This window comes from Cygnus atratus, chromosome Z, assembly GCF_013377495.2.
Source record: "Cygnus atratus isolate AKBS03 ecotype Queensland, Australia chromosome Z, CAtr_DNAZoo_HiC_assembly, whole genome shotgun sequence".
Taxonomy (NCBI): Eukaryota; Metazoa; Chordata; class Aves; order Anseriformes; family Anatidae; genus Cygnus; species Cygnus atratus.
This window is the reverse complement of record NC_066396.1, coordinates 38,619,385-38,691,473: the sequence shown is the minus strand read 5'-3', so window position 1 is coordinate 38,691,473 and position 72,089 is coordinate 38,619,385. Positions and strand designations below refer to the sequence as shown.

Below are 72,089 nucleotides of genomic sequence, written 5' to 3'. Positions count from 1 at the left end.
AAGGGATCTCAAGAGATCATCGGGTCCAACCCCCCTGCCAAAGCAGGTTCCTTAGAGCAGGCTGCCCAGGTAGGCATCCAGACGGGCCTTGAATATTTCCAGAGAAGGAGACTCCACAACCTCCCTGGGCAGCCTGTTCCAGTGCTCCATCACCCTCACTGTGAAGAAGTTCTTTCGCATGTTGGTGCTGAACTTTCTGTGCTCCATTTTGTGGCTATTGTCCCTTGTCCTGTCCCCACAAACCACTGAAAAGAGGTTGGCCAAATCCCTCTGTCTCCCACACTTAAGATATTTGCAAACATTGATAAGATCCCCTCTCAGTCTTCTCTTCTCAAGGTTGAACAGACCCAGGTCTCTCAGCCTTTCCTCATAGGGAAGATGCTCCAGGCCCCGTATCATCTTTGCGGCCCTCTGCTGGACTCTTTCCAGGAGATCCCTGTCTTTTTTGTACCGGGGAGTCCAGAACTGGAAACAGTACTCCAGGTGAGGCCTGACCAGGGCAGAGTAGAGGGGGAGGATCACCTCCCTTGGCCTCCTGGCCACACTTCTTTTAATGCACACCAGGATCCCATTGGCCTTCTTGGCCAACCAAGGCACACTGGTGGCTCATGGTCAACCTGTCATCCACCAGGACCCCCAGGTCCTTCTCTGCAGAGCTCCTCTCCAGCAGGTTTGTTTACAAAGCCATGGCACAGTCTTATAAATTCATAGAGCAGTTTATTATAATGCACATGTGAATGCACAGGTGTTTCATGGGATTCTTTATGGTATCATTATCTTTATCAGGAAGTGTAATATTAGGACAAGGTGTAATGGTTTTAAACTGTAAGAGGATAAATGTAGATTATACATTAGGAAGAAATTTGTTACTATTTTTTACTATGAGGGTGGTGAGGCACTGGAACAGGCTGCCCAGAGAATATCCCTGGAAGTATTCAAGGCCAGGTTGGATGGGGCTTTGAGCAAGCTGGTCTAGTAGGAGGTGTCCCTGCCCATGGCAGAGAGGTTGGAATTCAATGATCTTTAAGGGCCCTTCCAATCCAAACCATTCTATAATTCTGGTTGCAGCATGCTCTAGGTGTCTTTAATTGCTGTACTCTGTTTTCTTATATTCCAAAGTTAGTTGTCTGAGCAAATTAGCTTTCTTTGACTTGACGAAAGGATTTCTCACCTGCCAAGGCTACATAAAGACAATCCCTTTTAATCCAGTTGGGGATTTCCCCTGTCCGGATACAATCAAAAACCATCTTCTCCGTTTCAATGTATTCAAACTCAGATTTTGCTTTCCCAAGATTTCTGAAAAGCTTCGTTGACAGCTCTGTACTGTCATTGTTCAAAATAAAATGAAGAGTTTGTTAAGAACTAGTTACTTAACTAAAAGAGTAGTGCAATTACACAGAGTATAAGAAAGAAACATCCTGTAATAATGTACGGAAAAAACAAATGTTGATGCTATAGCACAAGCCATCACGCACTGGTTAAAACTTGTATAAGATGGTTAAGCTGAAATGTTTTCCTGCTCTTTATAACAGATGCTTCTAAGCTTGATTTAATTCTTAATGCAAGTGTAGACTTTTTTTTTTTTTTTAAAATTCAATTTCAAAACTATGCATGAATACTATAATAACATTCTCTAAAATGTATTTTCTTTATGTGGAAACAGCTCATTACTTTTCAATATTATTTCTTTCTTTACTTTATTAACTATCCAATATACCTTTTGTCATCCATGGGTTCATTTCCATAAAATACTTCATAGGACAGAATGTCAGCCTGAGCACTATTAAAGGCTTCTTTCCGATCAGCCCTTTCATCCTTGTTCTTTCTGATAAGCTGGCTGATATACTGTTGTGCCTCAGGGACATCACAATATATGGTGTGAACCTACCATGGATCAAAAATTAGTTTACATTTTCTTCAAAGCTTGCACATCTGTTTGCAATTCATGATATTTAGACAACAAGGACAGAAAACCATGTTTTTTTCATTATTCCATTTTCATGCTTCACTAATTTATCTCTTAAAATAATGCCAAACAAAAAGAATGCAAGTTGGTCTAATCAGTTTTCCATAGGCTGACTTTCAGTGAGGAGTTAGCTTTCTTTAATTCCATGTGTAATTCTGAAAATTTCAACTTAACCTTTAAATAAATGTATATGTACTGGCTCTGGCAGGGATGGAGTTAAATTTTCCCCATAGCAGTCCATATAGAGCTGTGCTCTGTACTTATAGCTAGAACAGCACTGATATCTCACCAATGCCTTGTCTATTGTTTATCAGTGCTCTGGAGCATCAAGACTCTCTCCAATTTCCCCTCCCCAACCAAAGCCAGGAGACTGGGCATTGGCAAGAGGTAGGGAGGGGACATCGTCAGGGCAGCTGTCCTAAATCAACGAAAGAGATATGACTGATATCATAGGATGTTACACTCAGCAATAAAAGCTAGGAAAGGGGAAAGAGGAGGGGAGGGGCGTTCATTATGAAAATGTATGTCCTCCTGAACAACCACACTGTGTATGGAGGCTCTGTTTCCCGAAACACAGCTGATCTTCACTCATCAATGGGAAATAGAGAACAATTGTTTTTTCTTTCTTTGCTTCCATACAACCTTTGCGTGTATTTTCTCTTACTTTTTCCTTACTTTTTCCTTTAATCAATCTGTGAGCCCTTTTTTTTTTCCTTTTTTTTTTCTTTTTTTTTTTTTCCCCCACATTGTGTTTTCTCTCTCCCTCTTCTTTCAAGGAGGATGAGTGAGACTCATTGTGCTGGAGTTTATCTGTCCATTAGGGTGAAAGCACCACAGTATGTAAGATAATTTTTTCCAATTTTAGAAAACTCGGCAAATTGGTTTTCATTTTTGTTATCACTGAGTTCTTACCTTCTTGGCAAGAGTTTTCAAGAACATTAGCACCTTGATTTGAGGTTTCGTTGTTTTGTAATATCTTCTTTCACTTTCAAGGGTCTCACTGATTTCTCTCTCTTGTTTCTGTAAAGATTGCTGTATCTTTTGCAACATGACGTGTGCTTGCCAAAGAGGTTCTGTTTCCATTAAGCATTCAGGCTTCTCTTCATTAGCTGCCTGGGAGGCAACAAAAGATATTTCTTAAACACTAAGCCAGGATCTAGATATTTACTCCTTTCAATGAAATTTCCAAGATTTTAATGAACAAGGGAGAGCAAAAATGGAGAAAACTAAAAAAGGAAAAGTTGCTTGGTTCCAATTCTTAGCATATAGATTTTGTAATTCAAGGCAGTAGGTCTTTAAAAGATTTTATAGCAAAATTTATAGGATTATAACGAAGACAACGGCACACTATCTGGTTCCAGAAGAATCAGACTTCATTACTGTGCTGCTTTAAACATTAATCACCAATTTATCATTCTCAAGGCACATATATATTTGCCCATATGTTTTACTATCAGTTAGACCCTTGGTTTCCTTCAGCCTTTGTTAGGGAGAGTCAACCTGATAGCCTTTGAAACAATTGGAATAATATTAAACCAAAGCAGTTTAATTTCCATTTTTGTTCTCACTTGTTCTGCCTTTAATTTTAAAATCACTGGCACATCGGCTTTTTCTTCTTCTGTCCTTTCAGACTTTTGTTGAAGAATTTTTATCTGGAAATTCACGAGGTCACATACTCTCTCCACATATAGACTGATGGTGTGAAGTTCCTGCAAAGCTGTATTGAAAATAATAGGGAAAGCAGGTAAGAAAAACTTGAACATTTCTACAACTACACATTTGCTAGAATATTGTTTCGCTGGGATAAATTAACTCCTATTGGAAATTAAGAATTTACAATGCACAAATAAATTATAATAATCAAGTATTATATTAAAGAATTCTATTCAAATGTTGAAATAAACCTACTCAAAACTGCTGCTGACTGTTATAAGCCACTTATGCTAAGGAGTTTGGAGTCATGACAGACGTTAATTCTAGCTCCAGCATTCTTCCATAATTTGATCTGAAACACAGTGTTGCAATGAAAAGCTTACATTAACTTCAGGTGGTATACACCACAAAGTAAGAAAAGCAGGAAAGAAACAAGGCAGATCAAGAAATTTTGTGTCCAAAATATGAAACTCACTCAATGTGTGCTGGGTATAAAGATGTTTTATTTTTTTTGTCAGATTTTCTAGAATGGAGACCTGCAAGACAAGAAAGGATGAGAGAAGAAAATCAATGTTACCAAATTTGTTGTGTTTCCTTGGTGACAACACCTCTAATAGTTAATAATAATGAATTAATGTTGCCACTGATAGTCACAATCTACCTAAATGGGTTGTTGTGTAGTTATTGCTAGGAAAAACAAAAACAAAACAAAACAACAACAAAACACCACAGAAGTAAAACAGAGACGCTCACTCTCAAACACTGTCATTTTTGCAACAGCCTGTATCAAAATGTCCTATGCTTATATTTTCTATAGCACCTTCCCACATTACCAGAATGAAAAATGTGATAAAATTGACACTGAAAGACTCTTGAAACTATAGAAGAGAAAAAGCCTCTGGACACACAGTGTTTGTTTGTTTGTTTGTTTGTTTGTTTGTTTCACTGTTAGTCAATCAGAATAAGGCAATATTGTGGTAGATATTGTTAGAAATGTAAGAAAAACAAGCAGACAACTTTAAATACTGGTGTTATGCAGAATTTAATCAGAAGATGGTGCTGCATTATTAAACAAATACTCCTGTTTGAGACCTTCACTCTGAAATGCTACAGGAACCTGCATTCAATTTCATAAATGAGAGACAATCTGGCTTTGAGAATCTTTTTTTTTTTTTCTTCAGTGGTTAGTTAAGATGATCCTGAATATATACTCTAGACCAGTACAATGAAAATTGGCTGCCATAAAGAAAAGCTGACAGTTTGCAAAGTTACAGAAAGACTTGTACATATTATATGTAAAATAGAACTCTATTCAGAAAATAACAGACAATAATTAGACCATGTTCGCAGACTCTATCTATAATAAAAATAAAATAAAATATATAATAATATATATATATATATATATTTTTTTCAGTCACAAGAAATTCAGAATTTATGGTGAACCTGAAATACGTTTAACATCACAAGGGGGATTCTATAGGTAAATCTGAGGAGAACAATTCTGACAAGCCATCACTAAAAAACTAGCAGGTCAAACTAGACAAAACTTTTCCAATACAACCACTAAAAGGAAAACCATTAGAGATTATTTCCACAGACAAACATCTACAAGTAGATTTAGAGAAGGACTACACACTGGAATATTTAGAAGGCTGTGCTTTTTCACTGTGTGTGCAGCCAAACTGGAACTGTTGGTATTTCAGAGCCCGTGTTGGCAATTTCATGTTAGAAAACAAACAACTGGAATAAAGTACATAATTTGAACATGCATTTGGGGTTCAGTCCTGAGAGCAGACTGGAACAGAATTACTGATATTAGCCTTAGCAATCTATTTTATTCTTTAAACATATAGCCTTTTACTGAACAGTATATAACAGTGACCACTCCATGACTGTTAAAGAAAAGATAACTTTGTTTGCCTTTCAGAACTAAAACCAAAGGCATTCTCTGTTGAAGATTCATGGCAGTGTGTGGTGTTACAACCTCAAGATCTTCCCAGATTAAATAGGTCTTTCAGTCCTCCTCCTTCTCTTCCTTCTCCTCCTCTTTCTCCTTCTCCTCTAAGAGGAATCTTCCCTCTTATTCCTCCCCTCTCTGTCTCTGCCTTCTTCCCTCCCTCTCTCTGGTAAAAGAATCATTACAATGAAAAAACAAGAGTAACAGAATTGTTATGATCTTGCAATATATATATATGTATAAATTCTTTTTCTTCTGTCATGAAGATGAACATCTGATAATAGTTCAATACAGAACGAAGTTTAAGCATTACTAAACTGTCTGAAAATGTGGCTGGAAAACAGTTTGGCCAAGATGAAAAGGATGGAAACAATCATTTTAACTCAGTATTATGCCTACTCACTCAACATTTGCTTCTATCTATGGGCTTTTTCTGTGCCTGCAGCCATCTCGGATATTTAGCAAACTGCATTTGCATTATTAGAAAGGAATATTGCAAAACTTGAGGAATTTTAATGATGTCTATTTTTCCTTGGTAATACCACTCAAGTTATCTTTGCAGCATAGGTCAACCAGCTGCATTGGAATATTGTAATAGGTTTTGTTTGTTTGTTAAATTAAAAAAAAAAAAAAGCTTTACTATGGTTTTACAATTTTTCAAAAGACATGAGATGTGATATAAGACAGAGAAATGACAATCAGAACTTTTAGTGGAAAAAACAACAGTATGATTAAACAAACAAACAAAACAAACAAAACAAACAAACAAAAACAAACAAACAAACAAACAAAAACCACTGTCTTCTTCATTGGTGTCTAATGTCCCCCAAATTACTTGGATTCTCTAAAACAAGGCAGGTGCCTAGCAGTTTAATCTTAGCTGATTTAGATGGATGTATCTAAGGCAGACAATGTGATTTTCAGGTCAGTTAGGTTCTCGGGAACAGCACAAACTGGAAATGGAATGAGAACAAATTGAAACAGAACCAAAATAACTCCTTATTTATTTATTTATTTATTTGATTTATTTATTTTACCTTTTGTTCTTCCCATTTTTCTGTTTGTTGCTTCATTTGGTGAATAAGATCTTCTTTGTCCTGGCTCAGCTGTCTGTTTATTTCCTTCAGGCTCTGAAGGTAGTAGAAAAAGATGAAATAGATTGCAATTATAAAGTTTTCATTATTCAAAAATACCTTTAGTCTTGTTGTTGTTGTTTTTAATTTATTTTTTAGTTTGTTTGCTTTTATTTTTCCATGTATGTTGAAAAGTTATTTGGACTATCCTGTTAAGTCCTGGGGATTTTGCACAAAAATAAAAATAAAGATTGACCAATTTACAAAACAAATGCAAGCAGGGTTAGTTTATTCTAAAGACACTTCTTAAAGGCTGGGATAGGCAGAAATTTTTCCTTGGTAGCAGAATATAAGGAGGAATGAAATAAACCTTAATGTGTGTTTATCAACAGAAAAGCATTAGAAATCCTAAAAATTCAGTGAATATCTTTACACCTCAGTTTCATAAAAACATAGCTATTTACAAGTGTCTAAGCACAAACAATATGAGAGAACCTCACACTGAATTTTAATCAGGGAAGTCAAGATATGAAAACTGTTCCGAAAACACTGTGTAAGGCTTAACTCCTCTCCAGAAGGAGACAGCAATGGTTTTGTAGTAATTTCACAAAATGTGTGTCTTCAGTTGACTGTCCCTAAGAAGAAAACATGACTTATATAACCTCTTTCTGCAATGCTTGGAACTTCCTGTTGCTCTTATCGCCATGTCAAAACTGTACTTCTTATTTACCTTAACAGTATTTTGCCAATGTGTTCTGTTCTTGTTCATCAGTTCATGGTAAGCTTCCAACTGGGATTTCAAACTCCTAATTTTGTCACCATAAAGTTTATTTATAGTAGCTATAGTCTGCTCCTATGTCACAAAATATAATTGAGAAAATGAATTTAAACAGAAAAGCCAAGCATGATAAAGGAACATTTTCCACAACAGCTAAATATTGGTTCTCTTTCTCAAATGTGTTGTGTTGCCTGCAAATATTTCTTGTTGATCACAGGAGGTTTGTGTCTTCACAGAAGGTACACTTTGGGCAAAAATTCACGCTAAAGTAATTCTCTCTCGCTCTCTCCCTGCCCTGCTCCCTCCCTTCCTCCCTTCCTTCCTCCCTCCCTTCCTCCCTCACTTTCTCCCTTCCTTCCTCCCTCCTTCTTAATGCCCCCACCCTCCCCATTCTTCCAGAAGAAATGAGCCTTTCTCAGAGCAGTCCACAATCAATTCATTCCACAAATAAATAAATAAACAAATAAAATAACTAAAAAAAAATCTCTTCCCTTTGTGTGCCCTCTAGGTAGAATAAAGTTCATTTGTATGAAAAGCATACATCTAACTAGGAACTAAGTGGCTGATTTGCATGCACTGTGTTGGAGAAGAATGATGGGATGAATCAAAGATGAGGCAATGGATGAAGAAAAAGGTTTCAGCACAATGTAGACAGAGATGTGTGCAATTCTGACTTGGGGGAGAATTAGTGACTAATGGAATGTACAAATGCTTCCACTAGGGAAAACCTATCACTGTGGGGCTGTGGTCATAGGCCTGGAATCTATGGATCCTCACTGTAACCTTGAGGGGGATTACAGGTGGAGGGACTCTGCCGTTCTCTGAGCTACTCTGACAAAATACTGAAAGAAAAAACTGGAAGATCTGTACAGATCTGTGTAGATGTGCTGACAGAAGCAATCCTGTGAGCATTGCTTTATGCATCAGCCAGGATGAAGATTCAAAGAGAAGGCAACAATCCTATCCATATTTTGGAATTGACTGTATTCTATTTGTATAATGCTATGCTGTATATTGTTTTGTTTGTGGATTGTTTGGATTTTTTTTTTTCCATTCAATTTATCTTTACTGGAATCATTAGCTTCATTAACTTCAGAAAAATTGTCAAACACCAAGCTAACCAAAGAGTGGATTTATTCATTCCAAATGGAAAAAGTAAGGAAGACAAGTGCAAAATAAAAGAGAATGTATCCACAGAGAAGAAGGATGAAAAACTTTCCACTTTAGCAATGAAAACAGGCACTACAGGTTGGCATAGCTCTTACAATAATATCATTCTTGACAGACACAACCTACACAATAGTGTCAGTCAGCAGATGAAGGTGGCATTTGACTGGAAAGTTCAGTAACAATAAAGTTTGGAAAATCTCTGCAAATAAGCCAGTCTAAATATTCAGAATGGGAAAGGGTCCAATAAATAAATAAATAGAAGAAAGTAGCCATAGGTGAAAATAAGACCATATTTCACAAAGTTGTAAAAGTAAATACATTGAGAGATAGATTGATATTATTTCTGGAGAAATGATTCAATGGGTAGCTGAATGAAGATTCAAATGTGAATGAAGTAGATTTAATCCTCCTGTGTCATTTTGACTAATGATATGACACAACAATGGTAATGCTCCAGAATAATTACCTTGCTTTGGTTTTCTTTCTTTGTATTTTCTAGCTGTCTGATTATCTTTAAGTGTTTGCTTTTCATTTCCTGCATGTCTTTTACAATCTGCAGAGGATGAAAGAAATAATCAACTCAGAGCACTAGAAATGAACTCCAATCATCAAACAATTACGATGTACATTTCTCAAAGTGACAGATGCTGTACAAGTCTGATTTCAAAACAGATAAATAGCTTGGACTGCAGACCAAAATTCTGAGGCTTCAAAAATTAGAAATTATGTTACGTTATTGAATAAATATTTGTACATTTATTTACTTGACATTGATTTTCTGGTTCTAGTACTACACCTTCACCTCTACATTTCTATTGTAGTGATCTGAATTGAGTACAGAAGACAGTCGTTACAATTATTCTAAAGTTCTTGAAAAGGAAACACAACATTGTGAAGCTTATTAATGGAAAAATAATAAAAAAATACATTTTTATGTTTATGAATTAGATAACACACTGCACACATACTTGATTGCATATTGCAGACAGCTGGTTTTTTGTTTGTTTGTTTGTTTGTTGTTTTCCATAAAGTTTATCTGAAAAACTGCAAAATTGATATAGTTTCAAGATTCACTAAAGGCATTTCTCAGTAATAAAAACAGATACCTACACCAAAGACTAACAAAGTGACCTTTTTCCTTGTTTGAAAATTAGTCATTTAAGCTTAACATTGCATCAAGACTCTTAGTGACTCAGTTTTATTCATTCTGTTTCTAATCCAATTCATAATAGTCACAAAAGGAAAATTCCACTATTTCCCACAACAATGCAGACACTCTGGCTGTCTACTTTTCTTTTTGCATCCTTGCCTTGTAGGTGCAATGTCAAATTACACAACACTGATACTAGTTGCATTTTAAACAAGTCTTGACAGATACTACAGGATGAATCACAGCAATAATGATCATTATTTTGTGTAAATTATAAAAATTTAGAGCTTTTCCAGAGATATCCTTGGTTTAAGTTTAATATGATGCAGCTTCTACTGACAGCAGCTCAGACCAAACAAAACCGAACAGAAAAATCTCTAAAAAGAAATATTTTTAGAGAAGGCTGAAGCATTATTTTAAATGGTTGTGTTGGGTAACATCATTCTACAATGACAGATCAAATCTTTATGAGTATTTACAAGCAATTAGCTTTAGAGTGAAAAAATCTCTACAGTATGACACTGTCACAACTCGAACAATATAAAGAAGCAGAAGAAATGTGGTATTACAAAATACTGTCTTAAATCTCACCAAAAAGAGTATTGCAGAAGTAGAAGAATTTTTAAAAGACACAATTAAAATGTTCAGAGACAAGAAAAGCCTATTCTAGAAAAGATTCAGACAACTTTATTGCTCTTATCATACAAAGAGCTCTGAGTCATGTTAACTGCATCGCTTCAGGTATTTTAACTCATTTGTAACAGCTAGCTCCAAAGGTCTGTAGCCTGTACCACAGTAATCACCATAGATATTTTTTGATACAAAATAAAAGAATAAAAGTACAAGAAAATATAGCAGCAAAACTAATGAAACAGGAATATATATATATACATACACACATACATATACATACACATATTGGATATTATAAAATAAACTGTCTAAGCAGAAAATATAAAGTAATGCTAGCTATTAGAAACATAGAACCATTGAATATCCCAAGTTGGAAAGATCACAGAATCACAGAATTGTAGGGGTTGGAAGGGATCTCAAGAGATCATCGGGTCCAACCCCCCTGCCAAAGCAGGTTCCTTAGAGCAGGCTGCCCAGGTAGGCGTCCAGACAGGCCTTGAATATTTCCAGAGAAGGAGACTCCACAACCTCCCTGGGCAGCCTGTTCCAGTGCTCCATCACCCTCACTGTGAAGAAGTTCTTTCGCATGTTGGTGCTGAACTTTCTGTGCTCCATTTTGTGGCTATTGTCCCTTGTCCTGTCCCCACAAACCACTGAAAAGAGGTTGGCCAAATCCCTCTGTCTCCCACACTTAAGATATTTGCAAACATTGATAAGATCCCCTCTCAGTCTTCTCTTCTCAAGGTTGAACAGACCCAGGTCTCTCAGCCTTTCCTCATAGGGAAGATGCTCCAGGCCCCGTATCATCTTTGCGGCCCTCTGCTGGACTCTTTCCAGGAGATCCCTGTCTTTTTTGTACCGGGGAGTCCAGAACTGGAAACAGTACTCCAGGTGAGGCCTGACCAGGGCAGAGTAGAGGGGGAGGATCACCACCCTTGGCCTCCTGGCCACATTTCTTTTAATGCACGCCAGGATCCCATTGGCCTTCTTGGCCAACCAAGGCACACTGGTGGCTCATGGTCAACCTGTCATCCACCAGGACCCCCAGGTCTTTCTCCTCAGAGCTCCCCTCGAGCAAGTCATCCCCCAGCCTGTACTGATACATGTGGTTGTTCCTTACCACATGCAGAACTCTACACTTGCTCTTGTTAAACTTTGTTTGGTTTCTTCCTGCCCAGCTCTCCAGCCAGTCCAGGTCTCACTGAATGGCAGCACAGCCGTCTGGCATGTTGGCTGCTCCTCCCAGCTTTGTATCATTGGCATACTTGCTGAGGGTGGACACTATTCCCTCATCAAGGTCGTTGATGAAGATGTTGAACAAGACCAGCACCAACCCCTGGGGAACACTGCCAGTACAGGTCTCCAGACGGTCTCTGTGCTGCCAATCACCACCGTCTGATCTCAGCCAGTCAGCCAGTTCTCAACCCACCTTACTGTCCACTCGTCTATCCCACACTTTCTCAGCTTTGCTAGCAGGATGTCATGGGAGACAGTGTCAAAAGCCTTGCTAAACTCAAGGTAGATGACATCCACTGCTCTCCCCACACCTACCCAGCTGGTGATGTCATCATAGAGGGCAACGAGGTTGGTTGAGCATGATTTCCCCATGGTGAATCTATGCTGACTACTCCTCAAAACCTTCTTCTCTTCCAATTGCTTGGAGATGGCATCCAGAACAAGCTTTTCCAACACCTTTCCAGGGACAGAGGTAAGACTGACTGGCCTGTAGTTTCATGGATCCTCCTTCTTGCCCTTCTTGAAGATTGGAGTGACATTAGCTATCCTCCAGTCTTCAGGCAGCTCTCCTGTTCTCCAGGACCTTTCAAAGATGATGGAGTGGTTCGGCGATCACCTCTGCCAACTCCCTCAGCACACATGGATGCATCCTCAGGGCGCATGGACTTGTGTGTGAAGATCCCACTTAGACGATCCTGAACCATGCCCTCCTCAACCAGAGGGGAGCTCTCCATTTCCCAGACTCTCTCTCCTCCCTCCAGGGTCCAGGAGTTCCAGGGGGTAGTCTTTGAAGCAAAGACTGAAGCAAAGAAGGCATTCAGTATCTCCACCTTCTCAGTTTTCCCTGTTACCAGGACACCGCTCTCATTCAGCAGGGGACCCACATTATCCCTACACTTCCTTTTACTGTCTACATACTTAAAAAAAAAAAAAAAAACAACACTTCTTCTTATCCTTTATCTCCTTTGCCAGCTTCATCTCCAGGTGGGCTTTAGCCTTCCTTGTCACATCCCGGCAGGTCCTGACAACACTCCTATACTCCTCCAAGAGGACATGCCCTTTTTCCACATTTCACAACACTTCTTCCTTTTGATCTTGTCGATGAGCTCTTTGCTCATCTGCACAGGTCTCCTGTCCCCCTTCCCCAATTTCCTGCTCTTAGGGATGCACCAATCCTGAGCTTGGAAGAAGTGCTGTTTAAATGTTGCCCAGCTCTCACAAGCACCCTTAACTTCTAGAAATCTAGCCATGAGATACCCCGAAGTAGGTCCCAGAACAGACTGAAGTTGGCTCTCCGAACGTCCAGGGTAGCAATCCTACTTTTTGCCTTACTTCTTCCACTAAGTTCCATCTTGAACTCCACCAACTCATGATCGCTGCAGCCCAAGCTGCACCCAAGCTTCACTAACCCAACAAGCCCATCCCTGTTGCTAAGAAAAAGGTCCAGAAGCACCCCCTGCCTCATTGGTTCCTCCACCACCTGCGCCAGAAAATTATCTTCAACGCATTGCAGGAACCTTTTGGACTACGCGTGCCTGGCCGAGTTGCTTACCCAACGGATGTTTGGGTAATTAAAGTCCCCCATGAGAACTAGCACTCAGGATTGCAAGGCTACTTCCAGCTGCTTGTAGAAGGCCTCATTGATCTCCTCCTCCTGATCTGGTGACCTGTAGTACACCCCCACAACAGTGTCACCCGTACCAGCCCTCCCCCTAATTCTCACCCACAAACTCTCCACGTGTTCTTCAACCTCCCCCTGGGGGACCTGGGTACATTCTAATTGCTCCCTCACACAAAAGGGTACTCCTTTCCCTCGCTTCCCCAGCCTATCTTTCCTAAAGAGGACATAGCCCTCCATGACAGCGTTCCAGTTATACGAGCTGTCCCACCACATCTCCATGATCGCAATGAGATTGTGGCCCCTTGACCGTACACAGATCTCCATCTCATCCTGTTTATTTCCCATGCTTTGCGCATTGGTACACAGACACTTTAGGGAAGCAGCAGGCACAGTTAACCTAAGATCATTGAGTACAACTCCTGGCTCCACACAGGGTCACTGAAAAATGAAACCATATGTCTAGATTGTTGTCCAAATGCTTCTTAACTCCAACTTGCTTAACTCCATAACCACTTACCCAAGGAGCTTGTTCCAGTCCCTGACCACCTTCTCAGAGAAGAACCGTTTCCTAACATCCAACCCTAACTTCCCCCGTCATGGCTCTATGCTGTTTCCACAGGTCCTGTCACTGTCCCCAGAGAACAGAGCTCAGCGCCTGCCCCTCCACTCCCCTTGTGAGGAAGCTGCAGGCCTCTGAGAGGCCTCTCCTCAGTTCCACAGAATCACAGAATCACAGAATATCCAGAGTCGGAAGAGGACCCACAAGGATCATTGAGTCCAACTCCTGGCTCCACACAGGTCTACCCCAAAATTCAGACCATATGACTGAGAGAATAGACCAAATGCTTCATAAACTCTGACAGGCTTGGTGCCATGACTACAACCCTGGGAAGCCTGTTCCAGTGAGCCTGTCTCCTCTTCTGTGGGCTGAACAAACCAAACTCTTCATATATATTCCCCTCTAAACTCTTCACCATCTTCACAGCCTTCCTTTGGACCCTCTAATAGTTTCATGTCTTACATTGTGGCACCCAAAACTGTACACTGTACTTAAGATGAGGCTGTACCAGTGCAGAGTAGACAATCCCTTCACTTGACCAGCTAGAAATGCTGTGTCTGATGCACTGTAGGGTATGGCTGACCCTTTTGGCTGTCAGGGCACATTAATGGCTTTGTTCAACTTGCTGCCAACCATAACCCCCAGATCCCTTTTTGTGTGTCTGCTCTCCAGCCTTGCATACCCCAGTCTATACAGGGGTTTCCCCTTCCAAGGTGCAGAATCTAGCACTTGCTCTTAAACTTCATGCAGTTGGTGATTGTCCATCCCTCTAATTTGCCAAGATCTCTCTGCAAGGACTCTCTACTCCTGAAGGATTCAACAGCTCCTCCAAATTTAGTATAGACTACAAACTTAGTATACCTTTGAGTCCTGCAGAGTAGAAGTAGTTCTTCCTATAGAAGTCATTTATGAAAACACAGAAGAGAACTGACCCCAAAATGGAATCCTGCAAAACCCTACTACTGACTGGCTGCCAGTCTGATGTAATCCCATTTAATATAATCCTTCTATTTATAACTAAGCCTCACCCATCAGCCAATTCTTCACCCATCATATTATGTATTTGCCTCGCTGCATGCTAGATGTTTCATCTAGAAGGATACTGTGATAAACAGTATAAAAAGCTTTGCTGAAATTCAAAACAATTAGATCAACTGGTTTTGCCTTGATCAGTTAGGTGGGTAACCTTGTCATACAGGGAAATTAAGTTCATTAAACAGGACTTTTCCCTTGTGAACATCTATTGGCTGAGACCAATGACTCCATCGTCTTTTGGGTGTTTTTCAGTAACCCTCAGAATAATTTTCTCCACAATTTTTCCAGGCACTGAAGTAGACTGACAGGCCTGCAGTTACCAGGGTCCTCCTTCTCACCTGTCTTGAAAACTGAGACAACTTTTGCCAGCTTCTAGTGGACTGGGACCTCTCTGGATTCCCAAGACCACTGAAAAATAATTGAGAGAGCTCTCACAATGACGTCAGCCAGCCCTCTGAGTACCCTGGGATGAATCCATCAGGCTCCATAGATTTATGCATCCAACTGGAGCTGCAAATCCCACATGTTTGGAGTTGGCTGAGAGTTTATCATTACTGTAGTCACAGTTCTCTAAGTCAGGGCTCTGGGGCTCCCAGGGACCATCTTCAGTGTTGAAAACAAAGGCAGAGAAGTCATTAAACATCTCTGCTTTGTGTATATCTCCATTTGTGAGCTGACCATCCTCATCAAGTATTGAACCAACATTATCTCTGGCTCCCCTTTTGATGTTAACATCATTTAAAAGGTCCTTTTTATTTTCCCCCACAGTACTGGTCATCTTCAACTCTAATTGAGTTTTGGCCACGTGGATTTTCTCCCTACAATGTGAATAGCTAACAGCATTTCACAAGTCCTTACATCTTGCCCAACCTCACTTCCAGTGGCCATACACTTTCTTTTTCTGACTAAACTCTAGAAGATCCCTGGTAAACAAAGCCAATCTTCAGCCCCACCTGCTTGATTTCCAACATTTTGGAGTTGCCTGTTCCTGTACTCTTACAAGGTGGTTCTTAAAGAGTCATCAGCACTAACAATTTCAAAAAGAGTTTCACAGGGGACCTTACTAACTAGTTCATTGAGCAGCATGAAGTCTGCTCTCCCCATATCAAGTACTGAAATTTTGGTGGCAGTTTTCCTCCTGTCACCAAAGATTTTAAATTCAACTACTTCATGGTCACTATGGCCAAGACAGCTACCAATCACCACTTCAGCCACAAGATCTGCTCTGTTTACAAGAAACAAATCTAGGAGAGCACCTTTCCTAGTCGGCTCCCTTAGTACCTGTACCAAGAAGTTATCATCAAGGTGTTTTAGGAATCTCATGGACCCATTTGTATTAGCTGTGTGGTATTCCCAGTTAACATATAGCAAGTTGAATTCATCCATAAGGACAAGGGTGGCTGATCTAGAGTTCTTTAAAGAATAATTCCTTGGTGTTTTTGTCCTCAGTGGTTGCCTTATAGCAGGGTCCCACAACATCTGCATTATTTGCTTGTCTCTTAATTATTACCCAAAAGTTCTCAATTGTGTCATCAGCTGCAAGCTGTGTACAGATACAGACCCTCCATTACATGCAGTGACACCCCTCTTCTCCACCTTGCCTGCCCTTCCTAACCCTTCTGAAGAGCTTATAACCATCCATTGTAACATGCCAGTCACAGGACTGTTCCCATCACATTTTGCTCATGCCAATGATGTTGTATATCTGGTACTGAGCTAAGGCTTCTAGCTCCTCTTGCTTGTTCCTCATGCTGTGTGCATTGGTGTAGAAACATTAAACTGTTCTTTATTGTACCTAACACCTAGCGGAGCAGACTGAAGGATCTTACTAGTATGCAGTCCATCAAATTTTGGCATGCCTTCCATAGCTTATCACTGGCAAGCCCAAGTTTTTACCTCTTTCTCTCTTCAAATCTAGTTTAAATCTCTATTGATCAGCCCTGTTAACTTCTTTACAAATACCCTTTTTCCCTTCTGAGAAAGATGCTCCCCAGCAGGCACCAATAGGCCTGGCATTGTGTAGACCATCCCATGATTGAGAAACCTAAAATTCTGCCAGTGGCTTCCACCTTAGATTTATGTATTCATCAGGCTCTGGATCTACCTGTTCAATATTTTTCACAGTTACTGGAAGAAAAGAAGAAAACACAACCTTTGCCTCTGATCCTTTAACCACTCAGCCCAAGGCCCTGAAGTCCTCTTTGATTGCCCTTGGACTTCTCTGCTACTTAATTGTAGCCAACATGAAAAACCAATTAGGGATAACAATCAGCGGGCCTTACCAGGCTAGTGAGTGTTCTACTAACGGTACCAGTAATGCTGAAATTGCAACAAAACTTCACACAGCAAGTCAAAAGCCACTTTTAGCAATCAAGGATCAATGAGAAACATATGAGAAGACATGGGTTTTCTCAAACCTCCAGTTACAAGTGTGTTGTTTTGTTTTGAACTTTTAGACACCTACCAGAAACACGGAAATTTAAGCAACTCAGTATCTGATTATATAAGTCCTGGTTTCAGCTAGGATAGAGTTAATTTTCCTTCTAGTAGCTGGTAGGGTGCTATGTTTTGGATTAGGATGAGAAGAGTGTTGATAACACACTGATGTTTTAATTGTTGCAGAGCAGTGCTTACACTAAGCCAAGGACTTTTCAGCTTCTCGCTCTGTCCTGCCAGTGGGCAGGCTGGGTGTGCAGCAGGAGCTGGGAGGGGACAGACCCAGGACAGGTGACCCAAACTGGCCAAAGGCGTATTCCATACCATCTGACATCATGCTAAACAATAGATAGGGGTGGCTAGCCAGGGTGGGGGGCCGGCTGCTCATGGATAGGCTGGGCATCGGTCAGCGGGTAGTGAGCAATTGCATTGTACATCACTGGTTTCGTACACATTATTATTAGTAGTAGTTCCCAGTCGGGGGCAGTTTTACCTGGTAAAGTGAGTGTTGCTCTGCAACAATTAAGACATCAATGTGTTATCAACACTCTTCTCATCCTAATCCAAAACATAGCACCCTACCAGCTACTAGAAGGAAAATTAACTCTATCCTAGCTGAAACCAGGACATTACCTAAGATGGTAAATTATTCATTCACACTGTTTTTTATTTATTTGTATATATATAAGTGTATACATATATGTATATACATATATGCATTGTTTTGCTTTTTACCTTGATGATATAGAATGTAGCTAATTTGTACGGAATATATGGCACTTCTTTGGTTCTGCATTCTTCAAGCTGTGTCAGTTTGTGGTCGGCATCAGAACAAGTTCCAGATGTATTTTGATGATCTGTTTTATAGCAAAAATGACTTTATTGACTGGAAGTAAGGAACTGGACATTTTATCTAACAGCTAAAACTAAAATGCACAGCAAATACAGATCTACATATTATATACTAACATTTTTGTATAGAACAGCAAGTATCATCTTAAAACTTACCTTTTTGTCTGATAGCAAAGGAAACAGATCCTTGGGAAAGGAGTTTTAGCAACTCTGACTTGTCAGCTTTGACTTGTGGACACCATTACACATAGTTATATTGTCTGACAATTACTTGCCCATGAGTAGTCTGATGCTAACTACTTATACCAAAGCCAGAAATGAAAACTTAGATAAAAAATTTATGCAGAAAAGTGCTACCTCTTAATAAAACTAACTTTTATCACAGCTAAGAATAGGACACTTTAAAGCCTCATTCACAACTACCTTTTACAAGTTATTTTGAAAGACCCATTTTATGCTTAAAAAAGCTTAAAAAAGCTTTTTTTTTTTTTTTTTTTATTTTCCAGATCTCAGACATCTCTGACTGGCTTAACACAATAATTAACTTTTTATTAGGAAATTATTTTGAGCACCATAATCCTTATTTAAATATAATAATTAACTGAAAGATGTGTAAGGTGAAAAGAGATTGGGTTCTGATTACTTAAAATGGTGACTTGCATAAATCCAAGCTATTTTGTTGGATTCAGAAATCTAAGCTCACATAAAAGAAAGAAAAAAACAAGAACAAAAAATCCCCCCCAAAACACACACACACATCAAAAAAAAGTACCCTCTACATTTATGTAATGTAGTATGTGATCAAGAAAATAAGAATAATATTTACTATACAAATTTACCTTTTTCTAGAGCTCTGTTTTCACCCCATCCAATCAGGGAATTCAGCAGTGACCACTTGTTTATACTCATTCCAATTTTGTGCAGCCAAAATTTTCTCTCGCCATCTGTAAAAAAATAAATTTAAAATCAATAAAAATCATTGAATCATTGCAATTCTCTAATTCTCTTGATTAAATAATTGGATTCAAATATGGTATGTGCTTATTCTGTTGGGACCAACAGAATTTTGAATGAATAAAATTGATAACAAACATTTGGAGATCAGGAAATCATTAAGAGAACTACAAAAAGAACAAGAATGTAATATATGTTTGAGATCTGAATATTTGTATCTGATCCAGAAAATAGAAATAGACTGAAATTAAGTGTGCCCTCCAGACTTGGTTCTGAGCTTCTGTCAAAAAATAAAATATTGGATTTTTCCCAATATCATTGAAATTAAGTATTAATGTATACAAATATCTGAGGGGAGGGTGCCAAGAGGATGATGTGGTCTTTTCAGTTGTGCCCAGAGGCAGGACAAGAGGTAATGGAAACAAACTGAAGCACAGAAAATTCCAGCTGAATATGAGGGGACACTTCTTTACTGTGAGTGTGACAGAGCACTGGCACAGGTTGCCCAGAGAGGTTGTGGAGTCTCCTTCTCTGGAGATATTCAAAACCTGCCTGGATGCCACCCTGCACAATGTGCTCTGGGTGATCCTGCTCGGCAGGGGGGGTGGGGGGTGGAGGGGTGAGGGGGTGGGGGGGTGGACTAGGTGATCTTCAGAGGTCCCTTCCAACCTCGACCATTCTGCGATTCTATGTGTGTGTGAAAGCACATTATTGGAGGATATATACATAACCCAGACTTGTTAGTAAGTACTATAGTGAGTACATGCATGCAAAGCTCCTTCTGAGAGAAAACCAAACCAAAAAAAAAACCCAAAAAACATCAGAAAACACAGCATGAGCATCATCTCCAAGTGTTCTGGTGTAAAAATGAGAATAGCATCTGAAAGGAGTCTTCTGACTATTTAAATAGGGTGAAAGAGTTATCAGAAAGTAAGGATTTTTGGCCAATGGTGAAATTTAGATGTAGAGCTACATTTTCTGAGTTCCTAAAGCAATATTCATTCACCTCTCATACAGTTATTTTTTATTTTTATTTTTTACAATCAAATAAATCTCTTCACTTTATTTTTATTGGGCATATTGTTACAGAATGTACTGTTTTAAAATATAGTTTATTCAGCTTCGAGGTGGAATCACCAGGTGCTATTCCCATACAAGCATTAAAGTCTTGTTTTCCAAAGCCCGGTTTTGATGATTGTAAAATATGTAGCTGTATGAATGTGTGGAGAAGAAGAGTACCCTTAGCTCAAGTTATTCTTAAACTCATTAATCACATCACTATATTTTATATAGATCATTAAATATATATATATATATAAGCTTCTATTCTGTGAATTCTGTTAATATAGAATGTGCATATCAAATTATAAAAATTATAAAAGTGCTGCTCACCCTGCTCAGGTGTCTCTTCAAGCATTACACTTTTAATCACACATGAAGGATGTTCTTGTATCTCCCCTGAAAAATCCATAACACTGCCCGGTAGAGGAACAGATGAGTGAATGGTGGTCTGTGGTTTAGGTTCAGGATCACTTCTTACTGAATCTTCAGGAGCAAAAGAGCATGAAGGGGTAACTGTTCGTACCCATGCATCTGGAAAAACAAGTGAAGTGATTGTTGGCAATAAAACACTAGGAGGAGGTATTCAGCTAAGAGGCTGAAGAGCTGATATCACAAAACAGTAACAGTTTTGTAAGATCACACTCCAAATTGAGTTTAGGATAAAAATATTATAAAGTGTCAGTTGGTTTAGCAGTGAACCTGTGTGAGTTTTTGGAAGTGGATCAGAGCAAACATATAGTTTTAGGTTTTGTCTTTCTGTCTCATTCGAAATCTAGCTCAATTTGGTGACTTAATTTTGGTTTGATTGTCAGATTTAGCTGTTAAAGGCTAAAGTGACAAATATATCAAGCTCCGTGAAATGAAGGTTCCAGAATTCACCATCTTCTATACTGAATAAAACCTACCCTAGTCTCATGCAACTTCCACCCAGGCAGAACATCACAAAGACTTTCTTCCATGCATAACTATTGGCTGACTTTTGTTTCTGGATCTCTATAAGATGTCTGCTTTCTTGTTATGATCTGTTTGCAATGTGTCTCCATAAATGTGTTTCAATTTGTGTTTCAATGTATTTCGTTTTGCCAGGCTTTTTTTTTTTTTTTTTTTTTTTTTTTTTTTCTCCATCTCTTCATGGTGTACGGAACGTCTACACATAAACACTTATGTTAGGAAGAAAATAAGTAACTGATTCTGAATCTGAAGTATGAAAGATAAACTTTTCAGGAAACACTCAGAACACATATGCAGAAATGAAAATATAGGTGGATATAAGTTCAACTGAACTCATTTCATTACAGAGTATCCTGCTATATAGCTACGGATCTCAACATTGTCATTTTCTTGCTGCTTGTGAACATGGCATTAAAAAGCTTAAAGTCTTTAAAAACTTGGTTTATGCACACTGAGGAAGCCTTCAGGTTACTCTTCCAGAAGTAACAGAGGTCATTACTTATTATGATGTTGGCAAAGCAAATACTGAAAATAACATTGACTGGTTGAAGTTGTATATATCTTATGAAGCGTACAAAATGTTTTCATATTGCAGACTGAGAAATGCAGCTTGAGCAGGGATTGTGCCTTCTCCAGATGAAGGGTCCTCACCTGATCTTCTCAGCTAGAATGGGTAATAACACTCACAACAAAGCTCAATATTCTGTTCTCTCATAAAGAACTCTTCAAAGTGTTGATAAATTACTTTCCCATAGGCAAATTCAAAAGGAACTGAATTACCTTCTTGACTGGGTGCTTTTCTATTCAGAATGGAATCTATCTATTGTGGATGACTATACAGCACTGAAACACAGCACACAAGAGCAATTGTTAAAAATATCAGTCACTACTACACCTTTCAAAGAGGCTCCCAGATTGTGATTTTAACCTCATGACTCAGTGTATTCTGTAATGACTGCAACTCAATACAGCACACAGACTGTGTAGCTTAAACTCAGATTCACTTCTGGTCAGCAAGGCAAGCTCAAATACTAATGGACTCAAATATTAATTTTTGGTTTTAATGCTTTAACAGAGTAAATAGGTAGTTGTTGTCTTTGTACCCTTTTTCTGTAACTTATCCTTTTTTATTCTTTGTGTGTGGTAAAAGTGAAGACTTTTTTTTTTTTTTTTTTTTAGACAGGAACACAGTTTATAACTGCTGACCAGATTTCTTAGTGACACTTTTGTCTCAGGATCATATTGCAAGACTTCATGATCTTTCCTAGACAGACTACATTCAGCAGTAAATCTCTTGCCTCACTGCTACTTTCTCTCCTTAATTAGCTTCACACTTCTAGAGAACCATATAGGATGATTTTCCTCAATAATAAACAATAAAAAAAGGTTCTGTTGTATTCTGGTAGTGATTACTTTTTCTGACGATTTTGGGCCACCAACAACTCAAGATAACTGTATAATGTTACAGTTAATACGTAATGAGAATAATCATAGTATAACAAATATCTGACTTATTTCACTCATCCTTCCTCTCACAATCACCAGTCAGCAACATTTTTTTATGTTTGTTCAGTCATTTTGCTCAGGAGCACTAGGCAAAGAAACAGCACATGAATATGTTCCTATACAGTTACTCTTTCGTGATGTAGATTAAGCACAGTAGGCAGCTGAGCACCATAAAGATACATTCTCCCTCTCCCTGCCCCCCCACCTTGCGCCCCCCCCCCCCTTCCCCAATGAATGGAGAGAGATTCAAAAGGGCAAAAGTTAGAAAACTTGTGGATGGAGATAAAGACAATGTAATAGGCAAAGCGAAGTTGTGCATGCAGGCAAAGCAAAAAGAGCAAAATAATTCTTAACTTCCCTTAGGCAGGCAGATATTTTACTATTTCCAGAAAAGAAGGGCTCCATCACACATGATGGTTATTTGAGAAGACAGATGCCATAACTCCAAACATCCCCTTGCTGCTTCATTCAGCTTTTACTGCTAAGCAAAACATCATATGATATGGAATATTCTTTTAGTCTGTTTGGGTCAGCTGTCCTGGCTGTGTCCACCCCCCAGCTTCTTGTGGAATCTCAGCCCCCTTACTGGGGTGGCAGTGTGAGAAATAGAGAAGAATTTGACTCCATGTAATCACTGCTCAGTAACAACTAAAACATCTGTGCATTATCAACACTGTGTTGGTCACAAATCCAAAAACCATACCAGATACTATGAAGAAAATTGTCTATTCCAGCCAAAACCAGGACAGCTTTCAAGAAATCTGAAATGTAGGTGACAGTAGGTTGGGAGATGAATAATGATTAAAAATAACAAATTATTGACACTGGAATGATAGCATTGGTTTTTATGCAAGATAAAGGTAATAAGCAATTAACCTTACGTACTGGGTATGAGAAAGAGAAAGAAGCACTCTCTCCCACACAAACAGAACCACTGTAGAAAACACTAATGGAAACACCAGAGAAATACTTATAAATAAGTTTAAAGATCAGATTAAAGGTGAGAACAGTTTTTGAATACAGCATTTAGTGTTAAGAGAGTTGTTTCTGTAAAGTGAGAAATGTCACCTGCTTGATTCTTACTGTGGTAAGGATACTAAAACAATTTTTTCACTCTCCTTGTTAATAATAATAATAATAATTACACTATAAATAGTTTTATTTATATTCATCTTCAGTATCATCTCTGTACCTCAAATAACAGTGATTTAGAAGGAAAGGACTGCATTTAAAGAGTTTTGATTCTCTTTGTTTCATTCTTGCAGTAAGGATGCTGCCTATTTTGACGGGATAAAAATCCTTACTTTATGACCAGGCTAACTAGTCTGCAATTCAATGAAACTAGTACACAGGACAGTTAATCTCATGATCAGAACTCAGTCTAAATGCACGTGCTTCCATAATTCAAGGAGTTGTCTAGTACAAATATTAATTAATTAATTATTTTTTAAGACTGTAAAATCCTCATTAGAATTTTTTTTTTTTTTTTTTTTACTTGAAAAGAACCTCACCATCCAAACTACATACAAAACCAGATAGTTTTTCTGATAACGGACTTTATTCCAATCTTCCCTTTGTAAGCAGAGAATTCTGCCAAAGACTTTTGCAAAGAAATGTCCAAGCTTGCTTTCACAGAGCAGGAAATTTGAAAATTGTGAGAAAATATCTGCTTCATCTGTATAGTAAGGGTGCACATAGTAACTGATAATACAATGTTGGAAATAGTCTGGAGTTTTATGTAACTTCCATTCATTTCTTTGTAGTATTTTAGACATAGCTTTGGAACTTGGGTTGGGGGATTGAATCATCCTACAAAACTACATCTTACCATTTCTTCCTTCCCTGATAGGTTATCTATTTCTGCCTATCATTGCTTAAGATGTGATTTCAGAAATGTGGGCAAACAGGTTCTTTAGGGTATGTACAACCTGAATAAATTTGTTTCCTGTTAAAAAAGTTAACTTTTACATCACTGTCACTCCCAAAAGTGGATCTCAATATGACATTTCTTTTCAGCCTTAAATCTCTTATTATACTGGTTCCCTGTCCAATATTGTTTTGGTGCTTTAGAAGGGCATCATTTTAGTTCCTCTCACAGTACAAGAACTTTCTGTGTGTCTTCCTTCTGTGGAAATTTAGCACACAATACTCTTATCACTCTCCTAAGTGTTAGTTGGTTTTTGTCTTGTTGCATATACCATTGCTAAACGTTTGATGAGAAACAGAGGATGTCCTCACATTCATAATCAGCACACTGATGAGTAAATGTGCAGGTTTTGATGTCTGTGTGGAAAACAAATGCATGTAAACAGAGGCATTATTAGAAAAGTGTTACTCTATATTTCCCAATTTCATATTAAAAAGTTGGAACAAAACCGATAGAAAAGGTACAAGCACATATTTAATTTGAGCTATGCATACTGATTTGCTTTGCATCCTTTATCTATCTATCCACCTTTTATTTCAGTCTTGTAGCTTCTACTAGTTTGTCTTCTGCAGGAATCAAGACTATGAAGCTGTAAATTTCTAGGTCCTGGAAATAGAAGTCTTTTTAAAGTCAGCTTGCTACCTTCCAGAGACAGACAGCACAGAAGTCAGGAGGTTAATTTATTATTATTACTATTATTTTTTACTATTTTGTTTTGGATGCGTGTTAGAGAATAGAATTCCTCAGTGGCAGAACATTAAAAGGTTAAAGGCTATCTCCTCTACGCTTGAGGGATCAAGTAAAGACTCATGATGCCAAGCTTATAAATTCAGCTGGAGTTAAAGAATAAACAAATGTTGGAGGATGAGGAAACTCTGGTCAGTCAGCTTTCAGTGAACAGGGAGGATAATTGCAGATGTTCTTTGAAAGCCATGAGAATTCACTAAAACTGAAGAAAAAAATAAATAAAAAATCAGAGAATTAGCCACCTTCTTTGGGGATGAAATACAGAGAGACTTACAATTCTAGGTCATCAGTTGCAAAGATTCAAGGCAGAGACAGAAGATTTACTAGCCATTATCTCTCATTATCTCTGCAAGTTGGAAATAAACCTAGCTCCCCATGAAGCTGTAGTATCTACTGCTGCCCTAGCGACGGGGCTGCTGTATTTCACAGTGATTCTGCAAGGTCGCATCTAAGCTGAGCGTGCTTCCCACTTCTGCACCAGACAAGTATGAGCTTTATACAAAGAGGGAGATAACCATCTTTGTTGCACAACCAGCTGTTGCAGGAAGGAAAGGGAACAACTGTCTGTGGCTACATCATATCCCCACTGGAACTGTTGAGGGACCTAGATCTCAGGCCATGTTGAGAAATATGTCTGCTTGATTTAGATGAAATCTTATTTTATACTTCAAAACTGATGCCAGGGAAGGACAGACAGCTTGTTTCTTTGATTTGTTCTCTCTCTCACTCAACTAAAAAGCATATTTTAAAATAGCAACTGTTAGTCTTTGCACTCTTGATTTATAGCTTGGCCACTCCCCAGTGGTACTTTATGCTTAAGAAATCACAGTATACTTCAGATATAGTTGTAGCTGCATGTTCCCTTTCACCTTCTACTTGTGTGTTCTTTCATGCAGACTGCAATAAAAATTAACATTTAGGAGTTATCCCTATAAATTCTGAGGTCTATATTGCAACTTTATGACATCCCACATGTATCTCTACTTGACTACCTTTTTTGCTACATTGACCTTCTTTTTAAGCATTCATGAGCATAGACTGCTTTGTGACAAGGGGATATTTTCTTTTTATAGAAGTGGCTGGTAGCAATTCTGAAAGACAGACAAGACAGAAGGAGAAGCATCTTCATAATACTGCTTAGAGAGGAAAAACAAAGTTGAAGAGGACTACTTATTTTGTGGGGTATAACCTGGAAGTCTCATAGCTTTTATCTCATGTTTACAGTGTCAGAGATGTTTGTTCCTAAAATAATAGAGATATCAAGGCATACCAGCATGGAAAAACATGATACTGTTTTACCACTACTAAATTATTATTATTTTATTGCATAAAAATACACATTTTCATGGTGTTGCAAAAGTATTTGCATACCAGAATGTGCATTTTAAGTGATCAAAGCAAAGTAAAACTTTAAAAATGCCATTGCACTTAACTCTTGGTCTCCTCTTTTCTCATAACAAGTCCCTCCTGAAAATAGGTTAGAAAAAAGACAAAGTAGATGTGCCATAATGTGTGTCATTATACAAAGAGAATGCTTCAGAAGGTCTCAGAATAAAGGCAAATGGTCTGGCACTACTTTTCTTTGTAATCATGAAATATGCCTTATGCTTTGCATCCTTAATAGTATTAGTTGACAGGCATAAGTGCTGTGATTATGGTTACAGGAATATTCTACCAAAAGGAAAAGAAAACTTAATGACAAGCAAGTTAAAGTAGAGGAATTGGAATTGTGTTTTTAATACGGTATTCCAGGCATCAGTACAGTTTTGGTACAGGATTTTAATTTCATATTGATTGACCAATATTAAGCTTTTTTTTTTTTTTTTTTTTTTTTTTTAAGTGCAACCATTCAACAACTCATAGATATTGAAGAAAGGATGTGGATTTAACACTCAAAAGTGTCCTTTCATTCTACCAAAAGTACAACCTGGCAAATGCACACATGCACATGAATCCTCTTTATTTCAAATCTGGAAGATGCAAATCTCTTTTTGGCCTGTGTTGGGGATGTTTGCCATCAAATCGCTGTCCTACTGCAGTGTAACATAAACAGAGACTTATTTACTCTGACTGTATCCAACCACTTGCGGCTATGGTCTGACAGAAGATAGAAATGGTACTTTGAAGGGCAAGGCATCATCCAGAAAAGACTGATATCTGTTAAAATTAATCATTTAATATGCTTTCTTTTATTTCCTTGTACAATAAATATAAAAACTAAGAATTTAGTAGAGGGTAGTCAAAAAGTCTGGATGCAATTGTTAATATGATTTTAATTGTCCATATTATCTCAAGGTATACTGTTATCTATTGAGAAAAATGCTATCACCACTGACTTGAATATTTATGAATGTATCTTTGTGTCACTATCTGCTTCAATTTTCAGGATTTTTTTTCCATTCTCTTCAGGAACATTTAGCTTGAAAAAAAAAAAAAGTCATTCTCTGAGATCCTTCCAGTGTCTATTTAATTGTGCAATATATTTACAGAGTTCAAGAAAAAAAAAAAGGTATATAGAAATCCAATCTTTACAGTTGACTTACTAACTTACAGACAGAAAATGTCAGGATGAGATGAATGACCACTTCTAGTATAATTAGAGGCACACCAAAGCAACCCACTCCAAAGGATGTTATGCTCAGGATCTTGATAGAAGTGAATAGTTAACATGTTCAGACGTTGTGAAATGGGAGCTTCATGCCTAGAAATGCTTCATCCCAACAGAATCACTAAAATAAGTTTTGATTTAAAAGCATGGAGGCTTCGTGGTTAGATAATGTGTATAAAGCTAGGGAGGTCTGCAGTTTCCTTGACGTAAGAGTAGCTTAATTTGAGGCAAAATGTACACAGGTTATCCTCATGTGGTTATTTAATTATTATTATTGTTTATTTATTTATTTATTTATTTATTAATGATAGTAAGCAATACACAAAAAATAATGGCAAGCCAATCCTCAGGTGACTTGGTTGCCCCATAATACAGAAATCTGAGCAACAGTCATGAGAATATGCCTCAGGCCTATGCATGTATTATGTTATTGAAACCTACTTCAGAAAATTTGAATATTACTACGATATGCTGCATCATAGTAATGAAACTGGTTAAAGGCTCATGTATAAGCAGCACAGCATTAAAACTTTTAACATGAGAAGCAAAACAGAGAGGGGTGCCATGGGGCTAAGTGTTGGTAGGCGTATGTTAATCTAATGAAACATAACCTGAGGTTCAACTTCCTAATCTTCAACAGAACAAAAACATAAATGCTTGCCTTATTTGTCTTGAATAATAGGCATTTTGGAATAGTTATGTTTTTGGTGCTGATAATTTTTATTCTGTGTCTGCTTTGAACTCTGTTATGTTTGTGACATAATAAATATGTCAAAACAGTGGGATAATGTCCAACTATCCCCACGCAAAGTTCTGATATTGATAAACAGATACTCTCCTTGGAAAATTTCTGGTGAAAATTTTGTCGGGAGATTCAGTTCTAATTTCACAGTTTTTCTTCCTGGTTTCATTCTGAATCAGATATGAGAAGTAGTCAGAATAACAAGAATCACTGTTCCAAAAGCGTACTGTGATTTTATTTGTTTTAATGTTTTAACAGAAAAAAAAAATGCCAGTAAAGAAGTAGCAAAATATGTTTCTTTAGTGCCTGATTTTGGATCATTAGTGTTTTAATTTATATTTCCTAAAGAATTAACTTAGCTCTGTCTTGGCATCTCAGATCTGAGATATCTACGTAGCAAACCTTTTTGAATGTTACAAAGCTTATATCTAACACTTCTTAAATTATGAAATTTGCTAACCATGAAGCAAAGAGGATCATATTTTGAATTGGTTACATCTGTTGACTGCAGTGTCAGTTCAAGACCTAAAAAAACCCTCAGTGTTTCTGACTTACATCTTTGGGAAAGGGAATGAAAAGTGTTTCTTTATCGTTTCTTTACTAGTACATATTCAGATTTGGTTTCACAGATTTGCTAAATGGCAAGCCCTATGAAAATTTCTGTTTTGTTTTTGAAACAGTAGTATAGATTATGGACAGAAGTATAATATCTTTCTCTTTAAACTAATCTCAACCTTATAGATCAGTCACTTTTCTGCAGCTGAAGTGACTGAATTGTTAGTTCTCAAACCAACCACAGGGGAAGGTGGAGCTATGTGTTTAACAAGTGTGTTATTTACAGTTGTCAAGCTATTGCAATGTTATTACTAATGTTCATATAGGTGGCAGGTATATTCTTGTTCTGTCCCAAAACTCCCTAGGGACCCACCTAGGCTGGCTAGTTGCTGCAAGTTGAGCTTTTAAGAACACAGACTTAGTCACCAAAACACATACTATTTCATCCAGTGTTATAATTTTCCAAGCAAGCTGCACAGTAACTGCTGACACTATTTTCTGGCCATAACACACAAAGGTTGGGCTGGCACACAAAACCAATTGGACCAAGGACTGTTGTAGTATTTGGTAAAACATTAGAAAGAAAAACAGTAATGAGTTACGCTGTTAGACTTCTAATCTCAAAGATGGTCTATTGCAATGGCTATATGCCAGCTAGTGTCAGTATAAGGTCATGTCTGAAATTAACAATTGGTATGTCAGAGTTATAGTAACGCTCTTTTTTTTATTATTATTATTATTTTTTTCTTTCCCTCTCACTCACACGTTGAAATATATATATATATATATATAAAAGAATTTTGGTTGAGAATTCGCCTGAACCCTTGGAGTTCAGTTAGGACAGAATAGATTTGCTTTTTTTTTTTCCTTAAAAAAAAAAAAAAAGTACTGTGTCAGTAATGTTTCAAATATCAGATACATACTGTTAGCTCAGTCACACAGTCACACTGCCTTCACTCTAAGAGGCAAGAGATCCCAACCTTCTATCCAATTTTTGTGGCTTATTAAAGATTTCCAATCTGGTCTAACATGGTGTTTTCAGCTGTATGTATACTGGTCTCCACAATATAAATAAGATGTTAGGGTACTTGAAAGAATCTTGGGGGGGTGGGGGGGGTCGGGGGGGTGGGGGTGGGGTGGAGAAGGTGTCAACAAAGCTGGTAAAAGGGCTGGAAGACATGTCCTGTGAGGAGAAGCTGAGGACACTTGGCTTGTCCAGTCTCAAGAAGAGAAAGCTGAGAGGTGACATCATGGCTGTCTGTAACTTCCTAAGGAGGGAAAGTGGAGATGGATGTGCCATTTTCTGCTCCCAAGTAACTGATGACAGGACTTGCAGAAATAGCAGAAAGCTGTGCCAGGGAGGTTCAGGCTAGATACTAGGAAACGTTCCTTTACTGTGAGGGTGGTCAAACACTGGAACATGGTTTCTACCAAGGTGGTTGATGCACCATGCATGCCAGTGTTCAAGAAGCATTTGCATAATGTCCTCATTTATAAGCTTTAACTTTTCATTAGCCTTAAAACAATCAGGCAATTGGACTTGATGATCTTTGAAGGTCTCTTCTAACCAAACTATTCTATTCCATTCTATTCTATTCTGTTCTGTTCTATCTTGCTATGCTATGCTATGCTATGTCATGCCATGCCATGCTATGCCATGCCATGCCATGCTATGCCATGCCGTGCCATGCCATGCCGTGCCATGCCATGCCATGCTATGCCATGCTATCCTATGCTATGCTATGCTATGCTATGCTATGCTATGCTATGCTATGCTATCCTATCCTATCCTATCCTATCCTATCCTATCCAGTCCTGCTCTGTATCTGCAATTAGAGCAAATGGTCTTTAAATCAAATCTGCTGAAGGGAGTTATTCAGAATACCAGCCAAATAGGACAGGCTAAACAAGGCTGAGTGCCAGGTTCTGCCCTTTGGATGCAACAACCCCAGGCAATGCTACAGGCTGGGGGAAGAGTGGCTGGAAAGCTGCCAGTCAGAAAGGGATCTGGGGATATTGGTGGATAGCCATCTGAATATGAGTCAGCAGTGTGCTCAGGTGGACAAGAAGGCCAGCAGCATCCTAGCTTGTATCAGAAATACTGTGGCCAGCAGGACCAGGGAGGTAGGTGATTGTCCCCCTGTACTTGGCCCTGATGAGGCCACACCTGGAGCACTGTGTTGAGCTCTGGAGCCCTCAATATAAGAAGGACATGGACCTATTTGAATGAGTCCAGAGGAGGGCCACAAGGATGATCAAGGGGCTGGAACACCTCTCCTATGAAGACAGGCTGAGGGAGCTGGGGTTGCTGGGGTCGCTCAGCCTAAAGAAGAGAAGGCTCTGGCTAGACCTTATAGTGGCTTTCCAATACCTAAAGGGGGCCTACAGGAAAGCTGGGGAGGGACTCTTCATCAAAGTGTGTAGTGCTAGGACTAGAGGTTATGATTTTAAAATGAAAGAGGGTAGATTTAGAGTAGGGGTTAGGAGGAAATTCTTCACTCAGAGGGTGGTGAGGTACTACTGAAACAGGTTGTCCAGAGAAGCTGTGAATGACCCATCCGTGGAGGTGTTCAAGGCCAGGCTGCATGGGATTTTGGGCAATCCAGTCTACTGGAAAGTGTCCCTGCCCATGGCAGGGTGACTGAAATTAGATGATCTTTAAGGTCCTTTCCAACCCAAACTATTCTGTAATTCTGTAATTCTGTGACAATTTTTCATCTTTTTCTCAGGCTATGCTTCTAATTACGTAAAAAAAAAAATAGCAGATAATTAACATAACCCAACACCTTCATTATAATGATGGCACATTCCTTTTAATAATTTCTAACCATTTGGTGTGTGCATGAATATATGCAGATTAAAGATGATCAAATTACCTGTTCTGCTTTGACTTTTAGCAGCAGGAGATGCAAAATTCCTCTTCTTCTTCCAGAACCAGGATAGTAGTGAAAGTGGGATACTTTCTTCAGAATATGAGTGCTGATCTAAACAAAAGTGTAAAAAAAAAAAAAAAAAGTCCAAGCAACAAACACAAATGCAAAACAGGAAAAGAAAAAAAAAATCACATATTCTGAAACAGTCATTTTTACTCCAGTGGTTAGTGGTGCTTTTCTTTTACATCTTGAACTAGTTTTAATATCATGTCTCAATATTCAGTCTGCAGTTCAGGATGTGTTACGCAGACTAACTACATTGACAGCATTAATTAATTAAACACATTTCAAATTAAAATAAGTATAAATAAAATACAATAGAAATTCTTAGGACATTAAAAAGTAAAAGCCATCTCATGGATGTATAGGCTCGCTTCTCCAGAGGTTCCCTGCAGAGCAATTTCTAATGAATCTTTTTATTATAATTCTAATCGTGCTATCGATGTTGTGTCCTGTATCACATGAGATACAGGGAAACAGCTAAAGTAACCCTGTACTTTCAAAGTCAGAGGGAGTTCTCCTTTGCTTCAGGTGACATTCAGAGTCAATCCAGACCAAGACTCTGAGTCCTTGTAAATCATCAAATATGCCATTCATTTAAATTGCAAGTTATGAAAGTGTGTTATACATCTTAGAACTGCTGGAGCACAAGACACATCTTATCCTACTGAGAGGTGATCCTGACATCAGAGAAAGGATGACGCAAAGGGGTGGAAAAGTCAACCAGGAATATATGATATCTGTCCTTCCCTCTGAAAATGCAATATTTAAATCAATAATGTACAGAGTGAAATAGTTTGGTATCTTAGTATTTGATCATAATAAACCCCACCCAGATTAATTTCTCTGTGCAATAAAAAGCAGTAGGATATGGCAGAAAAAGAAGACAGAAATGATATTTATTGTATTTCTCATGTGTTTCATTGCATGACACTCATATATGTCAAAATATAGAATGTTGTGATTTTCATCGAGAAAGTGAATTTGTGAAGTGACATTCGCAGTAATTTCTGAAATCTGTGATTTTCGAGGAGCAGAAATCTGAGGAACAGCTCCACCCCTGTGTTGTCTGTAATACCTCTAATTTTACCCATTCATTTTTAAGAAAGTAGCAGTAAACTGCTATGAGTAAACTCATAAAATAAAGAAAAACAAACAAACAAACAAAAAAGTTGGCTGCACTGGCAGAAGTGTATATAAATTACATAAAGCAAATATTGTTTTAATAACTTAGTGTAGAAGGCCTGTCAGAGTAAGATTCTTGCATGTTTCTTGCTACACGACTGTTTCACAGATGCTCAGGCTCTCTGCTATTCAATCTATAAAGCAGGCACATATGTTAGGCTTTCTTATAAGTACATCAGAAAGTTGAACAGAGCCTGTCCCACCCTCTGTACTCTGGTGCAAGACGAGGAAGGGCAGAGAGAGAGAACTTTTAGCACTGATAGCAATGTCTTTTAAATGAGGCTTAACCGAGGAACCACAGCAAAAGAAAAAGATTGCTCCTTTGACTTGGGCAGAAATACAGTTTCCACCTCTAATAACTGGAAAATAAGGTATGAAACCTGATGTGGGTACAGAATAACAGGTCTCACTATGCCCAGAACAAATGGGCATGGATAATCAAGACCACATTGTTCCTCTTTGTTGCTTACAATGAAGCAGAAATTGTCATTTTTATTGCAGCTGCTGGTCACTCCTACAAGCAGTCAAGCACCAGAATGTAGTTGCAATAGTCAGCATAGTTGGGTGGTTGGAAAAGGGCCATTTGGGGACTCTTCTCTTGATTATGGATGGAATAGTGGCTGCTTCTCATATTTACCTATGGAGTGGGTGGTTTTACAAACTAGTATGGTCCTTCTTTCTCACTGAGCACTGCAACATATAGATATCAGCTTGTTCCACAGGATTAAAACCTGCAGTTATAACAATGACTCCAGTTACTTTGTAATTATATAAATTCATCTTTGGTATTGCTAAACTGAAGATTCATGTACCAATAGGTTTTCATTCCATGCGAGGGATCTCTCTTATAATCCCATCTCATTCCCCGAAAGTAAATTGAAAAGGAACTTCTGATAGTATTTTACAGGTTTGTTTACATTGTTATAAGCTACTACCCAGATTTTTCCAGACAAAAATGCATTATGCAAACTTCTGCTTATCCATTCTGGTCAAACCACATATTTTTCTCTGTCATTCTCAGGTTACACTGCCTTAAGCAACAGCCTTGCCCAATGGCATTGCCTAACAGAGTTGACGATCAGTGGTGTTTAACTTGTTATTCTCAGAGTTTATGGTGTGAGAGAAGGGTACAGATAAATTATTAATAAATAAATGATAAAATTATTGAATTATCCTATAAAAGTAAATTGGCATAAAGAAGAGAGGATACAGAGAAGTTAACAACCAATAATTTGCCAGTTTTGAACAAAGCTATCATATGGCTTTTTTTTTTTTTTTTTTTTTTTTGTCACTTGCCAATGTTATGGTTATCTTCCTCTTGAAAATCAAAGTGAAGGAATATATTTCAGACTGTATGCCACAGAGTTACTGGAGTAAAGCTAAGAATCTAGATTTCCTTACAAATAACATACATTTTAATGTTTATTTATAGACATTCATATTTACTCCACTCATATTGGTTAGATGTGATATTTCCATGTACTTCCAGTTTTTGCTCACTTATTAGTCATCTTCCTGAGAATACAAGCAAATCCCAATGCCTGACTAATGAATGGAGTGTTCTTCATCTTTGAATCATGGCAATCTGCCTTTAATTTTAATTTTATTAATGCATTTGGATTGCCTAATGCTTGAGAAGTGTATTTTATATCTGAGAACAAAATATTTTTACTAATATAGGTGGGAAAGGTTCAACTATGTTCTTTACTATTACATAAGAACAGACTGTTCCATCATGACTTATGGACAAGATCTTCAAGTTACAGAGAAAAAGCCACAAATCTTCCTCCTCTTTCCCTCACCCAGTTTTTCATCAGCCTGCTCCCTAAGGTGGGGCAAGGCAAACAGTCCTGCTTTCTTTATAGGCATAGCTGTTCATATATTCTTTAATTACACACCCTTGAAAAGAACTCACATAATCTTGCCTTCTGTTTTCACTTTTTTATACCCATAAACAAATCTGCAATACAAGTCCCAAATTAAAAATGACAGTTGTTGCTGGACATTTTAATTTTTGAGGCTCAACCTTAGTTACCTGGTAACCCCAGAATACGGTCACTTCAGAGTACACATCAAAAAACTGAACGCCCAAAGTTAACTAATCAGTTTGAACACTCATAATAGTATTTTTATATGAGATATTTCATTAAAAAAAAGTTGTGATTTAATGCCAATGGTGCTATTTAATGACAATTTTAACATCATGATGAAGATACATATAATCTCCAAAAAATCTAGTAGAAACAACACAAGAATTGAAAAAGTGTATATTGACTTTTTTGTTCTTTTGTTGTCATCTTCTTCTTTGAGACAAAATCCTCAGCTACAATTATTTTCTTTGCTTTTTTTTTTTTTCTTTTCTTTTCCAGCAAACATGGAATTATTATTTCAGGGGAGAAATAAGCAGCAGAAAGAGAAGTTGAGCAAATGTAAAAAGAAAATACTCTTAAATAAGATGCATTATAGAAAATAAAGTAGGACTAACTATACTTAAACCACTTTTCTAATCTTGTATTAAATCTCCTTTTAGTTAGTACATTTTTCACTCACTGTCCAGTTGAAAGTCCTTTCACTTAGAATTAAGTTCATTGCTTCTTGTCCTACAAACAAACTGAAGAATTTTGATTTCTTAACAAAGTTTTCCGAGCAAGAACTTAATGGCTTTTTTTATTGTTAGGACTACCAAACCCATTTTTCAGTCTTCATAAGAAGCCACTGTTGTTAGCCCTGCCCTTTGATCAGTCCCTTCTACAGTATTTTCTGTTCGTTTTCTAGCGTTGTGTTTCTTAAAACAATATGCCTAAATAGAGACACAGTACATAACCATGAGGACACGTAGTCACTTGCAGTGGCTGAAATAATACTCAAGGACTTGTTGAGATGTGAAAATTAAATCTTTTCTTTTTTTTTTCTAAAAATTCACAAAATATTTGTATATTCCAGATCAGCTTTACATAGGAGACCGTCAATTATTTTACTTCATTAAACTTTATGAAGACAAGTACACAACATTCCAACTAGTCACTAGCATTAGAACATATGTATTCCTAGTTTAGAGAGACAGATTTAAAAAAAAAAATATTAGGTTTATTCAAAACTGTACTCATCCACATATCACATATGCATATATATCCACAAGAACAGTAGATGATACTTGTGGCTATCTTCACAACAATGGGTTCTTTACTTCCTTCTGTTTACAGCTAAGAAGGTCAGCCTGTTCACACTCAGTTTATTTAGTAAAAAAAGGATGCCTGGCTCCCCCCTTCCACTTTCATAAATTGTGTGCCATAGTATAACATAAATCTTTTTTTTTTTTTTTAAATGGAATAAGCATTATCTCCTAAAAACAAAATTACCTTCATCCATTGTAATTAGTCTGTTTCTCAGGGCCAATATTTCCACAGAGAAGAGAGTTAACATCTGGTATTTTCTGTCAGCCTCCCACACTACGTGCATAAATATTTAATCTATTAAAATGTAAGAGCTTCACTAGGCAACAAGATACCTGAAGAAAGCAAAATGTGAGATATGGATCAGGTTTCTTCTCACTGTTTCCTGTGGCTAACGTCAGCATTAATAGGAGACCAAAACTTCCTAGATGAAACTCAAAGTTGTACAAGACTTAACTATCACTGAAAAAATATAAAGATGCATGTTATATACCTGAAAGCAGAAGTAATCATAAGATTAGAAGTGTTTTGTTACTCTACAAATGCGACATTTCCTCGTGTCAGTAGGGAAAAAAAAAAAGAAAAAAGAAAAAAAAAAGTGAAATATTGCTCTTGATACATTTCCAGTAGTGATGAAACATGTAAAGGTACAAGGGTTGTTTCATGCAATTTCAGCCCTAATTTCACATAAACAGGGTTATTAAATGCTTACAGATGCAACAGTTATTACATCAGAACAAAGTTTATCCTGCTCTGGAGAATTGCTTCATGAGGTGTATTGCCCTCTCCCCTCTCTTCTATTTAAAGGTAAAACATATTGATCATTGCTAATACTATTATGCTGAGAAGTGCCTCAGCTAACGAAGCTGGCAGGTTATTTTGAACAATAGGTCAAATGTGCTGTTCTCTTGGAACAACCCAGGCACACAATTTATGATATGTTCTTATATCAATTTTTGTATTGTAGTAATAAAAACAGCTGCAGGAACTGGTAGAAGAAAATACTACTCAGCAGTTGCAAAAGCAAACACACAATAAACCGTTTGCAGACTGCTCTGATCCAGTTTAGTCAGGTGAGACTAAGGATTTTTACTTTGCTGCTATTGTTCTGTACCCCACCCTTATGTCAAAAAGGATTAAAAATGGGAGCTTGCCTTTAGGCTGTAGTCTAAAAGGGGGGTGTGGAGAGTGTTTAATGTCATAAACTCAACAAGCAGTTTCATTTTTTTTTTTGAGGCAGTTTTGTTACGAATCTTCTTCCAAATAATCCAAAATGAATTAAAAATTGACTATAATTTACTAGTTACTCTGGAGTTCTATTTTGAATATATGGCTGGCATGTGAGGAATAAAACACTATATGGGACCTAAGTAACAAGCTTCTTTGGAAGAGTCCTTTCTTTATATAAAATGAACTTTTTTTTTTCTCTTTTCTTTTTTCTTTTTATGAAAACAAAAAGAGAATGGTGCCTTTTCTAATCCCTCCTCCGCCCTCCCCCCCCCCCGCCCCGGCCCCCGGCCTCTTGCTGAAAGAGGTGGGGGGGAGAAAAAAGAGAGGAAAAGATGAAAAGACACAAGGAAATTAACCTTCTGAACAATTGAAACTGTCTGACTTTCCAAAATTGTAACCTCATAAAAAATATGAACTTGTTTTTGCCGTATCATATTTTCAGAAACTGCTAAACAGAAAAAGATTTAACTCCAAGAATATTTAATCATGTTATGTTAGGCTTCAACTTAAATTTTTCAATACTCATTATAATGTTTCTTTCTTCACTTATTTTTTTCAGGGAGTATGATAGCCTCAGTCCTGAACTAGGTCTTGACTCTCCTAGCTATTAAACAAACACAATAAAACAGATCAGTTGGGCCACAGATATCTTAACGCCTTTCACACCTCTCAATACTTTTTTCTTAATTGTGTTTTTCCTAATTTTATGTTAGGATTAGGATCGCTGAACTTTACCTCAGAGGACCAAACCTTCTCTGTGTGTTTTAAATTTACCTTTCATAAAATCTCTTTAGTAATCAATTCCACCATATTTTCCTTAATTCACTGTCATCTTGAGACTCAATATTTAATTCTTGCCACTGGTATTTTGTTATCAATAATATTTTGTGCTAAATTATGAGAAAAAAATATAAGGCTAAGAAACTCACATGCTGCTTTGTATACTTCTAATAATTTTCATTCTTTAGACAAACTTATAGCAGCTAAAGAGATAAACCTACTTCACTGTTGAATTGGGCCACATCCGAAATGTCACATCTTCAACTTTCCATTTTGAGGGAATTCAGGTGCAAATCGAACTCTGAATTATGTACCTTTAGGCTTTTATTATAGAACTTTTACCAGTTCTATAATGAAACAAATTACAACAAATACAAACATGCCTTGAAGTTTCTTCTCTTCCAAATAGCAACAAGCCTAACCCCTTTAATATTTCTCACGAATAATTATGACTTGCACTGTGTCATCCATTGTGTTCTATGTGGTATTTCTTCCCAAGCAACCCCCTCTAGAGTAAAACTGAAACATGAAAACAGATGAAACAGATGATTTGTTTGTTTGTTTGTTTGTTTGTTTATTCTGGAAACTCAGTGAGCAATTGCTGTTCAATCTCTGAGTACAGAGATATGGAACAATATCGCCACCGCCCTACTGCATATATATATATATATATAAATAGATATATATATATAATTTATTTTCTTCTGAAAATCAAAATGGATCATCCTTAAATTTATGTGAAAAAATGTAAAATGGAGGAGACCAGTAAAGCACATCTTCACATGGAATACTGCTGTTTAGACTGTTCTTTATCTGTACTTTTGCTTATCTGTACCTTTGTTTCTGAGATGAAACTATTCTAACATTGTGTAGAAGCAAATCAGTTTTACAGTCAGGGACTAATTGTGAAATGAGTTCTGTTTGTTCTGCAGAGACATTTCACTCCTAATTTTGGCAGGTAAGCTATTCTGTGAAACAATAATACTCAAGCTGTCTTGGAAAAATTTTTCCTACCAACAACAATCCCCCATTAATAATGGGAATAGTTAGGCTCAGGTATTTCAAAAGAAAATGGAATATCTAGTGTCCTCAACATTTTTTCTGACTGTTCTTATCACACCCTGAAGGTAGACAATGAACAAAACATAATTCACTATTATTCATTGATCATTTCATTCCTGTTCCTGTGTCGTAGTAAGAGCCAAGCCAGGGCTGTGCCACTCCGAACAGGTCTCAGCCTGACTGAGATGATTCTGAAGTTTCAGAATATGATTTGAACTTCTCACAGTAGTTAGGGAGTAAAGCAAGTTTTTTTTTTTTTTTTTGATTTAACTTGTATGGTGGTTATTGTCAATAGATCTACTAACAAGCATTCATTTCAACATACAGGAACAACCAAAAGTGGAATGGTTTGTGTTTGCTTATAGGATCTTTGGAAATGTCTCATGCATTAATTTTCTTTAAAGGAAAAAAGAGAACCTAAAAATGGTAGATGTGATGCTACTTTGGATGACCAAATTGATATCAGAATGACAAATAAGCTTTAAAACCCTAGACAGATAAATCTAACTTACATATAGCAATACCTCAGGCAGTTCACCTGTTCATTAACATTTTGCTAGTGTTGTCTCTTATTTTTTTGAAATGTTGAAATAACATAATTTCGTACTAGGGTTGAACCTCTCTTGAGATACAGAGCACTGCTCACCCTGTTTCTTGGTCTCATTAGAAGACATTGTCCAATTCCCCCCTCCTTGTAGGATCACCAGGTCTTTTTTATAAGACTTTTTTTTCCATTAAGGCCATTGAGCTTTCTACAGTAGTCATATACTGCTCAATTGCTTAAAGCTCTGTCATTTGTGCTTCCTTTTCTTCAATGCCATGTCTGTTATTATGATAGACCTACCCCCGTCATAGGCATTACAGACTGCATAAGACAGTAAAAAGCTTATGTTTCCACCTCCTTGCCTAGTCTACTTGATACTTCCCACTGCATTTGCGCGAAGTTATATCTTCCTCAGTGAATTACTATATTTGTCAAAACTTCATTATCATATAGGTCTGTTTTGCTGTACTGTGATTTGGAGAAGGATTTGTGTAACCAAGATTTCCAAAGCTATAGCCTTCCTAGAAGGTCCAGGTTTTTCTCATGTAAGTTACTTTGGCACATAACCACAGTGGAGTCAGGGCTTATGCCTGGAAGGCAGTCTGACAAGTCCAAAAAGCTTCTGGAAGTGTTTCTCAATCTGCATCCCTAAGATAATTCCTGTTTCCATTAAAATGAGTGACAAAGCTCTAGCTCATTTAATCTGAGTGGGACTTTTAATTCCTAAAGTGATGGTATCACTTCACATGCAGCTACTCTGTGGGTTTCTAGTAAAGCATGAGGTATTTTTTTGTCTTTAGGTAGGGGACAGCTCACTCAAATTTTGTGTCTTCTGGATAGCCAACCTGTGGTCTACCATAAGAAAATGGTTTTACACTTTAAGGTGTTAAATCCTTCAACAGATAAGCCATAAGAAATATTTTGATTCATATCTTATACATACTTTTTTTTTCTTTAATCATGAAACTAAAAAAAAAAAGTGTGTCTAGATTTGAAACAATACTACCCAGGCTATTACATAGGATCATGGGGATACCCATAATCACAGCCCAGCTCTAGATGGATTTGTCAGAAAGCATTTAGATTAGATGAAAAAAAAAAAAAAAAAAGATTCTAATCTAATGTGTTGCAATATCAGAATAATAGATGAAGATATAAGAAGACACTACTTCAGAATGCATATTTTTTTGAAAAATGTAATTGAGATTTGCTTCATAAAACAGGAATTTATACAGGGATTTGTAAATATATATTAATGAAAGAAGCACTGAGTTTGCACTATAATGTCACATTGGAAGTATTACTGCCTTCAGTAGGACTGCTGTAACTCACACAGCAGTGACTTACATATTCTTGGATTTATATAATCTATATCGCCGTACCAACTACTTGAAATATGGGTGCAGCTGGTTGCCCTATAAGTCCTTGATGTATAAGGAAATGGAGTATTATGTATCTCTTCAGCTTTGTAGGATATGGATAAAAGCTACTGTGAACAAATGAAATCACAAGGTGTAAAACATGAGAGAGGCAGATTCCAGTTGGCCTTGGCTTACCAATTTGCTCAAAATGGATGACTTATCTGGTGGGTAATAGGCAGAGCTCTATTTTATGACATTATGTCTGACTCAGTACACTGAAGAGTTCCTGCAAGATAATACTACTTCAGTACAATGCAGTCTGTTAGCATCAATTTTCACTTTCTAAACAGATAGATAAACATCTCAGGGGTAATTAGATAGATATAAAGGTTATCAAGATAGATAAACAGATGAGATAAACATCTCGGGTAATTTGTAGGTCACTAGTTATAATGGTTTCAGCTAGGACAGTTAACTTCCACATAGTAGCTGGTATGGTTCTGTGTTTTGGGTTTAGGATGAGAATAATGTTGATAACACACCGATGTTTTAATTGCTGCAGAGCAGTGCTTACGCTAAATCAAAGACTTTTGAGCTTTGTGTGCTGCAAGGGGAAGAAGGGGAGGACAAGGAGGAAGTGAGCTGTTGCTTTGTACATGTTAGCATTATTACTATTATTGTTGTTGTTATTGTTGTTATTATTCCTTTTCTGTCCTATTAAACTGTCTTTACCTCAACCCAGAAGCTTTTACTTTTTTTTGTTTGTTTGTTTTTGTCTCCCTTCCCACTAGGGGGAGGGGTGAGCAAACGGCTGTGTGGTGCTTAGCTGTCTAAACCACAACAGTAGAAAAAATGGGATCATTTAGCAGAGTGCTGGTAGAATGCCTCAAACTGAAGTTCTTTAAGCTAAGGCATTCCAGACAGAACAGGCACTAGAGCAGGGGAGGTGTTTGCCACTGAAATAGATGTAAGGTCTGTTGCTCGTTCTCCCAACCTCCAACAATTCTTGAGTGATTGTGCTATCATCTTGTGTAGGATGAACGGCTTGAAGAAAGTCCATCTGCCCCCTTGACCTGTTATTGTCAGCCTCGAGAAATATTTCATAATGCCAAATTTGGCAGTGACCAAAAGTGAATATTTTTCTGTTTTATTTTTACTGCATACATTTCCATTTCTCTCAGCAGCAATAGTCAATAGCAGGTTGACTATAACATCAAATTAGTGATACTAGAAGTATCATAGACTTGTCATACTAAGTGCAAAAGTAAGGAAAATTTGTGTCTTATTTATACTATGCTAGTAGTTGCATGTTTTTCTACTTCTGAATAAACAATACAAGGTCCTGAAGATCTGCATAAACAGTTACAGCTTTGTGAAACAAATGATGGACTTCCTGTTAAAACATTAACAATAAAAGGTAAAGCTCCCTCCAATTAAGTTGCATTTTTGAAGCATAAGCATTTTGTACAATAAAACTCCCTAGCTCTTAGATGGTGACTCACTTAAACTTCAGGAAGGCAATGAGTCAACATCTCCACCCATTAAAAAGTCAAAAAAGCTCATGCAAACAGCTCCAGAAAGAATAGGAGCAAAATGCCTTCATGTCAGATCACTCTGAAAGTAGAAGCATATGCCTGATAGACTATACAGTAGAAAAGGGTGGAAAACTACTGTAATGAAAGTAGGACAATAGTCTGATTATTGAGAAAAAGTATTAGAAAAGAGTTGACCTGGAAGGTGTGTCTTACTATGCACTTGTGACACACTATTTCCTACTCTTGCAGGCCTGAAGTAAATGTTTGTTTTAATTTATTTACTTATAGAATGCCAAGAACTTATAAAGGGGCTCCAAGCCTGTGTAAGTGTACTGGGTCTGGCTGGGATGGAGTTAACTTTCCCTGCAGCAGCTCATACAGTGCTGTGCTCTTGCTCTGTACTTGTAGCTAGAACAGCGCTGGTATCACAGCAGTGTTGTGTCTACTGCTGAGCAATACTGGTACAGCACAATGACTGCTTCACCCTCACCCCCTCACTCCTCACCTCCCCACCCCCTAAAAGAAACAGCAGGCTGGTGCTGGGCAAGAGGTGGGGAGGGCACATCACCAGGGCAGCTGAAATAAACCAACCAAAGGGATATTCCATACCATGTGGTGTCACACTCAGCAATAACAGGGGGGGTGGGGTGGGGGGTGGGGATGGGGAGCTCTCCTTATGAAGACGTCTGTCATCCCAAATGACTGCTACGCATATTGAGGCTCTGCTTCGTGGGGCATGGCCAAACATCACTCTTTGATGGCATTGAGAGAATAATCTCTCTCTCTCTGTGCTTTTGGACTTTTGTGGACTTTTTTTTTTTTTCCCTCCTCCTTTTTCCTTTAATGAAATTATCCTTGTCTCAACCTGTGAGTTTTTTTTTTTTTTTTTTTCCTTTCCAGCATAGTTTCTTCTCGAGCTCTTCTTCTGAAGGAGGGGGATAAGAGAGCAGTTCTGATGTAGTTCAGCTGCCCAGCAAGGTAAAGCCACCACAGTAAAACAGCTTTCTAGATTATTTCAGTACTTCAAAATACTCGGTTAAGAACACTCAGGATGCACATGAATTTACAGTTTTTCAGTGTATACATATTGCAGTTGTCTATGCTCATTAATAGACAAAGCAAACGTTCCCAGAAAAAAAGAGTGTAAATAGAAGTTTTGGCTAACATCTGAAACCACTGAAGTAAGACTGTCAGCCTCATACTGACATGGAGAACGTCAGGAGGGCAGGAGTAATCTGACCCTCACAGCTCATAATTAAATAAACAAAATGAAAAGCAACTTGACAGCTTGCTCACAGGATCACTGTCAACTTGTAGACCCCTTCAATTATTCAGGATACTGAAGATATCTGAAATAACCTTCTCAAGTAATATGTGAATTGTGGAGGAAAAAAAAAATAAAAATGTGCAGGGGATAAATATTGTCAGAGAGTTGGGGGACTGGGGTCTTCTTGTGGGCTGAGATGCTGGTGGATCCCCATGGGGGTGGCAAAGCAAGGCCCAGGAGCTTGACCTGTCTACCACCCCAGGAGGCACCAGGGCAGTCCCAGCTCTGAGCACCTCCCTGGAGATGGAGGTGTTCATCCACAGCAGGGAGAAGGCCCAGGCCCGGTCCCAGCCTGTCTGTGAAGCACTGGGTAGGTGGCTCAGGCAGGGCTGAGAGCTGGGACACCACTGAAGGCAGCTCCCAGGGCGGCTCCTGTGCTGGGCCTGGCCACTGCCTCCCACAGCATTGCAGGGGGCTCTGCCATGGCCCCCAGTGGAAAGGGGGCCCTAGCTACACTGATCCTGAGCTGGCCTTGAGACCCTGCAGCGAAACCCCTCAGGGAGAACAGGCTCAGGGCCCTGACAGTTTCTACGGATCTGGATTGGGCTATTTTAAACAACTGTACAATATGTGTGATTTATGAAAATGTTTAAGGAATTTGCAGGTGTCCCCTCTAATGCTATCTAGCAGTCTGTTCCCCTTCCTCCTTCATGATCATGCATGTTTATCAGTGGCAGATCAGCCATGCTTCTTTATTCTGAAGATATCTGTGTGTTGCAGCAGATCCAGATCAGCAGAAAGCAAAGCGACAGGCAGCTGGGAGCCCAAGCTGCTAGCTGCAAATATTTCTGTTTCAGGAACTGGTATTTCTTCACTGACATGTTCTGGGCTAATCTGAGATGTTAGTGATATGCTGCATGGTGCTGTGCTCTGGAAATGTGTCTGGCTGGCATGGTGAGGAAGTGCTTGCAGAAAACCACTTCTGGCAGGCTGGCAAACTCCCTCGTCTTGTGCAAACTACTTCCACTTTGAACTCCAGAGTATAATCTGAATGTTTCAACCTCTTTTTAATTATATGTGTAAATTTTTGTCCTTCTATTAATCCTGCCTGCTTCCAGGTGCTTTATTTCCATAAATAGAAAACAACACACAAACAAACAAACAAAAACCCATTTTGATAGACTGTATATATATTCAGTTTCAGAGGTGTCTTATTCCTGGACCACTTCTGTCCCGAATTCATGGGCATAAGAAGCAGAGCTCATAGCTGTCGAGCTCAGTGAAGAGACAGACGTGCATCAACTCTTCTCCACTTTTCTTTTTTATTTCAAAGTTTCACTGAGGAATGAGGTATCTTAGTATGTTCACTTCAGAGTTGTATCAGACGTCAAAATGTGAAGGGAGTAACTCAAATTTGATTTTTCTCTTTAACATGTTAATCTTATGATCCTGAAAGATTTAAATTAATTTACTACAGTGAGGGATGTAGTAGGCCAGGGGAGAAGAGCTACCAAAGACTGACCATTAGTCATCTTTTCCCTTCTGAAATGTGCTCCTGCTGTCTCCACTACATAGTTTTGCAATGACTTTTTTTTTTTTTTTCTTCCTGTGGTTCTGTGTTTTGGACAGCACCCAAATTTAGCTGCTAGCAAAGGAGCCAGTTGCTGTGGCTGTGGAAACACTTGGGTTGCTAGGTGGGGCCTCCTGCACAACACTATAAAAACATCGCCAGCTCTCTGCTCTCTTATGCTGATTCTGCCATCCTGAGGAGTAGTATTTGTGAAAAGGAAGGTAGGTTTTTGTAGTTCTTTATTGCTGTCTGTAGACCTGACAAACTTTAAGAATTGTACAGTATGTTTTTCAAGTGACCTGTTGTAATTTTCTGTGGGTTGGATTTGCTGGCACAGGGAAAGATGGGTGTGGGCAGAAGAAATTCTTTTCGTTTTGAAGTGGATAATGTACACAGAAGGTCCTGGACAATCACTTCATTTTTACTTTTAACTTTTTTTTTTTTTCTTCTCATTCTTTTCCTCTTTACACAAGAAGTTGAAGAAAAGTAGCTTAAATAAAGTAGACTTATTTGGATTTGGCTGTTTCCAATGCTTTCACTTTGTATTTGCAGCAAAACTGAAGTTACTGGAAAACAAATGTGCTATGTACAGAAACTAAAGAAAAAGCAGCTGTTACTTCAACAACGGTTTGCTGCTTTGGAACAGTAGAGGAATCTTTACTCAAACAGTGATGAAAATGAGGCAAAGTAGTCTTTAAGGGACATAAGAGCAACCCCATGCTGTTATAACACAGAACTTTGGCTAAATGTGGCATAAGTAAGGGCTCTACCATTTGAGGTTTGTTCTGATAATACTTCCCATTTAATTTTTTGGTGAAGTTGTTTTTTTTTCTGATGTATCATTTGTATTCAGTAGACTTTCCCACTATAAAGGAAATTGATGTGTTATGTCTACTGTCTGCTTCTCTGATACAGTTTAATGACCTCAATTTACATCAGATCTTGGTAACTAGCATTGGACAGAAACCACAGAATCATAGAATGGCTTGGGTTGGAAGGAACCTTAAAGACTATTTAATTCCAACCCTCTGCCATGGACAGGGATACCTTCGACTCGACCAGCTTGCTTAAAGCCCCATCCAACCTGTCCTTGGACACTTCCAGGGATGGGGCATCCACAGCTTCTCTGAACAATATGTTCCAGTGCCTCTTACAGTAAATAATTTATTCCTTATATCTAATCTAAATCTACCCTCTTTTAGTTTAAAGCCATTACTTGTCCTATCACAGCACTCCCTCACAGAGTCCCTCCCCAACTTTCCTGCAGGCCCCATTTAGGTATTGGAAGGCAGCTATAAGGTGTCCCTGGAGCCTTCTCTTATCCAGGCTGAACAACCCCGACTCCCTCAGCCTGTCTTCACGGGAGAGGTGCTCCAGTCCTTTGATCACCTTCATGGCCCTTCTCTGGACTTGTTATAATAGGTCCATGTACTTCATGTGCTGGGGGCCCCAGGGCTGAATGCAGTGCTCTAAGTGGGGTCTCACAAGAGCAGAGTAGAGGGGGAGAATCACCTCCCTTGACCTGCTGGCCACGCACTTCTTTGGAAGTGCAGGATTTTGCTGGCTTTCTGGGCTGCAAGTGCACATTGCTGGTGCACGTCAGGCTTCTCATTAACCAATGCTTCTGGGTCCTTTTCAAATGGGCTGCTCTCAATCCATGCTTTGCCCAGCCTGTATTTGTGTTTAGGATTGTCTCAGCCCAAGTGCAAGACTTTACAGAACGTCATGATGTCCACAGAGGTGCACCTCTCAAGCCTGCCCAGGTCCCTATGGATGCTGTCCCTTTACTCAAGCATGTTGACCACACCAGATAGCTTGGTGCCATCTGGCAAACTTGCAGAGGGTGCACTCAATCCCACTGTTCAAGCCACCAGCAAAGATGGGACCGGAGATAATATATCAGATAGAGCTCATGTTATGGTTAAATGTAAGGAAGGAGTGTAAAAGTTTGGCTTAAAATATTTTCAAAGATACTGCATATTTACTCAAAACTTTCAATAATTGGAATCTGCCCAATTCTGGGGACTTGGAGCCAGTCTGAAAACAACATTGCAGTAACTCTCGTGAAGGAAGAGCTAGGACTTTCAGTCTGGATTGCTGCTTGATTTTTCATTCCAGTTAAATGTTAATCATTCCAGCTGGGAATGATAAGAGGCACAAAAATCACTTTTTTTTTTTTAAATCAAACAAATTTTAAATACATGATCCTCTTTTAACTGGGTTTTCGGTTAAACAGTCAGATCAGCGGTTCTTTAAGACTTTTTTCTTACTGAACTAAATTAATACTTTGAATTTATCCCTTCTGGATCTAGGCTTTGCTTACATGAGCTGTTAGCATTTTAGGGTCAAAGCTCTGGTAAAAACCTCTACCCTGTAAAGGCGCTGTCTTCCTCAATTCCAGGCCTCCCTCTCCCTCTTTCTCCCTCTTTCTCCCTCTTCTCCTCCCACCTCCCACCTCTCACCCCTCCCCCTTAAAGTTACCCATAGATTCTTATAAAACAGGCAAACAATTTTGTGTATAAACAGGTTTCTTAACTTTCTGAGACAATGCAAGCAAAGTCAGGTCTTTAGCCCTTTCAAGAGCCATTGCCCACTTTGACTTATTTTGAAATTATGTTGTTTGATTACAAAATGGAAGTATATGGACAAAATGTCAAGTGTCTTTATTTAAATAGAAGCAAAAATAAAGGTTTAGTTTTATTTATTTATTTTATATATATATATACAAAATTATTTTACTGTATTTGTAAATTAAATTATGTTAGCCATAAAGGCTTAGAGACTTAATAAACCCAATTTAATGTAGGCTAGAAGCCTTCTAATATAGTTATCCTCATGAGCATCAAAACCTCTAGAGCTGGAGTGGGGTGGGCAGACAGAAGAAATGCAGATATTGACAGTTCTCTCTGGACCCAGCTCTAACTTTATTTCTGAACTATGTTACTCTAGAAACCAAAATGCAGTTTTGGTTCCACCTCTTCTCAGATCTACTGCTGTGAATCTTGTTTTGTAGCTTTAAACTGGGAGACACTGTGAATCTATTGGAGGCATACAGATCTGTACGCATCAGTGCTGGTAACTAGGTAAACAGGTCTCAGTTCCATACGGAGACTTTAACATATTTTATCCTTCTGCACATGGCCTTTGTGTGTGCTGTTAAAAAATGCAGCAGAACTTCAGATACTACATCAATTCATATGGCCTCATTTACTTTAGCTGTCAATACAAGGGTAGTACAGGAGTCACCATAGCAGCCTGATTTTTTGATTTTTTTATTTTATTTTATTTATTTTATTTTATTTTATTTTTGAAGAGCAACATAAGTGTGCTTTCTGATCCTCAGTAAATCAGTAAATGATGTGCTTAAAAGTTGGTCCTTACAACTTACACAATATTCTGACCATCATTTGCCAAGTTGACACCTACTTTAGGTAATATAAACACAGATTCAGAGTCAGGTTCAGGTTTTGTATGAATTTTGTGCCCTCAGCTGCGAGAAGAGTAGAGAAGCAAAGAGTTTTCTGGGGAAGAGGGAGTGTAGGTGTATCCAACTTGGAGAGAGGAGGAAAGGGTGGAGCTGGGCTGAAAGCTTGAAGAGGACTGGAGGACCTGCTTCTTTGTTGGCAGTCACACCTGGAAGTACTTTGTGCAGTTTTTCTGTGAGGAAAACAGCAGCTAGGTTACAAACACATCGCTTTGTCCTAGGAGTGTGTTGATTTAAATACTGCTTATTACTCTTCCTGTGGACCACAAGGCATAAACAAGGTAAATGTTTTTGCAACATAAGCATTGTTTTTTTTCTTTTAAATTTTGTATATGATCTTTAGCTTAGATTAGATTAAAATGCGCACTGTTGCAAATAGCACTTTGTCTCTTCGTGCTAGATATGTGAACTGTTCTTCAAAGACAGCAGTTTAACCATCAATGTTTAGCTTATTGTTTATATGTATGCTTTAAAACCAAGCCTTCCCTAAAGTTTCTTATGGACAAGGATGTTTTGATGAAAAAACATCCATTTTAAACAGACCAAAAAATACTTTATTTGATAAAATACTAGTTTCTTAGTTCTAGGAACTGTTCCTAGGAACAGTTCCTGCACTGTTCCTACTAGAAAACAATATTCTTGATACCGAGGTCATTGTGAAGCAACCTGTTCGTTATTTTTCGGTGCCCAATGTCAAGTCACATCACCATTGATCTTTTTTCTTATTCTGCATGGTATCTTATGTCAAAATATTTTCCATTTTCATTTCTAGTAATGAAAAGAAAAAAAATGGGTAAAAATCCATTTTTTTTGTAGAAACCGGGGGAAATAGGTAAGAAATAAGGACCAGTGTATGTAAGACTGCTTCTACTCATCTTTCTTAAGAAGGAGCTATTGGAAGAAATTACGTGAGAGTGTATTTAACAAGAGAATATCTTTTGCCTTAACACACAAGAGCTCCAACTTTGGAAGATGATCAGACAGGAAGAGTTATTTACCACAGAATTTGAAAAAAATCAAGTAGTCAGTAAGCTAAATTTACATACATAATACCTTAACAAATGGGGAAAGATGTTTAATTTGTTTCTGGTAACATCCCTTTGAAAGTCAGTGTTAATGCTTAGGTATTGCCATTACCAAATACACATGAAATCCAATTAGTTTACTGTTCTATTTCTAATCTGAAATTTCTAGAAGTAGTTTAAGTGTGTATGGTTGAGCAGCCAACTGCCAAACATAAATAAAAGTTGCCAGCTTCCAATAGTACAAGCCAATTACTGTTTGGGAAACGGCCCCGATTGGGACAGTTAAAGAGAAAGGGTTTTATGAATGGGAAACCTTGAGTTTCATTGGTGATGAAAATGATAAAAAAAAAAAACTTGATGCATCTCTTCACAGATACTCTGTCAACATGGCTATGGTATCAGAATTCCTGAAGCAGGCATGGTTCATGGATAATCAGGAGCAGGAATGTATTGTAAGTGTTATCACCTGTTGAGATCATTATATTTATTTTCTAATGCCTTTAGAAGTGCCTTAAAGCCATAGGCCACCCCACATCTTTCATATACTCAAAGAGAGAAAAACTGTTGCAAAAATCCAGGTCATTAAAACTGAAAACCAATTTTATTGCATCATATAATGTAATATACTCTTATAAACTAGTAAATCTACTATCAGATGAAAAAATACTCTTATGTATATATATCAGTTTCAGGCCAAACTAGTGCTGTAATGAAGTTGTCATTCCTACTGGCCAGGTATCAATTCACTCAAGTCATCCTTTTTAAAGTAGTAATCTGATGTACAGTATGCAAATCTGTAAGAACCTGCTCAGATGACGTATTTGAGAAAGATGCTTAGACTGCGATATAAGAAGCCATGTGTTGGAGCCCTGGAATGTAAAGGAGGAACTAAAATCACTAGTATATTTCTTATTCAGTCTGGAGAAGAGGAGGCTCTGGAAAGACCTTATAGTGGCCTTCCAGTACCTAATGGGGCCTACAGGAAAGCCCCATTGGGGAGGGGCTCTTTGTCAGGGAGTGCAGTGATAGGACAAGGAGTAATGGCTTTAAACTAAAAGAGGGTAGATTTAGGTTAGGTATAAGGAAGAAATTGTTTAGTATGTGAGTGATGAGGCACTGAAACAAGTTTCCTCAAGAAGTTCTGAATGTGTTCAAGGCCAGGTTGGATGGGCAACCTGGTCTAGTGGGAGGTGTCCCTGCCCATGTCAGGGGGGTTTGAACTAATCCTTAAGGGATCCTTAAGGATCCCTTCCAACCTAAACCATTCTATGATTTTTATTAGAAGAAAGCATGTGGGAAGAGTCACTGTATGTAGTAAAACATCTCAGATGATTAGTATTGATACTGATTAGAAGGAAGACTCATGGTGATGAGTAAGAAGAGTTACTGCAATAGATGTAGAAAGTCTTTAATAATGAAGTTGATTAGGATACTGAAATTAGTGTCAGCAAAGGCAAAGTAGCACACTGTAAAATCACTGGAAATCTTTAAAGCAACTTTCATCTTGAAAAAATAGAACTTTGGAATTTCAGTAAATAAAGTTTTCTGCTGTAGATCTCTGTGGATTTTGTAATTTTCACTATACAGTATTTTATGTATAAAACTTTGTATCCACCATCCCTTATCCCATGCAATCCCATGGTCCTTAGCCATTCTAGTTATGGAGGTTGCAGACAGTTTTTTGTTTAGGTAGTAGATAAGTTTGTCATGGAAAGCAGTATACTAAGACTAAACCTCACATGCCTGGGAAACACACACTAAACTCATCCTGTTTAGCTCTTGGCTTGCTACACAGGTCACACTGATTTTTTTTTTCTTTAAATTAAGCATGACACTTATAAATACACAATCTCTCTGCTCTAATAAAACTCCTACTTATTTAGCCAGCAGATATTACAGGTATGCAAGTATTCAATACAGAATGCTGTATGTGAAACATATCCCTAAGACTTTGCCATCTGTCTTGTACATGCAAAAGATTAAATAAATAAATAAAATAGTGAGTTCTTGAAGATAAAATGCTATAGTTGATTCTAAAACAAAGTTTAGTTAAACTTCACTTTTGTTGGAAAAAAAATCTCAACCATATCATACCAAAGGGAGCTTTATTATAAATATTTCCTCCAAAGATCTCAAGGCATTTTATAGGTTCTATAGAAGAAGGTAATGAGTATGGCATTTGAGATAGTACTGTTGTGTTACAGGCTCTACCAGCAAATTGATTAGTCACATTGTTGACTTAGGGCAAACCATGTAATTGTTGATGTAGTGGAATTTATCATCCCCAGTTATTCCCAGAGTACTTCAGACATTGCATAGGGAGTGTCCAACATAAAGGAGTGGATTCACCATAGACAGACAATAGCTAATGCTAAAGAAAGCGTGTTTTATATCTTATGTTTCAAAGAAGTTGAGTAATAGTTCTCCACCTCCTTGTAGTGTCGGGCTTGAAGTTTTCACCAAGATCTTGCATGGAAGAAGTGCTTGTAACATTAAATATGAGTAGCTGAGAATTCACTTAATATAATGCACAATCAATTTGTGTAAGATGAGCAAGAAAATCACTAGCACTTTACTGGAAGCACCTGCAGGATTTAAATGTGGTTTGAGAGAGTTTAAAATTTGGACATAATTGCTTAATTATGGCAGCTAGGAAATACTTTCCTGTGGGATCTAACTTACTTGGACAAATAGGGATGTAAAACAGGTACGTTCTGTTTAATAGAAGTGTGAAAGGTATAGATCCAATACTAATACTGTACTGAGCCTGTTTAGCTATCTGTAGTTAGAAAGCAAGTATTTATTCTTTGATAGTCCCATAATAGTCAAGTCCAAATACATGGCTTACTTAAGCATATGAAACTGCTTATTTGCATAAATATTCTTTGAAATTAACATTTATTTATTTATTCATTCATTCATTCTTCTACAGAAAAGTTCAAAAGGTGGTCATTCAGTACAGTCATACCCAAACTTTGATCCATCAGCTGATGTTGCTGCTTTGGACAAAGCTATTACGGTAAAAGGTAAGAGGAGTAAATATTTAACGTGCTATATTAGAATTATTCCTTGGGAAATTTTGAGAATAGCCTTAAAAGAGTATCGGAGCCAGAGGCAATGGAAAACAGGAGAGGTACCTCTGCTTTAAAAAAACTGGCAAGACATTTAATTATGCCACTTGTTAAAGAATCTCTACTCTTTGTTATCCTGACATTGTATTACAATTTCAGACCTTAATACTACATTAAATTTCTTGATTTTTTTGAAGGAAGTGTTGTAAAAATTTGGTTTCTAGAGAATAAAAAAATATACCATACTAAATCTTTTTTATTTGATTTCCATAGAATCTATTCAAGAGGTAGTGAATATGCTGATAATGGCGTATATGCTCCTTTAAACTTCTCTATTTAATGAAATTCACATTTGGCACTTTGTACTTAGAAACCTGTTTCAATTTGACTTGCTAAGTTGAGTATGCTGTCTCATTGTCTATATACTTAGTTATTCTGTAGTGTAAGTTCTGCACTTAGAACACTTTGAGACTTTATTATACTGTAGAAACACGCTTCTGTGTTCTATAGGAACCTATTGGTTTCTTCACTGCATCACTAATTTTAAGTCTGTAGATGATAACAGTTTTGGTTAAAATTTGGTGTGTCAAGCATTCAAAATATACCACAATGCAAATAATAAAATTTGGTTAAATGATGCACTAGAGATCACTATATTTTCAATGTATTCACTATTACATTTTTTGGTGATTTGTAGGTGTGGATGAAGCCACCATCATTGCCATCTTGACTAAAAGAACAAATGCTCAGCGCCAGCAGATTAAAGCTGCCTATCAGCAGGCTAAAGGAAAGGTATAGTATATCCAAGCCAATCTTAATTGTGCATCTGGAATAGCAGTGTTGTTCCTGGGTTTTATGGTACATTCAGCTTTAGCTTTCTAGAACAGAAGATTATAGTGATTCTGTCACTTGTAATTTATGAAAACTACAGTAGTAGTAGTATCCTGAAACTATATTGCCAGAGATAATCCCTTGAATGCAGCGGCAATCATTTTGAAATAAAAAGAAAAATTTCAAAATTCTGTCTGTCTGGGTTTTTGAATGCCGAAAAGATTCTTTATATCACTAAATCACTGGGAATGCAGAAATTTCACTGGGATACAGGCTGTTGAGGAAAAGAGAGGAATAGAGTAAGAGACTTTGGGGACATCTAAACAAATCTTTTTGTCCAGAGAGAATATAAGACAGAAAATAGGACAATAATGCTGTTTCACAAATATAGCAACGCTGATGAGGACAGGTGTACAGGAAGCAGTGAAATTCTAATTCTGAATGGTAAAACTGCTATTCCCTGGACCTGAAAAGCTTAGAAATTGTTGCATATTTCTTCAAGAAGTTTTAATTGCCCTTCACCTTTTCCTGTAGCAAATTTTCTCTAGTTGAACCTGTAGCTCTAAATTGAAATTATAACTGCACAGTTGGCATACCAGAGTTAGTGAACCTTTGCTCCTTGGAAAATGACTCCCTACAGTTTTTGGCTTTGTAATTTTAAGTGACTTTAAAGGACAAGAAAGAAAACAAGTCTAATGTCTCATTTTAGCCTGGATTTCCTGTTTTTGTTAAGGAAATCTCACTTGTGATTTTCACAACTCTGTCCTCCCACAGAGGAAGCTCCAGCGTTGCAATTATATTTTTTCAAGACCTAAATTAAAATTTAACTTAAAAGGCACAAGGAGGCTAATGCTGTTATATCATTAGACCCCCTGGCGCTTGGCTCCCCGTCAAAAGCAGAAAAGACCTAACTCCTAACAGTTCTTGATTCTGAAATAATCTCATTAGTTATCCTAGGTATCCTGACCAAGCAGACTGATCTTCTCACTCCTACAGCAATTACCCAGACATGCATTTGGTGAAGAACAGAGCTGTATCTCTTAATTGTAGCAAAATACAGTACCAAACATTTACTAATAGGAAGAAGAATAAATTAGAAATTATTTTTTCAAATAAATAAATAAATAAAAGTCTTAAAAAAATGTAAATGTTGGTCAAATTAGAATATAATCCAAATTATAACTTCAGGGCTTGCAGATCTATATAGAGTGTTATTACAGTATGTCCACAGCATTTCCATTGCATTTTTTATCATTTTTATTTTTATCATTTATTTTCTAATAAATAAATTTATATAGATAAGTTCATTTAAGCCATTCAATTATCATAACAGCAATACAGTATTAACTTCTCTTAAAAATTAAGCAGCCTATTTTGAGCCGTCTTCTGATGCAGTAAATGGGTGAACAGGTCTGACAAGAACTTCATGAAGTTCAGCAAGGAGAAGTGCAAACTCCTGCACATGGGGAGGAACAACTCCAGGTACCAGGACATGCTAGGGGCCACCCAGCTGGAAAGCAGCTGTGTAGAAAAGGACCAGGGGGTCCTGGTGGACATGAAGTTGAACATAAATCAGCAGTGTGCACTTGCTGCTAAGAAGGCTAATGCCATTTTTGGCTTCATTAGGCAAAATATTGTGAGCAGGTCAAGAGAAGTTATCCTTCTGTTCTACTGAGCATTGGTGATGCCACACCTGGAGTGCTGTGTCCAGTTCTGCCCCTGCCCCCAGTACTGCAAAGAGTCCAATGTAGGGCCACCAAGGGACTGGAGCATGTTTCCTCTGAGGAGAGGCTGAGAGAGTTTGGACTTTGGAACCTAGAAAAGAGAGGCCTACAGGGAGTCCTAACCAATGTCTATAAATGCCAAAGTGCAAAGAAGATGGAGCCAGGGTCCTTCAGTGGCACCCAGTGACAGGAAAAGAGGCAAAGCGCACAAATTGGAACACAACAAGTTCTATCTAAACATTACGAAGAGCTTCTTTACTGTGCAGGTGACAGAGTACTGGCACAGGTTGCATAGAGACATTGTGGAGTCTGTCTCCTTGGGGATCTTCAAACGCTCTCTGGACAAGGTCCTGGGCAAGGTGCCCTAGGTGTCGGGGACAGAATCAGAAGTGGAAGGACCAGATGACCTCCAAAGGTTCATTCTGACCTTAACCATTCTGTGATTCTGTGACCTGCAATGGTTGAAAGCATTTCTGAATACTTGCTGGAAAATTTTGACTCTTTAGTTAACAATAAGATGACAAATTAGAAATTTCAATTAGTTCTTTGTAATTCTTTCTAGTAACTAAAGGAAAAATGTAGATCAAGATTTGTCAGAGATCAGACTAATTTTTGGACTGTACCTGAACAGCAGTTTTTAACCTTTTGCTAGCTTACAGGGTGTTGTGGTTTATCCCAGCAGGCAGCTAAGCACCACTCAGCTGTTTGCTCATTCTGCCTTAGTGGGATGAAAAAGAGAATCAGAAGGAAAAAAAAAAAAAAGGATGAGATAAAGACAGCTTAATAAAGCAGAACAGGAAGGAAGGGAAAATAATAATGAAGAAATACACCAAAAAAATATGCACAGTGAGATTGCTCACCACCAATAACTGATGCCTAGACACTCCTCAAGCAATGGCAGCCCCCCTAGCCAACTCCCCTCAGTTTTATTGTTCAGCATGACATAATATAGTACGGGATATCCCTTTGGTAAGTTTGGGCCAGCTGTCCTGGTTCCGTCCCCTCCCACCTTCTTTTGCACCCCCAGCCTCTTCACTGGTAGTGCAGTATGAGAAGCTGAAAAGTCCTTGACATGGTGTAACCACGTTTCTGCAACAACTAAAACATCAGTGTGTTAACAGCATTATTCTCATCCTAAGTCAAAAACACAGCACCATGCTAGCCACTATGAGGAAAATTATTCCAGCTGAAACCAGGACACAGTGTATGACTCTTCCTTATTCTTCACAGAGTCTGGAAGAAGACCTGAAAAAGGTTCTGAAAGGCCACCTGGAAGATGTTGCCGTGGCGCTACTTAAAACTCCAGCTCAGTTTGATGCTGAAGAATTAAGGGCCTCTATGAAAGTAAGTCAAAAATCTTCTGAGAGGAACTTTACTAAAGAGAAGTAAATAAATCTCAGGTCCTTTAAATGACACTGGACTTAAATTTTGTAAGCTCGTGTATTGTATTATTTTTTCCCCATTAATTAAAATAAAACAGTAGTGATTATCCAGAACCAGCTACTAAGAACAAGACTCAGCAATCTCTGTTGAATTTCAGGGTTGGAGGAGATGGGTTGCCAATGCTATTCTTCTGTGAGAAAGAGCTCTCTTTGCCTTCTGAAAATTGGAAGTTATTTGCAGATGTAGTGCTAGAAAGCCATAGTGTTTACATATGTGTTTATTTAAGAGAAAATAGAAAAGGAAAGGTGTATTTTTCTTCGTAATTTTTATATTCCTATCTTCTATGCATGCTGCTTGGTCACTTAATATTTCTGTTGGGTGCCAGAGTGACACTAGATGCTATAAAAATGAATTATAAAAGAGCTAAAATAATTTTGTTAGGTGAAAGCAAAATGTTCTTCCTTTTTCTGTCTTGTTTCATATGGCATCTTCAAAGTCTTGTCCATGATTCTCATCTTATTTGGGTTCTAAATTTTAAGTTTGCTGTATTAAATAACATGTAAAAAAAATCATTTTTAACAGGGGCTTGGAACTGATGAAGATACTTTAATTGAGATTCTGGCCTCAAGAAACAACAGAGAGATCAGAGAAGCCAGCAGATACTACAAGGAAGGTAATTCAGAGTGGGAAAGAAGTATTAATGGTATGAAACATTGGAAGATAGCCAAACCCTGTCCTGCAATGATTCATTTCTTTGTTATTGTGATTTTTTAAGCACCTCTAATGAATAGATCCATGCAAACTTAATTCCTGATGAAAAAGAACGTAGTATGGATTATACGTGTCTTTTCAAAACTCCATAGCAAACACATTACTCTTACAGCCTTACTTCTCAATTTAAGGAGCTGAGATGACATTTTAGGAAGCAAGTAAAGCTTCATATAAGACTGAAAGATGTATAGGAAAGGGAGGTCATACTGATCATTTCTGACTTACATAGATCGCGCTGCACTAGGAAGTGACTCACAATTCCAGCCAGAACTGTGAATATTTCTTGGAATGGGTCATGCATTTAGATGCTTTCTAAGTTAAATGCAAAATCCAGCCACTTTGCTACTCCCATTGCCAAGCCTTATCTGAGCTCTTAAGATGTCACTGACTTTGTCACTGACTTTGTTTTAGCAACACAGATAACTTTAAGATTAGGAACAACCAGTGAACTGAATGCAGAAAATCTTTGAAGAAATAACTAAAATATAATAGCAATTTAGAAATAACTAAAATATAATAGCATCTCTCATATAAGGAGAGTACTGTGGTCAGTCAATGTTGTCTAATTAACTTATGCTTTATGGGATTAAGAGTTAACTTTCTGAAGTTCCAATCAAACAGTCTCAGTTAGAAGTCCAGAATAATGGTTTGATTTTTTCAGAAGAGTTTGGGGATGAACAAAACAGCCAAAAATAAGAATGAAAGACTAATGGCTCACAAAATTTCAAACTTTTCTTTTTTCTTTTTCTCTATTTCACAAGCTCAAGACTTTTCCACCCATACAACCTTTAAGAACAACTTTTTCAACAGATTGGGGATTAATCCTCCAATTTCTCAGCATGTCTCAGGGATTAGAAGACATGTTGCAAAAATACCCATTCTTGCAAAACTAAATTAGAGAAAAGTGCAATTCTACTAGGCATATTTAAGTGGGAAACTAAGAAAAGACCGAAAAAAATGATATAACTGATAATTTAAAAACAAATTACGAGCCCTTTTTCATTTGATTTCAGTACTGAAGAGAGATCTGACACAAGACATCATCTCTGATACATCTGGAGACTTTCAGAAGGCTTTAGTTGCTCTAGCCAAGGTATGTTGTGCTTAAACGTTTTCAGTGAGGTTAGCAGTAATTGAAAAATAATGTCGTCAAGATTATTTTAAAGTCATACAATAAGTAAGAATTTCAGGATTATTTATTTCCTAGCACTGTTTTTTACTTATGTATCTTAGACCATATGAAATGGTTCTTAAGCAAGCTATAATGAGACTTATCTCAAAAACATTTTTTAAAGGCAATGATATTTGTTACTGTTTACCAGTTAGGTTTTTAAGACTTTTTTTTGTCTTTACATGTCTAACAGTCTTTAAGCACTTGAAGAAAACAACTGGAATGTCAATTGACTGCAAATATAAAAAGAAGAAATGCTTACATGTAGAGAAACATTTCGGCTACTTCTTAAGATATGTTTCTTCTATTAAGATAGACAGATGGTGGCATTAAGCTAGCAAGTAGACAAAGTGTTTTGTGAACTGCTCAAAAGCAGTTCAGCTGAAACACTGGATCTGAGAAGTGAAAATACCCTTTTTAACATACATTAATATTTTATTCCATCTCTGCTGAGTACATTTGTATGCAGCACATTGGATTATTTTTTGATACATCAATGTGCATAGTTTTAATTTTTAGTTTTGCTTTTAAAATACCTTGAAAGAAGTTTCTTGAGCGGTCATCAGGGAGCACATCATAGCTTCCAGGACTTTTTCTTCACATTAAGAAATCCTGGATTTTAATGTACAACTTCAGAAATACGTCATTGATGACCCTAGAAATGTGAGCGCTGATCGATTAACAAATGCATCAGCTTTATCCACAGAATAATTAATATAACCGTATTTGTCTGCAATTCTGTATTAAGCTTTGTATAAGTATGGCAGGCCAGATCTCTAGAATACTGAATTTTGGTGAACTGAATGATTGTGAGTAACACTAATTTTTATTTTTTTTTAAATTTATATAGGCTGACCGATCTGAAGATCCTCACGTGAATGATGAGCTTGCTGATAGTGATGCCAGGGTAAGACCATACTTAGCACTCTGCAGATCTTCTTCATTTGACTTTATTACAAACTCTGACTGGCTGTGAATGTTCTGTTTCACCTACCTGGATCTTGCGCATTTCAGATGACAGACAATTGTACATTATGTACAATTATGTATATGTACATAATCTTTTCTGAGGTCATGGGGACATGGGGGGGATTGGGCCATAGGGGTAGGGGGACATGGGGACATGGTGGGGGGCAATTATGTGTATGCACATAATCTTTTCTGAGGAGATGATGTTTTTCAATGTTCACATGAACTCTTTGGTAGCTGAAAGAAATGGAATCTTTATGCTAATACTCAACTTCAAAAATGCTGCAAACCCTCTTCTAGTTCATGTAAAACATGTAGACCATTTGAAGTAGAGGTCAGGAAAAGGAGAACTTAGATTCAATCTTTTTATTTGTTTGTTTAAAATAAATACAGTTCTTGAATTGAGGGACAGATTTGTACAGAACCAGATACCATATGTTGACCAGCGTAAACCATTCAGTATGTTAGTTGTAGGTAATGTGTTTCAGTGACATACCTTTCAAGAGAATTTGGTAAACCTCACAGTCATTTTCTAAGTAATTCTAAAAAAGCAACTGACTTTTCCCTTGTTTCTTCTGCCTTTAGTGTAAAATTTTTGTTAAGGTGTTGGTAAACCTTAACAGTCTGTCCTGAGTTTTCACTTTAAATTATTGTTTTAAATCCAACAGAAAAAAAGACATTTAACAATTCTATTTTTATTCCTGTGACATAAGAGGTTTAGTTTTGTCATCAGCCATAGATATGAAAGGCTAGTAAATTAATATTCTGACTAAGCTCTAAAGTTCAGTTTCTCTGGGTCCTAAGAGCTTCACTGCCAACACCTAGAAAGGATGTTGTTAGATTTTTCTTGCTGTAGCATGGAGATCTTTAATTATTACTTTTACAAAGGTTTGAGGAGGTAGGGAAAGTAATAAGATTGACTGGGTTCTTACTTGCTATTAAAGTCACTCTTGGAAAGACAAGAAATACCTGGTGTGTAAGCTTCTCCTTCACATTTGTCCAGTTAATACTGGAATATTGGAGCTGCTTTTTTTTTTTTTTTGTCTAAGGTAAGCCTGCCAGTCCTATGCTCCCATGTGCACTGTAGCATATGAAGATACATAAAAAATGTCTTCATTCAAGAATGTCTAAAAATATTATTTGTAGCTGTACAGTGCTCCCTCGGTACTATTACTGTGTAAGTGAAATATGAAGTATTACTTGGTACACCTAGAGTTATTTTGAGGCTGTGTAGAGTTATGTGTCTTGTTGCGGATTGTGTCAAGGATTAGAGTTCTTTACTGACAAGCAGTGGCCTACCTTTGGCAAGGAGTCTCAGATACTTCTATTTGTGTTTTGCTATACAGATGATAACTTGCCTATTATTATTATTTTTTTCTTTTATGACAGGCCTTATATGAAGCAGGAGAGAGAAGGAAAGGAACGGATATTAATGTGTTTGTTACTGTTCTTACTGCAAGAAGCTACCCCCATCTCCGAAGAGGTAGGCTGGGTGAAACTTTGTTCCTCACTGGAATTGTATTTGAATATGGCCTGCTCCTGAACTCAGAGATTATATACATTTCCAAGATGTGACTGCTACGAAGGTCATTGTGCATGCTGACCTAAGCACACAGTTGGTCACTTTGCTGTTCTCTCCACACTAGTGAAGAGTCACAGTGCCAGTTAAGTTGTTAACAGAACTATTACCATGAAGTCTCACAACACTACTGGTCACAAGGCCAATGAATCAGTGTGGCAGGGGTTCTGAATACTCCCCAACGTGGTCTTGCTCCTCTACCAGTTTGCCCTGCATGGGAGATACCACCTTATGCTATAGGCTCCAGTGGAGTAACTGTACTACCTCTTTCCCTATTAATGGAAAATGAGCCCCACCATCCTAGCATGGTTCTGTTCCTCATGCCAACACCATCGGTCCATACTGTACTGCTTTTCTTTACACTGTGCTAGCTGAAGAAAATGAGAAAGATAACCTACCCTGTGTGTGCACTGCCACAGCAGTGAGGCCAGAGTAAGTCAAAGAAAATGTGGGGAGAATACTATGCTTCCATCACTCTTCACTGAATTTTCCTCCCTTATTTAGTCTTTCAGAAGTACACCAAATACAGCAAGCATGACATGAATAAGGTACTAGATTTGGAGCTGAAAGGTGATATTGAGAACTGCCTGACTGCCCTTGGTAAGTGGTTATACAACTAGTAACCTCGTATATATGTTAACTGCATGAAAAACTACCTTTTACTTCTGTCATACTTGTTCTAACAGGACAACTGTTCTGCTCTTACCTTGCTTCATTGAGAAGCAAAACAGTTATGATGTATGATTATTAAAAATATAATAAATTTCCTTTTGCAGTGTTCAAGAAAATATTATTATAATGTTCATGATAAAGATGTATCTTAAGACCCTTAAAATGTCTGTTCCTTGTAAATAATAAGGTGAGACTAAGGTTAGCCATCTGTGTTGTCAAGGATAGAATCAGGAGCCAGACCCCTATCTTTGCTTTTCACTTTTGTATTGCAGTCAAGTATGCTTTGGATAAAAAAAGAGAGACTCACCAGTTCCCTCTTAGTACCAGATATGGAAGGCAAGTACACAGCATAACTTGGATAAAATATGTCAGATCATAACCACCAGCTCTGCTGTAGAGGTCATGAATGCTTTCACATTTTTCTGCTTGGGAACTGTGACATCTTTCTCAATTATATGGCAGTGGACTATGTGGACTAGTACAGTCCTGTCTTTACAGTAACTAGAGTATTCTCCCCTGACTGAATTGTCTTCTGAATAGAGAAGAAAGGAACAGCTACTCCTCCCATATTTTTAAGACAGGTAAAAGAGATAGATAAATAGGATATGTTGGTAGGAACACTGAGACTTATTCTGCAGCATTTTCTTTCCAGATTTTTGCCTTTTGTTATTTGTTACATTTTTAACCGATGTGACCTTATCTCATTGTTTCATTACAGTGAAGTGTGCCACAAGCAAGCCAGCTTTCTTTGCTGAAAAACTCCACTTGGCAATGAAGGTAACCTCAAGAAAGAACTCCTTGAGAACATGGTGTGCTTTATGAGCTGAAAAATAACAAATTAGGCTAGTATAAGAACTTTTTGTGATGAAAAGGACTGCAGAAGGAAATCCAGTTAATTTCTCTTTTCTCCCCTTCATTCCTTTGAAACTACTGAGTTTCCTTCCATAGAAAGAGCTATCTATTTACTATAGAGTTTTTGGGAAGGGATCTGTCCATCCAAAAAATATACCTTATGCTCTATGTTGTGACAGAAAGCTAACTGAACCTTTTCATATTAATAAAACCATTAAGATATTGACAAAAAAATAAATAGAAAGGCACTTACAGACTGGGACGAGAATCTTGTAAGAGCCTATACAAAACTTCAGGCAAATTTGAAATCTGAGCTGACTGAGGCAGTGAGAACTCATGAAACAGCGTCGTATGCAGAAATTTACATTAACTTCTGTCACTTGGTTAAGAGCTGTATATGAGAAAATGAGTGACTCGTTGTGGTGGTTTTACCCAGCTGGGCAGCTGAACTCCACCACACTGCTCTCTCTCTACCTCCTCAGAGAGAAAGGGGAGAAAACGCGATGAAAAGGGCTCAAGGGCTGAGATAAGGACAGGGAGATCACTCTGCAGTTATCATCACAGGCTAAACAGGCTCAGTGCATTAATATAATTTATTGCCTATTACTAACAAGCTAGCAGTAAGAACTAAAACTAAAAACACCTTCCCCCTCCATCCACCCTCTTCTACCTCCTCCACCCTGAGTTTTGCAGGGTAACAGGGAATGGGGGCTGCAGTCAGTCCCTAATGCTTCGTCTCTGCTGCTCCTTCACGGTCACTCCCTGCCCCTGCTCCACATGGGGTCCCTCACACGGGATGCTGTCCTTCCCGAACTGAGCCTGCAGGGGTTGCCCATAGGCAGCAGCTCTTCAAGAACTGCTCCCACATGGCTCTGTACCACAGGGTCCATCCATCCTCCAGGAGCAAACTGCTCCAGCACGGGTTCCCCATGGGCAGCAGCTCCCCCCAGACCCCCTGCTCCTGCGTGGGCTCCTCTCCACGGGCTGCAGCTCCGGCCCAGGGCCTGCTCCAGTGGGGACTCTCCATGGGCCGCAGCCGCCTCCAGGCCACCTCCACCTGCTCCACCGGGGACTCCTCCATGGGCTGCAGTGTGGAGATCTGCTCCATGTGGGACCCGTGGGCTGCAGGGGGACAGCCTGCTCCACCAGGGGCCTCTCCACAGGCCGCAGGGGAACATCTTCTCTGGCACCTGGAACATCTCCTTCCTCTCCTTCTGCACTGTTTGCAGGTGTCTGCAGAGCTGGTTCTCACTCTTCTCTCCCAGCTGCTGTTGTGCAGCAGTTAATCTTAAATCTGCTCTCCCAGAGACACAAACAATATAATTTGTTGGATCGGCTCTGGCCAGTGGTAGGTCCCCTTTAGAGCCAGCTGAAACTGGCCCTTTTGTAACATACAGCAGTTGCTTGTCTCTTCACACAGCGGCCAGCTCTGTAGCTCCCCCACTGCCAAAACCTTGCCATGTAAACTGATTGTGCTCATTATGAAAAAGTAGCTCATTACAGGAGGAAGAAAAAATCAAACAACAACAACAACAAAACAACAGCGAAATTTAGGTTTTCCCTGGTGTTCAGTAATCACAGTGAACAACCTGCCTATTTTTAGGAACCAGCAAAAACAAATCCAGGATTGGAGAAAGCCAGTCACAACTGAATTTGTCCTCATAGGGGATCAGAAGGGGGGTTAGTACTGACACAAAGAAGTCTGATGGATTAATACAAAGAACTTTGATAGAGGAAGATCTTTCAATGACTTAAGTAGCCTCAATTTTTGTTTGTTTGTTTAATACTTTTAACAGGGCCTTGGGACACGGCACAAACAGCTCATCAGAATCATGGTTTCACGCCACGAAGTAGACATGAATGAGATCAAAGCTTATTATAAGAGTCTGTATGGTATCTCTCTTCGCCAAGCCATTATGGTAGGTTTTCGCTGAAGTTAACAGTGAAGTAGAAAACAACCAGATGTTTTAGGAAGGCCAGTAGGGCTTTGTTAACTCTTCTGCTACTCAGTCACCAGTTCATCCTGAGTAATGCATTGTAGCTGAGTAACTCAAGTTCTCAGTGAGAACTCAAGGTCTCATGCTGGTAGAACTAATTTATTTTATCAGGGAATGTTTTTTTTCACAAAAGCTGTAGCAATTGATTTGTAGTTGTCTCAGGATGTCATCTTACAGTAAATGCCAAGAATGGAGACTATTCTATCCCCAAGTTCCTGTGCTTAAGCAGACAAGGAACATTAGCAGGAGAATGAAGATGATTGCACTGACAGCTCTCTGACAGATATTTGCTCCATCTGGCTTTTGTTTTTTAATGTTTGTATAACTCCTGCAAATACCTTGTAAACTTGGCTTTTATTTGTCCTACTTTCTAGGTCACTTAGGAAAATGAGATAAACTAACAAAATATTTTCTTGAAAGGGACAGGCCACCCAATGTATTTTTCTAGAAGATTTAAACCAGTGAGGTATTAGAAAAAAGCCAGACCTTCAGATCACCTTTGTGGAAGCTAGTAGATAAGTATGAAAAATACACCTTGGAGCAGAAACATAATCTCTAAATGTACTAAAGTACCTTTTTGAGTTTTGCATGTACCTGCTGCTTTTTCAGTTAGTTTCTAAAAATCATTTTATTTTTCTACTATGACCATTTATTTCGGTGAAGGGCCAATGTTTAGTAAATACATATTGAATGCTTATTGAAATTGATTTGAGACCATTATCCTAACAATTGTGCTCTTTTCACTTAAATTGACAGGATGAACTCAAAGGGGATTATGAAAACATCCTGGTGGCTTTGTGTGGAAGTGATTAAACAAGTTTCATGTTCCTATGATGCACTCAAGCCCTGTTGCTGAAGGTCTTTATATTTGACTCAGCTGTCTATATAAAATACAGGCTTTACACAGTGAGGTTTCTCTGGAATGGTATTTAGTCTACATGTGTTATGCGGAAAACCTGGAACCTAGAATGTATTTTTTCAATATCTTTATTCTGTATGGCATGAATATAATCTTTTTACCATCATTTATCCAAAGGCAAGGAATGCTTTGAAGTTTCTATTTGCTCGATTAATCATGAAAAAACTTTCATCTAAGAAAATTTAAATAAATTTTTAAAAATAAAATTAGACTTTGTGAAACTTTGTACATCCTTCATTGCTTTTCTGCACTTAACATCAAATTGTCTATACACGGTAAATGAAAGAAAAATCAGTGAAATATTTAAATAGTGAAATATTTAAATAGTGAAAAAAGAATGTAACAATATCACAGAATCTGGCTGAAACTCTACCTTTCCATTTCACTTCAGCCAGATTTTATATACGTTGGATGTTAGAAAAATAGCTAAAGATGACATGTTAAAAATGTGAACAATATGAAAAAGCTAATGATATTTCTGGCTTGTTCTTTTTTATTTAAATTAGAGTTATTAATTCTACTGTTATGTACATAGGGGAAAAAAAAAGCATCTTAGCCCATGTAGGACTTTTTTTCTTTATCTTGATGAGTTGTGTGCATTTTTGTATCTGTCCAAAATGAAGAAAGTTGCTCTCACTACCTTTATTTTCTGACTGATGTTACTGTTCCAGTTGTTCCAGACCCTGTATAAATGAGGTGCAGACCCCCAGGTGCAGTAGTAGAATTAAGCATAGTTATTGGTTCTTCACTTCATACAAACATTTATAGACATTGTTAGTGTGCCCTCTACTTACTCATTTAAACAACATGTTAAGCTATTGGGATATCAGAGGACATCTTGGCTAATTTCTGTTAAACATTGCAGTCATTCTTCATTTCATATTGGAGTGGTCCAAGAAATAGAACTAGGTGTCTGGAAAAGGTGAAGTCTTATTCTAGAAGGACTGGAATGACTAGAGCTAGGTAGAAAATTACCATGTGCCTTGCACAGGCCAGATTTTTTACCTACGCTAAATATTTTCCAGGATACGTGCACTACTGTAGTTCACTCTGTTGATTATTCTTGTTACTGCCTTAAGATAAGTGAAAGAGATTCAGACCAAAGTAGTTCATGGGAAATAAACATGATAGTCACCAATGAAAGCAGGAAAAAAAAAAGCAGATGTACGTAAAAAACATGTTCTGCGACATCTGTTTTATTAACTGACAAGGTTCAGGAAAAAAATATATATATTTTGAGTGTGGCACTAGCGAAATAGGCATTTTCTCAAGAGGTAGATGTCCAGAGAATTCAATACTCCCACCCCAAAAAACAGAGCAAGCTTGTAGTCTGTGGATGGGTCGTAAATAGTTAACTTGTAAGAAGTAGATTATTAGGCCTAAAGGGGAAACTGTTATTCAAATTTCAGTTATTTTGAAATTTAGATGTGTTGCAGCTATGCAAAAGGAAATAATCTGATTTCATCAGCATAGGAAAGATTTATTTATTTATTTATTTATTTATTTATTTATTCAAGAAGTATGTATACTCACCAGGGAAGCCAAAAGAAGCAAAAATGTGCAAAAACAAAGCAACAAAAAGTTATAGGATATCTTTAAAAATTACTCCAAATTAAAATTTAAGGAATGATAACAAAATTATTTTTATGGTAAATGTACTCTTTCCATTCTCTTTTTGCTGAGTTCAAGAGAGACTCAAGAGCAGTATGTTCTTTTTGAGAGTCCAGCCTTACTGCTCAACTTCCAAATGTGAACAAGTGAGCACCTGGAATTCTCATTTAGCATAAATGAGGAGATAGGCAAACATGTTATTAATAGGAAAATGTTTGTAACATAAGTATGAATTTTGCTGGACTGGATAAGAGAAGGAAATTATAACAGTATATTACTGCATTCCAATAGCTCTCCTAATTTTAGGATATTTCACTAGAATTTTGTGTATTCTTAATAGAGGCAAGGGTGGTGTCATTTTGATTGTATTTTGTTTGTACCTATTTCTGCAAACATAAATGCTGCTTGTGTTGAAGAGGACTGATTGCTGGAGGTCTGCAGAGTTGCGTGTCCACGAGGAATCATGTTAACTGCTCCTGCAAGTCAGAAAAGTCCTTCTAGCCTTTCATTTCTGTCCAAGAGGCACAAGCTACTGCACAGCAAGGGTAAGATTTCCACAAGCATGAAAAGTTTTAGAAGACAAATATTCTCATGTGGCTGTTTCACCAGCTGTTATAGTCCTTTTATTTTATTTTATTTTATTTTATTTTATTTTATTTTATTTTATTTTATTTTATTTTAATTTTTTTTAAGTACTGCAAAATATAGAGCTTAGGTTAATACTTGCAGAACAGACGGATTACACCACTCCTGTCATTGCCAGAGGGCTCCTTGATAGGCAGAATGGGAGCGGGAGGAGGATATTTCTAAAAATAAAATAATATTTTGTGCGTGTGGTTTTTTCTTTATAGCAACACCTAAGGGGCTAAGTGGTTAAGAAAGGACAATCCGTGTCCAAAGCAGCTATGCTGCACAAGCAAGCATAGATAAAACAGTAAATGAGCAAGCACACATAAGGCAATATTTTCTATGAAAATTAGTAAGAGCATTAAAAGACCAATTAACGGAAGCTTTAAACATAAGTCACTTTAGTCAGAATATTTCTAGAAGCAAGTGGGTTCATGCTGAAGAAAAGTAAATGGAGGTCATTGCTCTTGTCTTTCTGCCTATCAAAGGACAAAATGTAACAAAGTCTCTGCAGGTGAATTTGAAATATAAATCCTACAGACTCCAGTCAATAATTTGCTTCTTAGCACACATGCAGCCCTGAAGGCGAACTGCATCCTGGGATACTTTAGAAGAGGAGCAGCCAGCAGGTCGAGAGAGGTGATCGTCCCCTTTTACTCAGTCCTTGTGAGGCCCCTCTAGTAGTACTGTGTCCAGGTCTGGGCCCCCAGCACAAGAAGGATGTGGAACTGTTAAAGTGGGTCCAGAGGAGGGCCACAAACATGGCAGCACCACTCCTATGAAGATAGGCTGAGAGAGCTGGGGCTGTTCAGCCTGGAGAAAAGGCGGCTCTGGGGTGACCTCATTGCAACTTTTCAGTACTTGAAGGGGGCTTATAAAAAAGATGGGGAACAACTCTTTGCTCAGTCAGATATTGACAGGAAGAAGGGGATTGATTTTAAAGTAAAAGGGGAGATTTAGATTAGAGGTTAGAAGGTTTTTTTTTCATTCAGAGAGTGGTGAGGCACTGGAACAGGTTGTCCAGAGAAGCTGTGGATGCCCCATCCCTGGAGGTGTTTAAGACCAGGTTGGATGAGGACATGGGCAACCTGATCTAGTGGGTGGTGCCCCTGCTTATGGCAGGGGGATTGTAACTAGATGATCTTTGAGGTTCCCTTCCAACCCAGGCCGTACTATGATTCTATGATTCTATAATTTTCTCTGTAGTGAGCTTCAGGCGTGGGGTTAGTCCATAGAATTCTACCAAGGAGGGATGTTTGCGTGTTTTCTGCCACTGTTTTCCTAACCAATATTAGAAATGAAGTGCTGGTACCAGGAAAAATAAGAGGGGAAAATAAAAAGATATTTTCAAGTCTTTCTAGAATTCTCTCAAAACTAAACAAAAATCCACCACACTAAGTCAAGCACATTTAGACTGTAAAGAACTGTGCAATACTCAGGCTGTCTAGGAGAAAGCTCACTCAGGTGTAACCAGCGTGCTCAAATTTACACCACTATGTTAGTGAAACACAGCATGTGAATTTTATAATACCTCTTCTGAGGTGGGGAAAGTCACTTATTAGTCACTCATTAAAATACGGAAACCTTTAATCTAGCATCAACATAGGATAATAGAGGTTGTGTTTTGAAGAGAATCAGACATACTTTCTTGGAAAAACATGTATTAGAATTGCAGTAACTTTGGGCTTTTTGCACCCAAGACTTCTGAGGGAATGGTGGCTCAGCCTCTTCATGGGAAATGACCATCCAGCTACTTAAAGCTTATGAAGGAGAGGCGAGAGCTGAATTCAAAAGGAAATATATTATGTAAATACGTTACAGAAAAGGCCGTGCTGAAATGCATGAGAAAGCTTCTTTGTTTGCATAATTTGTAGAAGGGAAGACAGACCAAGGAGTGACAAAAAAAGACAAAAATTGGGTTGAAATGTGAATTTTCTCATCATTGTGGGGTGGTAGCCTGTAAGTGTGAAAGCACTGTAAAGGTGGAGCTACATAGTAATCATGTAGATGACTCCAACCCCACCCCACCCCCAATCTCCAGTGATGCAGGATGGGAAAAATTTTCTTAAAAGAATGGGATTTTTAATCTGTTAGAAATTACTGGAAAAACATTCCTTCAGATAGTGGTAATTTGTTCATTACTGTTTGGTAAAGTACACTGGAAATACAAAACATGTCACGTTTAGCTTATTGCTGTTTTGTTTTGTTTTGATTGGCAATCTTCGGCATCAGTCGGGACAGGTTTCCTGTTTCTACCTCACTGTTAACGCTTTCGTGGTTCCTTCGGCTTTGCCCTGAAGAAACAATTGTTAAATTTGCAGGAAGTTAGAAAAGGCCTGGACTTTTCAGATGTGTTTCCAAAATTTTGGCCTCTGGTGCCACCTTGTGTGTAATTTGAGAACACCGACAAATAAATACCTCAGAAATTCAGCCTCAAACAAGAGGAGGTGATGCTTTCCACATCACTGGAATGACAAAGCCTGATGATTATTATGGAAAAGGGTGGAAAATGGGCCTTTTTTTTTTTTTTTAAGAGCTCTGGTTTCAAATGGAAAGAAAGGGGAAAAAGTAAATAGGACTAGATATAGAACTGTTATAGAGAGGCACAGAACTACCTCAGAACGTACACTAAAATTTGTGCTAAACATGTGTAATTCTATTTCTGAAGAGGGAAAATGAATGCTTACATGAAGTCCCACATTTGAGAGAGACTTACCCACCCCATGGCCTGGTTTTCTGCAGTTTGCATAAGACACAGGAGGCTCTGAGCACAGATGTTTATGAGATTATTATTCGGTAGATTTAGATTTGCGTGACACTTAGAATAAGGACAAACATCCAATAGTTACTATAGCAGAATGTGCTCTGGCAAAGTGATACAGCTAAGCATCTCTGAGTGTTTGCTGAGTGTAAGGAGACAAAGACATCAAACAGTTTTTGGAAATTAAACTGTTTTTCCGTCCTTTTTGACTTGTGTAAAATGTTTTCAATTACCATTTGCATTCATTTTTTTGCTTCTTTTCAGAAAAATCACTGGAATAATATATACTAAAAGTTTTTTTTAAATCTGACCTTTAATTTTTCAGTGTCTTGCCTTGCCATCTGTTAAAGTATCTTCTTCTTTCAGCATGTCCAAGTATAGTCAGGCTAAACAAACGCTGTGAGGAACTAAGATATTACAGAAGGTGTGACCATAGATAGAAAAAGTGGCGATCACCATCTTTAGTATTATTTTCTTAGCTATTTTTTATGCATTGGTATATCAGGGTAGTTCTGGATTATTTCTGATAAAGCAGGGCAGAAATGAGATCTTGTTTGTTCTTTTTTTTTTTTTTTTTTTTTTTTTCTTTCATAGTATGTAGAGATTTTCATTAAGTTGTTCACTGTGATAGCAGGGTAGGCTTCCTTAACAGCTGCAGTTATTTAATATTGTCAAATGTGCATTTATATGACTCCAGCGAGAATAACCTGCATCTGCAATTAAATGTGCTGTACTTATTTTAGATTCCTGATGGTCTTTCCTTCTTAAGTACATTAAATGATTGTGGACCATTACATATATAATATATATACATATATATATATATAT

At 37.9% G+C, this 72,089-nt stretch overlaps 1 protein-coding gene across 1 annotated transcript; it reads left to right on the top strand.

Annotated features, from left to right (window-relative positions):
- The first annotated feature begins 45,882 nt into the window (after nt 1-45,882).
- On the top strand, nt 45,883-66,468 carry ANXA1 (annexin A1). The gene is made up of 13 exons (XM_035558577.2): nt 45,883-46,035; nt 50,697-50,775; nt 53,256-53,349; nt 54,092-54,186; nt 57,180-57,293; nt 57,915-58,005; nt 59,117-59,196; nt 60,125-60,181; nt 61,633-61,726; nt 62,327-62,422; nt 63,213-63,271; nt 65,143-65,265; nt 66,100-66,468. The coding sequence occupies exons 2-13, from the start codon at nt 50,710-50,712 to the stop codon at nt 66,154-66,156; spliced, it is 1,026 nt and encodes a 341-aa protein (XP_035414470.1). The 5' UTR covers nt 45,883-46,035; nt 50,697-50,709; the 3' UTR covers nt 66,157-66,468.
- The last annotated feature ends 5,621 nt before the right edge of the window (nt 66,469-72,089 follow it).

What these genes read in the sequence shown, in the direction of transcription:
- ANXA1 (XM_035558577.2), top strand. Translation starts at nt 50,710, where the DNA reads ATGGCTATGGTATCAGAATTCCTGAAGCAGGCATGGTTCATGGATAAT. An exon ending in CAAAGCTATTACGGTAAAAG is followed by an intron (nt 53,350 to 54,091) that starts GTAAGAGGAGTA and finishes GGTGATTTGTAG; the next exon opens with GTGTGGATGAAGCCACCATC. An exon ending in GAACTGCCTGACTGCCCTTG is followed by an intron (nt 62,423 to 63,212) that starts GTAAGTGGTTAT and finishes GTTTCATTACAG; the next exon opens with TGAAGTGTGCCACAAGCAAG.